This window comes from Patiria miniata, unplaced genomic scaffold, assembly GCF_015706575.1.
Source record: "Patiria miniata isolate m_02_andy unplaced genomic scaffold, ASM1570657v1 HiC_scaffold_13, whole genome shotgun sequence".
Taxonomy (NCBI): Eukaryota; Metazoa; Echinodermata; class Asteroidea; order Valvatida; family Asterinidae; genus Patiria; species Patiria miniata.
The window spans coordinates 13518878-13585709 of record NW_024037051.1 but is presented as its reverse complement, the minus strand read 5'-3'; the positions used below and the strand labels follow the sequence as shown (position 1 = coordinate 13585709).

The window sequence follows — 66832 nt, the reverse complement described above, 5'->3', positions numbered from 1 at the left end:
GAAGTAGCAGCGGATGCCCCTTCGTTCGCTTTTGTGCAGTAAGTCCCATAGGGAGGCCTGTCAGCGCCACCCCGCATGGCTCCCATGTATCGCAGCCTGAGGTACCTTAACCATGATGGATCTGGACAAACTCGGTACCATTAAAGCGGATGAATGGGCCAACCGGCATGCAAATCGGCAGGTCGATAGACTCGAAACTTTTGGAGAAAATCCCAGAAGTAGCAGCGGATGCCCATTCTTTCGCTTTTTGTGCAGTAAGTCCCATAGGGAGGCCTGTCAGCGCCAACCCGCATGGCTCCCAATGTATCGCAGCCTGAAGGTACCTTAACCTGGATGGATCTGGACAAACTCGGTACCATTTTGAAGCGGATGAATGGCCAACCTGCATGCAAATCGGCAGGTCGATAGACCCGAAACTTTTGGAGAAAATCCCAGAAGTAGCAGCGGATGCCCCTTCTTTCGCTTTTGTGCAGTAAGTCCCATAGGGAGGCCTGTCAGCGCCAACCCGCATGGCTCCCATGTATCGCAGCCTGAAGGTACCTTAACCCTTAATGGATCTGGACAAACTCGGTACCATTTTGAAGCGGATGAATGGGCCACCCGCATGCAAATCGGCAGGTCGATAGACCCGAAACTTTTGGAGAAAATCCCAGAAGTAGCAGCGGATGCCCCTTCTTTCGCTTTTGTGCAGTAAGTCCCATAGGGAGGCCTGTCAGCGCCAACCCGATGGCTCCCATGTTCGCAGCCTGAAGGTACCTTAACCCTGATGGATCTGGACAAACTCGGTACCATTTTGAAGCGGATGAATGGGCCAACCCGCATGCAAATCGGCAAGTTGATAGACCCGAAACTTTTGGAGAAATCCCAGAAGTAGCAGCAGATTCCCCTTTTTCGCTTTTGTGCAGTAAGTCCCATAGGGAGGCCTGTCAGCGCCAACCCGCATGGCTCCCATGTATCGCAGCCTGAAGGTTCCTTAACCTGGATGGATCGGACAAACGGTACCATTTTGAAGCGGATGAATGGGCCAACCGGCATGCAAATCGGCTGGTCGATAGACCGAAACTTTTGGAGAAAATTCCCAGAAGTAGCAGCGGATGCCCCTTCGTTCGCTTTTGTGCAGTAAGTCCCCTAGGGAGGCCTGTCAGCGCCAACCCGCATGGCTCCCATGTATCGCAGCCTGAAGGTACCTTAACATGGATGGATCTGGACAAACTCGGTACCATTTTGAAGCCGATGAATGGGCCAACCGCATGCAAATCGGCAGGTCGATAGACCCGAAACTTTTGGAGAAAATCCCAGAAGTAGCAGCGGATGCCCCTTCGTTCGCTTTTGTGCAGTAAGTCCCATAGGGAGTCCTGTCAGCGCCAACCCGCATGGCTCCCATGTATCGCAGCCTGAGGAACCTTAACCCTGGATGGATCTGGACAAACTCGGTACATTTTGAAGCGGATGAATGGAACAACTCGCATGCAAATCGGCAGGTCGATAGACCCGAAACTTTTGGAGAAAATCCCAGAATTAGCAGCGGATGCCCCTTCGTTCGCTTTTGTGCAGTAAGTCCCATAGGGAGGCCTGTCAGCGCCAACCCGTATGGCTCCCATGTATCGCAGCCTGAAGGTACCTTAACCTGGATGGATCTGGACAAACTCGGTACCATTTTGAAGCGGATGAAGGGTAACCGGCATCTCATCGGCAGGTCGATAGACCCGAAACTTTTGGAGAAAATCCCAGAAGTAGCAGCGGATGCCCCTTCGTTCGCTTTTGTGCAGTAAGTCCCATAGGGAGGCCTGTCAGCGCCAACCCGCATGGCTCCCATGTATCGCAGCCTGAAGGTTCCTTAACCTGGATGGATCTGGACAAACTCGGTACCATTTTGAAGCGGATGAATGGGCCAACCGCATGCAAATCGGCTGGTCGATAGACCCGAAACTTTGGAGAAAAATCCCAGAAGTAGCAGCGGATGCCCCTTTTTTCGCTTTTGTGCAGTAAGTCCCATAGGGAGGCCTGTCAGCGCCAACCCGCATGGCTCCCATGTATCGCAGTCTGAAGGTACCTTAACCTGGATGGATCTGGACAAACTCGGTACCATTTTGAAGCGTGAATGGGCCAACCGCATGCAAATCGGCTGGTCGATAGACCCGAAACTTTTGGAGAAAATTCCAGAAGTAGCAGCGGATTCCCCTTCGTTCGCTTTTGTGCAGTAAGTCCCATAGGAGGCCTGTCAGCGCCAACCCGCATGGCTCCCATGTATCGCAGCCTGAAGGTACCTTAACCTAGATGGATCTGGACAAACTCGGTACCATTTGAAGCGGATGAATGGGCCAACTCGCATGCAAATCGGCAGGTCGATAGACCCGAAACTTTTGGAGAAAATCCCAGAAGTAGCAGCGGATGCCCCTTCTTTCGCTTTTGTGCAGTAAGTCCCATAGGGAGGCCTTTCAGCGCCAACCCGCATGGCTCCCATGTATCGCAGCCTGAAGGTACCTTAACCTGGATGGATCTGGACAAACTCGGTACCATTTTGAAGCGGATGAATGGGCCAACCGGCATGCAAATCGGCAGGTCGATAGACCCGAAACTTTGGAGAAAATCCCAGAAGTAGCAGCGGATGCCCCTTCGTTCGCTTTTGTGCAGTAAGTCCCATAGGAGGCCTGTCAGCGCCAACCAGCATGGCTCCCATGTATCGCAGCCTGAAGGTACCTTAACCTGGATGGATCTGGACAAACTCGGTACCATTTTGAAGCGGATGAATGGTCAACCGGCATGCAAATCGGCAGGTCGATAGACCCGAAACTTTTGGAGAAAATCCCAGAAGTAGCAGCGGATGCCCCTTCGTTCGCTTTTGTGCAGTAAGTCCCATAGGGAGGCCTGTCAGCGCCAACCCGCATGGCTCCCATGTATCGCAGCCTGAAGGTACCTTAACCTGGATGGATCTGGACAAACTCGGTACCATTTTGAAGCGGATGAATGGGCCAACCCGCATGCAAATCGGCAGGTCGATAGACCCGAAACTTTGGAGAAAATCCCAGAAGTAGCAGCGGATGCCCCTTCTATCGCTTTTGTGCAGTAAGTCCCATAGTGAGGCCTGTCAGCGCCAACCCGCATGGCTCCCATGTATCGCAGCCTGAAGGTACCTTAACCTGGATTGATCTGGACAAACTTGGTACCATTTTGAAGCGGATGAATGGGCCAACCCGCATGCAAATCGGCAGGTCGATAGACCCGAAACTTTTGGAGAAAATCTCAGAAGTAGCAGCGGATGCCCCTTCTTTCGCTTTTGTGCAGTAAGTCCCTTAGGGCCTGTCAGCGCCAACCCGCATGGCTCCCATGTATCGCAGCCTGAAGGTACCTTAATGTGGATGGATCTGGACAAACTCGATACCATTTTGAGGTGGATGAATGGCCAACCGGCATGCAAATCGGCAGGTCGATAGACCCGAAACTTTGGAGAAAATCCCAGAAGTAGCAGCGGATGCCCCTTCGTTCGCTTATGTGCAGTAAGTCCCATAGGGAGGCCTGTCAGCGCCAACCCGCATGGCTCCCATTTATCGCAGCCTGAAGGTACCTTAACCTGGATGGATCTGGACAAACTCGGGCCCACTTTGAAGCGAATGAATGGGCAACCGGCATGCAAATCGGCAGGTCGATAGACCGAAACTTTTGGAGAAAATCCCAGAAGTAGCAGCGGATTCCCCTTCGTTCGCTTTTGTGCAGTAAGCCCCTAGGGAAGCCTGTCAGCGCCAACCCGCATGGCTCCCATGTATCGCAGCCTGAAGGTACCTTAACCTAGATGGATCTGGACAAACTCGGTACTATTTTGAAGCGGATGAATGGGCCAACCCGCATGCAAATCGGCAGGTCGATAGACCCGAAACTTTGGAAAATCCCAGAAGTAGCAGCGGATGCCCCTTCTTTCGCTTTTGTGCAGTAAGTCCCATAGGGAGGCCTGTCAGCGCCAACCCGCAAGGCTCCCATGTATCGCAGCCTGAAGGTACCTTAACCTGGATGGATCTGGACAAACTTGGTACCATTTTGAAGCGGATGAATGGGCCAACCGCATGCAAATGGGCAGGTCGATAGACCCGAAACTTTTGGAGAAAATTTCAGAAGTAGCAGCGGATGCCCCTTCGTTCGCTTTTGTGCAGTAAGTCCCATAGGGAGGCCTGTCAGCGCCAACCCGCATGGCTCCATGTATCGCAGCCTGAAGGTACCTTAACCTGGATGGATCTGGACAAACGCGGTACCATTTTGAAGCGGATGAAGGGCCAACCGCATGCAAATCGGCAGGTCGATAGACCCGAAACTTTTGGAGAAAATCCCAGAAGTAGCAGCGGATGCCCCTTCTTTCGCTTTGTGTGCAGTAAGTCCCATAGGGAAGCCTGTCAGCGCCAACCCGCAAGGCTCCCTTGTAACGCAGCCTGAAGGTACCTTAACCTGGATGGATCTGGACAAACTCGGTACCATTTTGAAGCGGATTAATGGGCCAACCCGCATGCAAATCGGCAGGCCGATAGACCCGAAACTTTTGGAGAAAATCCAGAAGTAGCAGCGGATGCCCCTTCTTTCGCTTTTGTGCAGTTAGTCCCATAGGGAGGCCTGTCAGCGCCAACCCGCATGGCTCCCATCTATCGCAGCCTGAAGGGACCTTAACTGGATGGATCGGATAAACTCGTACCATTTGAAATGAGGAGAAAATCCCAGAAGTAGCAGCGGATGCCCCTTCTTTCGCTTTTGTGCAGTAAGTCCCATAGGGAGGCCTGTCAGCGCCAACCCGTATGGCTCCCATGTATCGCAGCCTGAAGGTACCTTAACCTGGATGGATCTGGACAAACTCGGTACCATTTTGAAGCGGATGAATGGGCCAACCGGCATGCAAATCGGCAGGTCGATAGACCCGAAACTTGTGGAGAAAATCCCAGAAGTAGCAGCGGATGCCCCTTCTATCGCTTTTGTGCAGTAAGTCCCATAGGGAGGCCTGTCAACGCCAACCCGCATGGCTCCCATGTATCGCAGCCTGAAGGTACCTTAACCTGGATGGATCTGGACATACTCGATACCATTATGAAGCGGATGAATGGGCCAACCGGCATGCAAATCGGCAGGTCGATAGACCCGAAACTTTTGGAGAAAATCCCAGAAGTAGCAGCGGATGCCCCTTCGTTCGCTTTTGTGCAGTAAGTCCCATAGGGAGGCCTGTCAGCGCCAACCCGCATGGCTCCCATGTATCGCAGCCTGAAGGTACCTTAACCTGGATGGATCTGGACAAACTCGGTACCATTTTGAAGCGGATGAATGGGCCAACCGGCATGCAAATCGGCAGGACGATAGACCCGAAACTTTTGGAGAAAATCCCAGAAGTAGCAGCGGATGCCCCTTCTTTCGCTTTTGTGCAGTAAGTCCCATAGGGAGGCCTGTCAGCGCCAATCCGTATGGCTCCCATGTATCGCAGCCTGAAAGTACCTTAACCTGGATGGATCTGGACAAACTCGGTACCATTTTGAAGCGGATGAATGGGCCAACCGGCATGCAAATCGGCAGGTCGATAGACCCGAAACTTGTGGAGAAAATCCAGAAGTAGCAGCGGATGCCCCTTCTATCGCTTTTGTGCAGTAAGTCCCATAGTGAGGCCTGTCAACGCCAACCCGCATGGCTCCCATGTATAGCAGCCTGAAGGTACCTTAACCTGGATTGATCTGGACAAACTTGGTGCCATTTTGAAGCGGATGAATAGGCCACCCGCATGCAAATCGGCAGGTCGATAGACCCGAAACTTTTGGAGAAAATCCCAGAAGTAGCAGCGGATGCCCTTTTTTCGCTTTTGTGCAGTAAGTCCCATAGGGATGCCTGTCAGCGCCAACCCGCATGGCTCCCATGTATCGCAGCCTTAAGGTACCTTAATGTGGATGGATCTGGACAAACTCGGTACCATTTTGAAGCGGATGAATGGGCCAACCGGCATGCAAATCGGCAGGTCGATAGACCCGAAACTTTTGGAGAAAATCCCAGAAGTAGCAGCGGATGTCCCTTCGTTCGCTTTTGTTCAGTAAGTCCATAGGGAGGCCTGTCAGCGCCAACCCGCATGGCTCCCATGTAACGCAGCCTGAAGGTACCTTAACCTAGATGGATCTGGACAAACTCGGTACCATTTTGAAGCGGATGAATGGGCCAACCGGCATGCAAATCGGCAGGTCGATAGACCCGATACTTTTGGAGAAAATCCCAGAAGTAGCAGCGGATGCCCCTTCGTTCGCTTTTGTTCAGTAAGTCCCATAGGGAGGCCTGTCAGCGCCAACCCATGGCTCCCATGTATCGCAGCCTGAAGTACCTTAACCTGGATGGATCTGGACAAACTCGGTACCATTTTGAAGCGGATGAATGGGCCAACCGCATGCAAATCGGCAGGACGATAGACCCGAAACTTTTGGAGAAAATCATAGGAAGTAGCAGCGGATGCCCCTTCTTTCGCTTTTGTGCAGTAAGTCCCATAGGGAGGCCTGTCAGCGCCAACCCGCATGGCTCCCATGTATCGCAGCCTGAAGGTACCTTAACCTGGATGGATCTGGACAAACTCGGTACCATTTTGAAGCGGATGAATGGGCCACCGGCATGCAAATCGGCAGGTCGACAGACCGAAACTTTTGGAGAAAATCCCAGAAGTAGCAGCGGATGCCCCTTTTTTTCGCTTTTGTGCAGTAAGTCCCATAGGGAGGCCTGTCAGCGCCAACCCGCATGGCTCCCATGTATCGCGCCTGAAGGTACCTTAACCTAAATGGATCTGGACAAACTCGGTACCATTTTGAAGCGGATGAAATGGCCAAACGGCATGCAAATCGGTAGGTCGATAGTCCCGAAACTTTTGGAGAAAATCCCAGAAGTAGCAGCGGATGCCCCTTCTTTCGCTTTTGTGCAGTAAGTCCCATAGGGAGGCCTGTCAGCGTAAACCCGCATGGCTCCCATGTATCGCAGCCTGAAGGTACCTTAACATATGGATCTGGACAAACTCGGTTCCATTTTGAAGCGGATGAATGGTCCAACCCGCATGCAAATCGGCAGGTCGATAGACCAGAAACTCTTGGAGAAAATCCCAGAAGTAGCAGCGGATGCCCCTTCTTTCGCTTTTGTGCAGTAAGTCCCATAGGGAGGCCTGTCAGCGCCAACCCGCATGGCTCCATGTATCGCAGCCTGAAGGTACCTTAACCTGGATGGATCTGGACAAACTCGGTACCATTTTGAAGCGGATGAATGGGCCATCCGCATGCAAATCGCTGGTCGATAGACCCGAAACTTTTGGAGACAATCCCAGAGGTAGCAGCGAATGCCCCTTCGTTCGCTTTTGTGCAGTAAGTCCTATAGGGAGGCCTGTCAGCGCCAACCCGCATGGCTCCCATGTATCGCAGCCTGAAGGTACCTTAACCCAGATGGATCTGGACAAACTCGGTACCATTTTGAAGCGGATAAATTGGCCAACCGCATGCAAATCGGCAGGACGATAGACCCGAAACTTTTGGAGAAAATCCCAGAAGTAGCAGCGTATGCCCCTTCTTTCGCTTTTGTGCAGTAAGTCCCATAGGGAGGCCTGTCAGCGCCAACCCGCATGGCTCCCATGTATCGCAGCCTGAAGGTACCTTAACCTGGATGGATCTGGACAAACTCGGTACCATTTTGAAGCGGATGAAGGGCCAACCGGCATGCAAATCGGCAGGTCGATAGACCCGAAACTTTTGGAGAAAATCACAGAAGTAGCAGCGGATGCCCCTTCTTTCGCTTTTGTGCAGTAGTCCCAAAGGGAAGCCTGTCAGCGCCAACCCGCAAGGCTCCCATGTAACGCAGCCTGAAGGTACCTTAACCTGGATGGATCTGGACAAACTCGGTACCATTTTGAAGCGGATTAATGGGCCAACCCGCATGCAAATCGGCAGGTCGATAGACCCGAAACTTTTGGAGAAAATCACAGAAGTAGCAGCGGATGCCCCTTCTTTCGCTTTTGTGCAGTAAGTCCCATAGGGAGGCCTGTCAGCGCCAACCGCATGGCTCCATGTATCGCAGCCTGAAGGTACCTTAACCTGGATGGATCTGGACAAACTCGGTACCATTTTGAAGCGGATGAATGGGCCAACCGCATGCAAATCGGCAGGTTGATAGACCCGAAACTTTTGGAGAAATCCCAGAAGTAGCAGCGGATGCCCTCTTCTTTCGCTTTTGTGCAGTAAGTCCCATAGGGAGGCCTGTCAGCGCCAACCTGCATGGCTCCCATGTATCGCAGCCTGAAGGTACCTTAACCTGGATGGATCTGGACAAACTCGGTACCATTTTGAAGCGGATGAATGGGCCAACCGGCATGCAAATCGGCAGGTCGATAGACCCGAAACTTTTGGAGAAAATGCCAGAAGTAGCAGCGGATGCCCTTCGTTCGCTTTTGTGCAGTAAGTCCCATAGGGAGGCCCCTCAGCGCCAACCCGCATGACTCCCATGTATCGCAGCCTGAAGTACCTTAACCTGGATGGATCTGGACAAACTCGGTACCATTTTGAAGCGGATGAATGGGCCAACCGGCATGCAAATCGGCAGGTCGATAGACCCGAAACTTTTGGAGAAAATCCCAGAAGTAGCAGCGGATGCCCCTTCTTTCGCTTTTGTGCAGTAAGTCCGATAGGGAGGCCTGTCAGCGCCAACCGCATGGCTCCCATGTATCGCAGTCTGAAGGTACCTTAACCTGGATGGATCTGGACAAACTCGATACCATTTTGAAGCGGATGAATGGACCAACCGGCATGCAAATCGGCAGGTCGATAGACCCGAAACTTTTGGAGAAAATCCCAGAAGTAGCAGCGGATGCCCCTTCTTTCGCTTTTGTGCAGTAAGTCCCATAGGGAGGCCTGTCAGCGCCAACCCGCATGGCTCGCATGTATCGCAGTCTGAAGGTACCTTAACCTGGATGGATCTGGACAAACTCGTACCATTTTGTAGCGGATGAATGAGCCAACCGGCATGCAAATCGGCAGGTCGATAGACCAGAAACTTTTGGAGAAGTCCCAGAAGTAGCAGTGGATGCCCCTTCTTTCGCTTTTGTGCAGTAAGTCCCATAGGGAGGCCTGTCAGCGCCAACCCGCATGGCTCCCATGTATCGCAGCCTGAAGGTACCTTAACCTGGATAATCTGGACAAACTCGGTACCATTTTTGAAGCGGATGAATGGGCCAACCGGCATGCAAATCGGCAGGTTGATAGACCAGAAACTTTTGGAGAAAATCCCAGAAGTAGCAGCGGATGCCCCTTCTTTCGCTTTTGTGCAGTAAGTCCCATAGGGAGGCCTGTCAGCGCCAACCTGCATGGCTCCCATGTATCGCAGCCTGAAGGTACCTTAACATGGATGGATCTGGACAACTCGGTACCATTTTGAAGCGGATGAATGGGCCAACCAGCATGCAAATCGGCAGGTCGATAGACCGAAACTTTTGGTGAAAATTCAGAAGTAGCAGCGGATGCCCTTTCGTTCGCTTTTGTGCAGTAAGTCCCATAGGGAGGCTGTCAGCGCCAACCCGCATGGCTCCCATGTATCGCAGCCTGAAGGTACCTTAACCTGATGGATCTGGACAAACTCGGTACCATTTTGAAGCGGATGAATGGGCCAACCGCATGCAAATCGGCAGTTGATAGACCCGAAACTTTTGGAGAAAATCCCAGAAGTAGCAGCGGATGCCCCTTCTTTCGCTTTTGTGCAGTAAGTCCCATAGGGAGGCCTCTCAGCGCCACCCGCATGGCTCCCATGTATCGCAGCCTGAAGGTACCTTAACCTGGATGGATCTGACAAACTCGGTACCATTTTGAAGCGGATGAATGGGCCAACCGGCATGCAAATCGGCAGGACGATAGCCCGAAACTTTTGGAGAAAATCCCAGAAGTAGCAGCGGATGCTCCTTCTTTCGCTTTTGTGCAGTAAGTCCATAGTAAGTCCCATAGGAGGCCTGTCAGCGCCAACCCGCATGGCTCCCATGTATCGCAGCCTGAAGGTACCTTAACCTGGATGGATCTGGACAAACTCGGTACCATTTCTAAGCGGATGAAGGGGCCAACCGCATGCAAATCGGCAAGTCGATAGACCCGAAACTTTTGGAGAAAATGCCAGAAGTAGCAGCGGATGCCCCTTCTTTCGCTTTTGTGCAGTTAGCCCCATAGGGAGGCCTGTCAGCGCCAACCCGCATGGCTCCCATGTATCGCAGCCTGAAGGTACCTTAACCTGGATGGATCTGGACAAACTCGGTACCATTTGGAAGCAGATGAATGGGCCAACCAGCATGCAAATCGGCAGGTCGATAGACCCGAAACTTTTGGAGACAATCCCAGAAGTAGCAGCGGATGCCCCTTTTTTCGCTTTTGTGCAGTAAGTCCCATAGGGAGGCCTGTCAGCGCAACCCGCATGGCTCCCATGTATCGCAGCCTGAAGGTACCTTAACCTGGATGGATCGGTACCATTCTGAAGCGGATGAATGGGCCAAAAGGCATGCAAATCGGCAGTTCGATAGACCCGAAACCTTTGGAGAAAATCCCAGAAGTAGCAGCGGATGCCCTTCTTTCGCTTTTGTGCAGTAAGTCCCATTGGGAGGCCTGTCAGCGCCAACCCGCATGGCTCCCATGTATCGCAGCCTGAAGGTACCTTAACCTAGATGGATCTGGACAAACTCGGTACCATTTTGAAGCGGATGAATGACCAACCGGCATGCAAATCGGCAGGTCGATAGACCCGAAACTTTGGCTCACTTTGGAGTGAGCCCAGACATAGGTACATATGCCCCCAGTTTCGTTTTTGTGCAGTAAGTCCCATAGCAAGGGCTGTCAGCGCCAGCCGACGAGATTCTCATGTGCGCGGTCTAAAGGTACCTTAACAAAGATGGATTTTGACAAACTATAACTTGTTGGATGGCGGATGAATAGGCCAACAAGCAGACAATTCGGCAAGGCTTCAGAGTCGAAACTTTTGGAGTGAGCTACAGACATAGGTACATGATGACCCCAGTTTCGTTTTTTTGCAGTAAGTCCCATAGCAAGGGCTGTCAGCGCCAGCCGACATGGCTCTCATGTGTCGCGGTCTAAAGGTACCTTAACATGAATGGTTTTGACAAACTATAATTGTTGGATGCGGATGAATAGGCCAACAAGCTGAAAAAATCGGTAAGGCTTTAGACTTGAAACTTTGGAGTGAGCCCCAGACATAGGTACATGATGCCCCCAGTTTCGTTTTTGTGCAGTAAGTCCCATAGCAAGGGCTGTCAGCGCCAGCCGACGGATTCTCATGTGTCGCGGTCTAAAGGTACCTTAACATGGATGGATTTTGACAAACTATAACTTGTTGGATGGCGGATGAATAGGCCAACAAGCAGACAAATCGGCAAGGCTTCAGACTTGAAACTTTTGGAGTGAGCCCCAGACATAGGTACATGATCCCCCCAGTTTCGTTTTTTGCAGTAAGTCCCATAGCAAGGGCTGTCAGCGCCAGCCGACATGGCTCTCATGTGTCGCGGTCTAAAGGTACCTTAACATGATGGATTTTGACAAACTATAACTTGTTGGATGGCGGATGAATAGGCCAACAAGCTGACAAATCGGCAAGGCTTCAGACTTAAAACTTTTGGAGTGAGCTCCAGAAATAGGTACATGATGCCCCCAGTTTCGTTTTTGTGCAGAAGTCCCATAGCAAGGGCTGTCAGCGCCAGCCGACATGGCTCTCATGTGTCGCGGTCTGAAGGTACCTTAACATGAATGGATTTGACAAACTATAACTTGTTGGATGGCAGATGAATAGGCCAACAAGCTGACAAATCGGCAAGGCTTCAGACTTGAAACTTTTGGAGTGAGCCCAGACATAAGTACATGATGCCCCAGTTTCGTTTTTGTGCAGTAAATCCCATAGCAAGGGCTGTCAGCGCCAGCCGACATGGCTCTCATGTGTCGCGGTCTAAAGGTACCTTAACATGGATGGATTTGGACAAACTATAACTTGTTGGGTGGCGGATGAATAGGCCAACAAGCTGACAAATCGGCAAGGCTTCAGACTTGAAACTTTTGGAGTGAGCCCCAGACATAGTACATGATGCCCCCAGTTTCGTTTTTGTGCAGTAAGTCCCATAGCAAGGGCTGTCAGCGCCAGCCGACATGGCTCTCATGTGTCGCGGTCTAAAGGTACCTTTACATGGATGGATTTTGACAAACTATAACTTGTTGGATGGCAGATGAATAGGCCAACAAGCTGACAAATCGGCAAGGCTTCAGACTTGAAACTTTTGGAGTGAGCCCCAGACATAGGTACATGATGCCCCCAGTTTCGTTTTTGTGCAGTAAGTCCCATAGCAAGGGCTGTCAGCGCCAGCCGACATGGCTCTCATGTGTCGCGGTCTAAAAGTACCTTAACATAGATGGATTTTGACAAACTATACTTGTTGGAAAGCGGATGAATAGGCAACAAGCTGACAAATCGGCAAGGCTTCAGATTTGAAACTTTTGAGTGAGCCCCAGACATAGATACATGATGCCCCTCAGTTTCGTTTTTGTGCAGTAAGTCACATAGCAAGGGCTGTCAGCGCCAGCCGACATGGCTCTCATGTGTCGCGGTCTAAAGGTACATTAACATGGATGGATTTTGACAAACTATAACTTGTTGGATGGCGGATGAATAGGCCAACAAGCTGACAAATCGGCAAGGCTTCAAGCTTTAAACTTTTGGAGTGAGCCCCAGACATACGTACATGATGCCCCAGTTTCGTTTTGTGCAGTAAGTCCCATAGCAAGGACTGTCAGCGAAAGCCGACATGGCTCATATGTCGCGGTCTAAAGTACCTTAACATGGATGGATTTTGACAAACTATAACTTGTGGAAAGCGGATGAATAGGCCAAAAAGCTGACAAATCGGCAAGGCTTCAGACTTGAAACTTTTGGAGTGAGTCCAGACATACGTACATGATCCCCCAGGTTTGTTTTGTGCAGTAAGTCCCATAGCAAGGGCTGTCAGCGCCAGCCGACATGGCTCTCATGTGTCGCGGTCTAAAGGTACCTTAACATGGATGGATTTGGACAAACTATAACTTGTTGGATGCGGATGAATAGGCCAACAAGCTGACAAATCGGCAAGGCTTCACACTTGAAACTTTTGGAGTGAGCCCCAGACATAGGTACATGATGCCCCCAGTTTCGTTTTTGTGCAGTAAGTCCCATAGCAAGGGCTGTCAGCGCCAGCCGACATGGCTCTCATGTGTCGCGGTCTAAAAGTACCTTAACATGGATGGATTTTGACAAACTATAACTTGTTGGAAGCGGATGAATAGGCCAACAAGCTGACAATCGGCAAGGCTTCAGACTTGAAACTTTTGGAGTGAAGCCCCAGACATATGTACATGATGCCCCCAGTTTCGTTTTTGTGCAGTAAGTTCCATAGCAAGGGCTGTCAGCGCCAGCCGACATGGCTCTCATGTGTCGCGGTCTAAAGGTACCTTAACATGGATGGATTTTCGACAAACTATAACTTGTTGGAAGCGGATGAATAGGCCAACAAGCTGACAAATCGGCAAGGCTTCAGACTTGAAACTTTTGGAGTGAGCCCCAGAAATAGGTACATGATGCCCCCAGTTTCGTTTTTGTGCAGTAAGTCCCATAGCAAGGGCTGTCAGCGCCAGCCGACATGGCTCTCATGTGTCGCGGTCTAAAGGTATCTTAACATGGATGGATTTGGACAAACTATAACTTGTTGGATGGCGGATGAATAGGCCAACAAGCTGACAAATCGGCAAGGCTTCAGACTTGAAACTTTTGGAGTGAGCCCCAGACATAGGTACATGATGCCCCCAGTTTCGTTTTGTGCAGTAAGTCCCATAGCAAGGGCTGTCAGCGCCAGCCGACATGGCTCTCATGTGTCGCGGTCTAAAGGTACCTTAACATGGATGGATTTGGACAAACTATAACTTGTTGGATGGCGGATGAATAGGCCAACAAGCTGACAAATCGGCAAGGCTTCAGACTTGAACTTTTGGAGTGAGCCCAGACATAGGTACATGATGCCCCCAGTTTCGTTTTTGTGCAGTAAGTCCATAGCAAGGGCTGTCAGCGCCAGCCGACATGGCTCTCATGTGTCGCGGTCTAAAGGTACCTTAACATGGATGGATTTTGACAAACTATAACTTGTTGGAAAGCGGATGAATAGGCCAACAAGCTGACAATCGGCAAGGCTTCAGACTTGAAACTCTTGGAGTAGCCCCAGACATAGGTACATGATGCCCCCAGTTTCGTTTTTGTGCAGTAAGTCCCATAGCAAGGGCTGTCAGCGCCAGCCGACATGGCTCTCATGTGTCGCGGTCTAAAAGTACCTTAACATGGATGGATTTTGACAAACTATAACTTGTTGGAAAGCGGATGAATAGGCCAACAAGCTTGCAAATCGGCAAGGCTTCAGACTTGAAACTTTTGGAGTGAGTTCCAGACATACGTACATGATGCCCCCCAGTTTCGTTTTTGTGCAGTAAGTCCCATAGCAAGGGCTGTCAGCGCCAGCCGACATGACTCTCATGTGTCGCGGTCTAAAGGTACCTTAACATGGATGGATTTTGACAAACTATAACTTGTTGGAAGCGGATGAATAGGCCAACAAGCTGACAAATCGGCAAGGCTTCAGACCTGAAACTCTTGGAGTGAGCCCCAGACATATGTACATGATGCCCCCAGTTTCGTTTTTGTGCAGTAAGTCCCATAGCAAGGGCTGTCAGCGCCAGCCGACATGGCTCTCATGTGTCGCGGTCTAAAGGTACCTTAACATGGATGGATTTGACAAACTATAACTTGTTGGATGGCGGATAAATAGGCCAACAAGCTGACAAATCGGCAAGGCTTCAGACTTGAAACTTTTGGAGTGAGCCCCAGACATACGTACATGATGCCCCCAGTTTCGTTTTTGTGCAGTAAGTCCCATAGCAAGGGCTGTCAGCGCAAGCCGACATGGCTCTCATGTGTCGCGGTCTAAAGGTACCTTAACATGGATTGGATTTTGACAAACTATAACTTGTTGGATGGCGGATGAATAGGCCAACAAGCTGACAAATCGGCAAGGCTTCAGACTTGAAACTCTTGGAGTGAGCCCCAGACATATGGTACATGATGCCCCCAGTTTCGTTTTTGTGCAGTAAGTCCCATAGCAAGGGCTGTCAGCGCCAGCCGACATGGCTCTCATGTGTCGCGGTCTAAAGGTACCTTAACATGGATGGATTTTGACAAACTATAACTTGTTGGATGGCGGATGAATAGGCCAACAGCTGACAAATCGGCAAGGCTTCAGACCTGAAACTTTTGGAGTGAGCCCCAGACATACGTACATGATGCCCCAGTTTCGTTTTTGTGCAGTAAGTCCCCTAGCAAGGGCTGTCAGCGCCAGCCGACATGGCTCTCATGTGTCGCGGTCTAAAGGTACCTTAACTTAGATGGATTTTGACAAACTATAACTTGTTGGATGGCGGATGAATAGGCCAACAAGCTGACAAATCGGCAAGGCTTCAGACTTGAACTTTTGGAGTGAGCTCCAGACATAGGTACATGATGCCCCCAGTTTCGTTTTTGTGCAGTAAGTCCCATAGCAAGGGCTGTCAGCGCCAGCCGACATGGCTCTCATGTGTCGCGGTCTAAAGGTACTTTAACATGGATGGATTTTGACAAACTATAACTTGTTGGATGGCGGATGAATAGGCCAACAAGCTGACAAATCGGCAAGGCTTCAGACTTGAAACTTTTGGAGGAGCCCCAGACATAGGTACATGATGCCCCCAGTTTCGTTTTTGTGCAGTAAGTCCCATAGCAAGGGCTGTCAGCGCCAGCCGACATGGCTCAATGTGTCGCGGTCTAAAGGTACCTTAACATGGATGGATTTTGACAAACTATAACTTGTTGGATGGCGGATGAATAGGCCAACAAGCTGACAAATCGGCAAGGCTTCAGACTTGAAACTCTTGGAGTGAGCCCGACATTTACATGATGCCCCAGTTTCGTTTTTGTGCAGTAAGTCCCATAGCAAGAGCTGTCAGCGCCAGCCGACATGGCTCTCATGTGTCGCGGTCTAAAGGTACCTTAACATGGATGGATTTTGACAAACTATAACTTGTTGGATGGCGGATGAATAGGCCAACAAGCTGACAAATCGGCAAGGCTTCAGACTTGAAACTTTTGGAGTGAGCCCCAGACATAGGTACATGATGCCCCCAGTTTCGTTTTTGTGCAGTAAGTCCCCTAGCAAGGGCTGTCAGCGCCAGCCGACATTGCTCTCATGTGTCGCGGTCTAAAGGTACCTTAACATAGATGGATTTTGACAAACTATAACTTGTTGGATGGCGGATGAATAGGCCAACAAGCTGACAAATCGGCAAGGCTTCAGACTTGAAACTTTTGGAGTGAGCTCCAGACATAGGTACATGATGCCCCCAGTTTCGTTTTTTTGCAGTAAGTCCCATAGCAAGGGCTGTCAGCGCCAGCCGACATGGCTCTCATGTGTCGCGGTCTAAAGGTACCTTAACATGGATGGATTTTGACAAACTATAACTTGTTGGATGGCGGATGAATAGGCCAACAAGCTGACAAATCGGCAAGGCTTCAGACTTGAAACTTTTGGAGTGAGCCCCAGACATAGGTACATGATGCCCCCAGTTTCGTTTTTGTGCAGTAAGTCCCATAGCAAGGGCTGTCAGCGCCAGCCGACATGGCTCTCATGTGTCGCGGTCTAAAGGTACCTTAACATGGATGGATTTTGACAAACTATAACTTGTTGGATGGCGGATGAATAGGCCAACAAGCTGACAAATCGGCAAGGCTTCAGACTTGAAACTTTTGGAGTGAGTTCCAGACATAGGTACATGATCCCCCCAGTTTTGTTTTTGTGCAGTAAGTCCCATAGCAAGGGCTGTCAGCGCCAGCCGACATGGCTCTAATGTGTCGCGGTCTAAAGGTACCTTAACATGGATGGATTTTGACAAACTATAACTTGTTGGATGGCGGATGAATAGGCCAACAAGCTGACAAATCGGCAAGGCTTCAGACTTGAAACTTTGGAGTGAGCCCCAGACATAGGTACATGATGCCCCCAGTTTCGTTTTTGTGCAGTAAGTCCCATAGCAAGGGCTGTCAGCGCCAGCCGACATGGCTCTCATGTGTCGCGGTCTAAAGGTACCTTAACATGGATGGATTTGACAAACTATAACTTGTTGGATGGCGGATGAATAGGCCAAGCTGACAAATCGGCAAGGCTTCAGACTTGAAACTCTTGGAGTGAGCCTCAGACATAGGTACATGATGCCCCCAGTTTCGTTTTTGTGCAGTAAGTCCCATAGCAAGGGCTGTCAGCGCCAGCCGACATGGCTCTCATGTGTCGCGGTCTAAAGGTACCTTAACATGGATGGATTTTGACAAACTATAACTTGTTGGATGGCGGATGAATAGGCCAACAAGCTGACAAATCGGCAAGGCTTCAGACTTGAAACTTTTGGAGTGAGCCCCAGACATAGGTACATGATGCCCCCAGTTTCGTTTTTGTGCAGTAAGTCCCCTAGCAAGGGCTGTCAGCGCCAGCCGACATGGCTCTCATGTGTCGCGGTCTAAAGGTACCTTAACTTGGATGGATTTTGACAAACTATAACTTGTTGGATGGCGGATGAATAGGCCAACAAGCTGACAAATCGGCAAGGCTTCAGACTTGAAACTTTTGGAGTGAGCTCCAGACATAGGTACATGATGCCCCCAGTTTCGTTTTTTTGCAGTAAGTTCCATAGCAAGGGCTGTCAGCGCCAGCCGACATGGCTCTCATGTGTCGCGGTCTAAAGGTACCTTAACATGGATGGATTTTGACAAACTATAACTTGTTGGATGGCGGATGAATAGGCCAACAAGCTGACAAATCGGCAAGGCTTCAGACTTGAAACATTTGGAGTGAGCCCCAGACATAGGTACATGATGCCCCCAGTTTCGTTTTTGTGCAGTAAGTCCCATAGCAAGGGCTGTCAGCGCCAGCCGACATGGCTCTCATGTGTCGCGGTCTAAAGGTACCTTAACATGAATGGATTTTGACAAACTATAACTTGTTGGATGCGGATGAATAGGCCAACAAGCTGACAAATCGGCAAGGCTTCAGACTTGAAACTTTTGGAGTGAGTTCCCAGACATACGTACATGATCCCCAGTTTCGTTTTTGTGCAGTAAGTCCCATAGCAAGGGCTGTCAGCGCCAGCCGACATGGCTCTCATGTGTCGCGGTCTAAAGGTACCTTAACATGGATGGATTTTGACAAACTATAACTTGTTGGATGGCGGATGAATAGGCCAACAAGCTGACAAATCGGCAAGGCTTCAGACTTGAAACTTTTGGAGTGAGCACCAGACATAGGTACATGATGCCCCCAGTTTCGTTTTTGTGCAGTAAGTCCCATAGCAAGGGCTGTCAGCGCAGCCGACATGGCTCATGTGTCGCGGTCTAAAGGTACCTTAACATGGATGGATTTTGACAAACTATAACTTGTTGGATGGCGGATGAATAGGCCAACAAGCTGACAAATCGGCAAGGCTTCAGACTTGAAACTTTTGGAGTGAGCCCAGACATAGGTACATGATGCCCCAGTTTCGTTTTTGTGCAGTAAGTCCCATAGCAAGGGCTGTCAGCGCCAGCCGACATGGCTCTCATGTGTCGCGGTCTAAAGGTACCTTAACATGGATGGATTTTGACAAACTATAACTTGTTGGATGGCGGATGAATAGGCCAACAAGCTGACAAATCGGCAAGGCTTCAGACTTGAAACTTTTGGAGTGAGCCCCAGACATAGGTACATGATGCCCCCAGTTTCGTTTTTGTGCAGTAAGTCCCATAGCAAGGGCTGTCAGCGCCAGCCGACATGGCTCTCATATGTCGCGGTCTAAAGGTACCTTAACATAGATGGATTTTAACAAACTATAGCTTGTTCGATAGCGGATGAATAGGCCAACAAGCTGACAAATCGGCAAGGCTTCAGACTTGAAAATTTTGGAGTGAGCTCAGACGTAGGTACATGATGCCCCCAGTTTCGTTTTTGTGCATTAAGTCCCATAGCAAGGGCTGTCAGCGCCAGCCGACATCTGTCATGTGTCTCGGTCTAAAGGTACCTTAACATAGATGGATTTTGACAAACTATAGCTTGTTTATAGCGGATGAATAGGCCAACAAGCTGACAAATCGGCAAGGCTTCAGATTCAAAACTATTGGAGTGAGCCCCAGACGTAAGTACATGATGCCCCAGTTTCGTTTTTGTGCAGTAAGTCCTATAGCAAGGGCTGCTGCGCCAGCCGACATGGCTCTCATATGTCACGGTCTAAAGGTATCTTAACATAGATGGATTTGACAAACTATAACTTGTTGGATGGCGGATGAATAGGCCAACAAGCTGACAAATCGGCAAGGCTTCAGACTTGAAACTTTTGGAGTGAGCCCCAGACATACGTACATGATGCCCCCAGTTTCGTTTTTGTGCAGTAAGTCCGATAGCAAGGACTATCAGCGCCAGCCGACATGGCTCTCATGTGTCGCGGTGTAAAAGTACCTTAACATGGATGGATTTTGACAAACTATAACTTGTTGGAAAGCGGATGAATAGGCCAACAAGCTGACAAATCGGCAAGGCTTCAGACTTGAAACTCTTGGAGTAAGCCCAGACATATGTACATGATGCCCCCAGTTTCGTTTTTGTGCAGTAAGTCCCATAGCAAGGGCTGTCAGCGCCAGCCGACATGACTCTCATGTGTCGCGGTCTAAAAGTACCTTAACATGGATGGATTTTGACAAACTATAACTTGTTGGAAAGCGGATGAATAGGCCAACAAGCTGCAAATCGGCAAGGCTTCAGACTTGAAACTTTTGGAGTGAGTTCCAGACATACGTACATGATCCCCCCAGTTTTGTTTTTGTGAAGTAAGTCCCATAGCAAGGGCTGTCAGCGCCAGCCGACATGACTCTCATGTGTCGCGGTCTAAAGGTACCTTAACATTATGGATTTTGACAAACTATAACTTGTTGGAAAGCGGATGAATAGGCCAACAAGCTGACAAATCGGCAAGGCTTCAGACCTGAAACTCTTGGAGTGAGCCCCAGACATATGTACATGATGCCCCAGTTTTCGTTTTTGTGCAGTAAGTCCCATAGCAAGGGCTGTCAGCGCCAGCCGACATGGCTCTCATGTGTCGCGGTCTAAAGGTACCTTAACATGGATGGATTTGGACAAACTATAACTTGTTGGATGGCGGATAAATAGGCCAACAAGCTGACAAATCGGCAAGGCTTCAGACTTGAAACTTTTGGAGTGAGCCCCAGACATACGTACATGATGCCCCCAGTTTCGTTTTTGTGTAGTAAGTCCCATAGCAAGGGCTGTCAGCGCAAGCCGACATGACTCTCATGTGTCGCGGTCTAAAGGTACCTTAACATGGTTGGATTTTGACAAACTATAACTTGTTGGATGGCGGATGAATAGGCCAACAAGCTGACAAATCGGCAAGGCTTCAGACTTGAAACTCTTGGAGTGAGCCCCAGACATATGTACATGATGCCCCCAGTTTCGTTTTTGTGCAGTAAGTCCCATAGCTGAGCTGTCAGCGCCAGCCGACATGGCTCTCATGTGTCGCGGTCTAAAGGTACCTTAACATGGATGGATTTTGACAAACTATAACTTGTTGGATGGCGGATGAATAGGCCAACAAGCTGACAAATCGGCAAGGCTTCAGACCTGAAACTTTTGGAGTGAGCCCCAGACATACGTACATGATGCCCCCAGTTTCGTTTTTGTGCAGTAAGTCCCCTAGCAAGGGCTGTCAGCGCCAGCCGACATTGCTCTCATGTGTCGCGGTCTAAAGGTACCTTAACTTAGATGGATTTTTTACAAACTATAACTTGTTGGATGGCGGATGAATAGGCCAACAAGCTGACAAATCGGCAAGGCTTCAGACTTGAAACTTTTGGAGTGAGCTCCAGACATAGGTCATGATGCCCCCAGTTTCGTTTTTTTGCAGTAAGTCCCATAGCAAGGGCTGTCAGCGCCAGCCGACATGGCTCTCATGTGTCGCGGTCTAAAGGTACTTTAACTTGGATGGATTTTGACAAACTATAACTTGTTGGATGGCGGATGAATAGGCCAACAAGCTGACAAATCGGCAAGGCTTCACACTTGAAACTTTTGGAGAGAGCCCCAGACATACGTACATGATGCCCCCAGTTTCGTTTTTGTGAAGTAAGTCCCATAGCAAGGGCTGTCAGCGCCAGCCGACATGGCTCTAATGTGTCGCGGTCTAAAGGTACCTTAACATGGTTGGATTTTGACAAACTATAACTTGTTGGATGGCGGATGAATAGGCCAACAAGCTGACAAATCGGCAAGGCTTCAGACTTGAAACTCTTGGAGTGAGCCCCAGACATATGTACATGATGCCCCCAGTTTCGTTTTTGTGCAGTAAGTCCCATAGCATGAGCTGTCAGCGCCAGCCGACATGGCTCTCATGTGTCGCGGTCTAAAGGTACCTTAACATGGATGGATTTTGACAAACTATAACTTGTTGGATGGCGGATGAATAGGCCAACAAGCTGACAAATCGGCAAGGCTTCAGACCTGAAACTTTTGGAGTGAGCCCCAGACATACGTACATGATGCCCCCAGTTTCGTTTTTGTGCAGTAAGTCCCCTAGCAAGGGCTGTCAGCGCCAGCCGACATTGCTCTCATGTGTCGCGGTCTAAAGGTACCTTAACTTAGATGGATTTTTTACAAACTATAACTTGTTGGATGGCGGATGAATAGGCCAACAAGCTGACAAATCGGCAAGGCTTCAGACTTGAAACTTTGGAGTGAGCTCCAGACATAGGTACATGATGCCCCCAGTTTCGTTTTTTTGCAGTAAGTCCCATAGCAAGGGCTGTCAGCGCCAGCCGACATGGCTCTCATGTGTCGCGGTCTAAAGGTACTTTAACTTGGATGGATTTTGACAAACTATAACTTGTTGGATGGCGGATGAATAGGCCAACAAGCTGACAAATCGGCAAGGCTTCAGACTTGAAACATTTGGAGTGAGCCCCAGACATACGTACATGATGCCCCCAGTTTCGTTTTTGTGAAGTAAGTCCCATAGCAAGGGCTGTCAGCGCCAGCCGACATGGCTCTAATGTGTCACGGTCTAAAGGTACCTTAACATGGATGGATTTTGACAAACTATAACTTGTTGGATGGCGGATGAATAGGCCAACAAGCTGACAAATCGGCAAGGCTTCAGACTTGAAACTTTTCGAGTGAGTTCCAGACATACGTACATGATCCCCCCAGTTTTGTTTTTGTGTAGTAAGTCCCATAGCAAGGGCTGTCAGCGCCAGCCGACATGGCTCTAATGTGTCGCGGTCTAAAGGTACCTTAACATGGATGGATTTTGACAAACTATAACTTGTTGGATGGCGGATGAATAGGCCAACAAGCTGACAAATCGGCAAGGCTTCAGACTTGAAACTTTTGGAGAGAGCCCCAGACATACGTACATGATGCCCCCAGTTTCGTTTTTGTGTAGTAAGTCCCATAGCAAGGGCTGTCAGCGCAAGCCGACATGACTCTCATGTGTCGCGGTCTAAAGGTACCTTAACATGGTTGGATTTTGACAAACTATAACTTGTTGGATGGCGGATGAATAGGCCAACAAGCTGACAAATCGGCAAGGCTTCAGACTTGAAACTCTTGGAGTGAGCCTCAGACATATGTACATGATGCCCCCAGTTTCGTTTTTGTGCAGTAAGTCCCATAGCAAGGGCTGTCAGCGCCAGCCGACATGGCTCTCATGTGTCGCGGTCTAAAGGTACCTTAACATGGATGGATTTTGACAAACTATAACTTGTTGGATGGCGGATGAATAGGCCAACAAGCTGACATATCGGCAAGGCTTCAGACCTGAAACTTTTGGAGTGAGCCCCAGACATAGGTACATGATGCCCCCAGTTTCGTTTTTGTGCAGTAAGTCCCCTAGCAAGGGCTGTCAGCGCCAGCCGACATTGCTCTCATGTGTCACGGTCTAAAGGTACCTTAACTTGGATGGATTTTGACAAACTATAACTTGTTGGATGGCGGATGAATAGGCCAACAAGCTGACAAATCGGCAAGGCTTCAGACTTGAAACTTTTGGAGTGAGCTCCAGACATAGGTCCATGATGCCCCCAGTTTCGTTTTTTTGCAGTAAGTTCCATAGCAATGGCTGTCAGCGCCAGCCGACATGGCTCTCATGTGTCGCGGTCTAAAGGTACCTTAACTTGGATGGATTTTGACAAACTATAACTTGTTGGATGGCGGATGAATAGGCCAACAAGCTGACAAATCGGCAAGGCTTCAGACTTGAAACATTTGGAGTGAGCCCCAGACATACGTACATGATGCCCCCAGTTTCGTTTTTGTGAAGTAAGTCCCATAGCAAGGGCTGTCAGCGCCAGCCGACATGGCTCTAATGTGTCGCGGTCTAAAGGTACCTTAACATGAATGGATTTTGACAAACTATAACTTGTTGGATGGCGGATGAATAGGCCAACAAGCTGACAAATCGGCAAGGCTTCAGACTTGAAACTTTTGGAGTGAGTTCCAGACATACGTACATGATCCCCCCAGTTTTGTTTTTGTGTAGTAAGTCCCATAGCAAGGGCTGTCAGCGCCAGCCGACATGGCTCTAATGTGTCGCGGTCGAAAGGTACCTTAACATGGATGGATTTTGACAAACTATAACTTGTTGGATGGCGGATGAATAGGCCAACAAGCTGACAAATCGGCAAGGCTTCAGACTTGAAACTTTTGGAGAGAGCACCAGACATACGTACATGATGCCCCCAGTTTCGTTTTTGTGTAGTAAGTCCCATAGCAAGGGCTGTCAGCGCAAGCCGACATGACACTCATGTGTCGCGGTGTAAAGGTACCTTAACATGGTTGGATTTTGACAAACTATAACTTGTTGGATGGCGGATGAATAGGCCAACAAGCTGACAAATCGGCAAGGCTTCAGACTTGAAACTCTTGGAGTGAGCCCCAGACATATGTACATGATGCCCCCAGTTTCGTTTTTGTGCAGTAAGTCCCATAGCAAGGGCTGTCAGCGCCAGCCGACATGGCTCTCATGTGTCGCGGTCTAAAGGTACCTTAACATGGATGGATTTTGACAAACTAGAACTTGTTGGATGGCAGATGAATAGGCCAACACGCTGACAAATCGGCAAGGCTTCAGACTTGAAACTTTTGGAGTGAGCCCCAGACATAGGTAGATGATGCCCCCAGTTTCGTTTTTGTGCAGTAAGTCCTATAGCAAGGGCTGTCTGCGCCAGCCGACATGGCTCTCATATGTCTCGGTCTAAAGGTATCTTAACATAGATGGATTTTAACAAACTATAGCTTGTTCGATAGCGGATGAATAGGCCAACAAGCTTACAAATCAGAAAGGCTTCAGACTCGAAATTTTGGAGTGAGCTCAGGACGTAGGTACATGATGCCCCCAGTTTCGTTCTTGTGCATTAAGTCCCATAGCAAGGGCTGTCAGCGCCAGCCGACATCTGTCATGTGTCTCGGTCTAAAGGTACCTTAACATAGATTTATTTTGACAAACTATAGCTTGTTATATAGCGGATGAATAGGCCTACAAGCTGACAAATCGGCAAGGCTTCAGATTCAAAACTATTGGAGTGAGCCCCAGACGTAGGTACATGATGCCCCCAGTTTCGTTTTTGTGCAGTAAGTCCTATAGCAAGGGCTGTCTGCGCCAGCCGACATGGCTCTCATATGTCACGGTCTAAAGGTATCTTAACATAGATGGATTTTGACAAACTATAACTTGTTGGATGGCGGATGAATAGGCCAACAAGCTGACAAATCGGCAAGGCTTCAGACTTGAAACTTTTGGAGTGAGCCCCAGACATACGTACATGATGCCCCCAGTTTCGTTTTTGTGTAGTAAGTCCCATAGCAAGGGCTGTCAGCGCAAGCCGACATGACACTCATGTGTCGCGGTGTAAAGGTACCTTAACATGGTTGGATTTTGACAAACTATAACTTGTTGGATGGCGGATGAATAGGCCAACAAGCTGACAAATCGGCAAGGCTTCAGACTTGAACCTCTTGGAGTGAGCGCCAGACATACGTACATGATGCCCCCAGTTTCGTTTTTGTGCAGTAAGTCCCATAGCAAGGGCTGTCAGCGCCAGCCGACATGGCTCTCATGTGTCGCGGTCTAAAGGTACCTTAACATGGATGGATTTTGACAAACTATAACTTGTTGGATGGCGGATGAATAGGCCAACAAGCTGACAAATCGGCAAGGCTTCAGACCTGAAACTTTTGGAGTGAGCCCCAGACATACGTACATGATGCCCCCAGTTTCGTTTTTGTGCAGGAAGTCCCCTAGCAAGGGCTGTCAGCGCCAGCCGACATTGCTCTCATGTGTCGCGGTCTAAAGGTACCTTAACTTGGATGGATTTTGACAAACTATAACGTGTTGGATGGCGGATGAATAGGCCAACAAGCTGACAAATCGGCAAGGCTTCAGACTTGAAACTTTTGGAGTGAGCTTCAGACATAGGTACATGATGCTCCCAGTTTCGTTTTTTTGCAGTAAGTCCCATAGCAATGGCTGTCAGCGCCAGCCGACATGGCTCTCATGTGTCGCCTTCTAAAGGTACCTTTACATAGATGGATTTTGACAAACTAGAACTTGTTGGATGGCGGATGAATAGGCCAACACGCTGACAAATCGGCAAGGCTTCAGACTTGAAACTTTTGGAGTGAGCCCCAGACGTAGGTACATGATGCCCCCAGTTTCGTTTTTGTGCAGTAAGTCCTATAGCAAGGGCTGTCTGCGCAAGCCGACGTGGCTCTCATATGTCACGGTCTAAAGGAATCTTAACATAGATGGATTTTGACAAACTATAGCTTGTTCGATAGCGGATGAATAGGCCTACAAGCTGACAAATCGGCAAGGCTTCAGACTTGAAACTCTTGGAGTGAGCCCCAGACATATGTACATGATGCCCCCAGTTTCGTTTTTGTGCAGTAAGTCACATAGCAAGGGCTGTCAGCGCCAGCCGACATGGCTCTCTAGTGTCTCGGTCTGATGCTGCCTTAACATAGATGGATTTGGACAAACTATAACTTGTGAGATAGCGAATGAATAGGCCAACAAGCTGACAAGTCGGCAAGGCTTCAGACCTAAAACTTTTGGAGTGAGCCCCAGACGTAGGTACATGATGCCCCTAGTTTCGTTTTTGTGCAGTTTTTCCCATAGCAACGGCTGTCAGCGCCAGCCGACATGGCTCTCATGTGTTTGGTCTAAAGGTACCTTAACATGGATGGATTTTGACAAACTATAGCTTGTTGGATAGCCGATGAATAGGCCTCCAAGATGACAAATCGGCATGGCTTCAGACTTGAAACTTGTGGAGTGAGCCCAAGACGTAGGTACATGATGCCCCCAGTTTCGTTTTTGTGCAGTAAGTCCCTTAGCAATTCCTCTCAGCGCCAGCCGACATGGCTCTCATGTGTCTCGGTCTAAAGGTACCTTAACATAGATTTATTTTGACAAACTATAGCTGGTTATATAGCGGATGAATAGGCCAACAAGCTGACAAATCGGCAAGGCTTCAGATTTAAAACTATTGGAGTGAGCCCCAGACGTAGGTACATGATGCCCCAAGTTTCGTTTTTGTGCAGTAAGTCCCATAGCAAGGGCTGTCAGCGCCAGCCGACATGACTCTCATGTGTCTCGGTCTAAAGGTACCTTAACATAGATGGATTTTGACAAACTATAACTTGTTGGAAAGCGGATGAATAGGCCAACAAGCTTACAAATCGGCAAGGCTTCAGACTTGAAACTCTTGGAGTAAGCCCCAGACATATGTACATGATGCCCCCAGTTTCGTTTTTGTGCAGTAAGTCCCATAGCAAGGGGTGTCAGCGCCAGCCGAAATGGCTCTCATGTGTCGCGGTCTAAAGGTACCTTAACATGGATGGATTTGGACAAACTATAACTTGTTGGATGGCGGATGAATAGGCCAACAAGCTGACAAATCGGCAAGGCTTCAGACCTAGAACTTTTGGAGTGAGCCCCAGACATACGTACATGATGCCCCCAGTTTCGTTTTTGTGCAGTAAGTCCCATAGCAAGGGATATCAGCGCCAGCCGACATGGCTTTCATGTGTCGCGGTATAAAGGTACCTTAACATGGATGGATTTTGGCAAACTATAGCTTGTTCGATAGCGGATGAATAGGCCAACAAGCTGACAAATCGGCAAGGCATCAAACCCGAAACTTTTGGAGTGAGCCCCAGACGTAGGTACATGATGCCCCCAGTTTCGTTTTTGTGCAGTAAGTCACATAGCAAGGGCTGTCTGCGCCAGCCGACATGGCTCTCAAGTGTCTCGGTCTGATGCTACCTTAACATAGATGGATTTTGACAAACTATAACTTGTTCGATAGCGGATGAATAGGCCTACAAGCTGACAAATCGGCAAGGCTTCAGACTTGAAACTCTTGGAGTGAGCCCCAGACATATGTACATGATGCCCCCAGTTTCGTTTTTGTGCAGTAAGTCACATAGCAAGGGCTGTCAGCGCCAGCTTTCATGGCTCTGTAGTGTCTCGGTCTGATGCTACCTTAACATAGATGGATTTGGACAAACTATAGCTTGTGAGATAGCGAATGAATAGGCCAACAAGCTGACAAGTCGGCAAGGCTTCAGACCTAAAACTTTTGGAGTGAGCCCCAGACGTAGGTACATGATGCCCCTAGTTTCGTTTTTGTGCAGTTTTTCCCCATAGCAACGGCTGTCAGCACCAGCCGACATGGCTCTCATGTGTTTGGTCTAAAGGTACCTTAACATGGATGGATTTTGACAAACTATAGCTTGTTGGATAGCGGATGAATAGGCCTCCAAGATGACAAATCGGCATGGCTTCAGACTTGAAACTTGTGGAGTGAGCCCCAGACGTAGGTACATGATGCCCCCAGTTTCGTTTTTGTGCAGTAAGTCCCTTAGCAATTCCTCTCAGCGCCAGCCGACATGGATTTCATGTGTCGCGGTATAAAGGTACCTTAACATGGATGGATTTTGACAAACTATAGCTTGTTCGATAGCGGATGAATAGGCCAACAAGCTGACAAATCGGCAAGGCATCAAACCCGAAACTTTTGGAGTGAGCCCCAGACGTACGTACATGATGCCCCCAGTTTCGTTTTTGTGCAGTAAGTCACATAGCAAGGGCTGTCAGCGCCAGCCGACATGGCTTTCATGTGTCGCGGTATAAAGGTACCTTAACATGGATGGATTTTGACAAACTATAGCTTGTTCGATAGCGGATGAATAGGCCAACAAGCTGACAAATCGGCAAGGCATCAAACCCGAAACTTTTGGAGTGAGCCCCAGACGTACGTACATGATGCCCCCAGTTTCGTTTTTGTGCAGTAAGTCACATAGCAAGGGCTGTCAGCGCCAGCCGACATGGCTTTCATGTGTCGCGGTATAAAGGTACCTTAACATGGATGGATTTTGACAAACTATAGCTTGTTCGATAGCGGATGAATAGGCCAACAAGCTGATAAATCGGCAAGGCATCAAACCCGAAACTTTTGGAGTGAGCCCCAGACGTACGTACATGATGCCCCCAGTTTCGTTTTTGTGCAGTAAGTCACATAGCAAGGGCTGTCAGCGCCAGCCGACATGGCTCTCAAGTGTCTCGGTCTGATGCTACCTTAACATAGATGGATTTGGACAAACTATAGCTTGTGAGATAGCGAATGAATAGGCCAACAAGCTGACAAGTCGGCAAGGCTTCAGACCTAAAACTTTTGGAGTGAGCCCCAGACGTAGGTACATGATGCCCCTAGTTTCGTTTTTGTGCAGTTTTTTCACATAGCAACGGCTGTCAGCGCCAGTCGACTTGGCTCTCATGTGTTTGGTCTAAAGGTACCTTAACATGGATGGATTTTGACAAACTATAGCTTGTTGGATAGCAGATGAATAGGCCTCCAAGATGACAAATCGGCATGGCTTCAGACTTGAAACTTGTGGAGTGAGCCCCAGACGTAGGTACATGATGCCCCCAGTTTCGTTTTTGTGCAGTAAGTCCCTTAGCAATTGCTCTCAGCGCCAGCCGACATGGCTCTCATGTGTCTCGGTCTAAAGGTACCTTAACATAGATTTATTTTGACAAACTATAGCTGGTTATATAGCGGATGAATAGGCCAGCAAGCTGACAAATCGGCAAGGGTTCAGATTTAAAACTATTGGAGTGAGACCCAGACGTAGGTACATGATGCCCCTAGTTTCGTTTTTGTGCAGTAAGTCCTATAGCAAGGGCTGTCTGCGCCAGCCGACATTGCTCTCATATGTCTCGGTCTAAAGGTACCTTAACATAGATGGATTTTGACAAACTATAATTTGTTGGATAGCGGATGAATAGCCCAACAAGCTGACAAATCGGCAAGGCTTCAGACTTGAAACTTTCGGAGTGAGCCCCAGACGTATGTACATGATGCCCCCAGTTTCGTTTTTGTGCAGTAAGTCCCATAGCAAGGGCTGTCAGCACCAGCCGACATGGCTCTCGTGTGTCTTGGTCTAAAGGTACCTTAACATGAATAGATTTTGACAGACTATAGCTTGTTGGATAGCGGATGAATAGGCCAACAAGCTGACAAATCGGCAAGGCTTCAGATTTGAAAATTTTGGAGAGAGCCCCAGACGTAGGTACATGATGCTCCCAGTTTCGTTTTTGTGCAGTAAGTCCTATAGCAAGGGCTGTCTGCGCCAGCCGACATGGCTCTCATATGTCTCGGTCTAAAGGTACCTTAGCATAGATGGATTTGGACAAACTATAGTTTGTTGGATAGCGGTTTAATAGGTCAACAAGCTGACAAATCGGCAAGGCTTCAGACTTGAAACTTTTGGAGTGAGCCCCAGACATAGGTACATGATGCCCCCAGTTTCGTTTTTGTGCAGTAAGTCCCCTAGCAAGGGCTGTCTGCGCCAGCCGACATTGCTCTCATATGTCTTGGTCTAAAGGTATCTTAACATAAATGGATTTTGACAAACTATAGCTTGTTGGATAGCGGATGAATAGCCCAACAAGCTTTCAAAACGGCAGGGCTTCAGACTTGAAACTTTCGGAGTGAGCCTCAGACGTATGTACATGATGCCCCCAGTTTCGTTTTTGTGCAGCAAGTCACATAGCAAGGGCTGTCAGCGCCAGCCGACATGGCTCTCGTGTGTCTTGGTCTAAAGGTACCTTAACATGAATAGATTTTGACAGACTATAGCTTGTTGGATAGCGGATGAATAGGCCAACAAGCTGACAAATCGGCAAGGCTTCAGATTTGAAAAACTTTGGAGTGAGCCCCAGACGTAGGTACATGATGCCCCCAGTTTCGTTTTTGTGCAGTAAGTCACAAAGCAAGGGCTGTCAGCGCCAGACGACATTGCTCTCGTGTGTCTCGGTCTAAAGGTACCTTAACATAGATGGATTTTGACAAACTATAACTTGTTATATAGCGGATGAATAGGCCAACAAGCTGACAAATCGGCAAGGCTTCAGATTTGAAAATTTTGGAGTGAGCCCCAGACGTAGGTACATGATGCCCCCAGTTTCGTTTTTGTGCAGTAAGTCCCATAGCAAGGGGTGTCAGCGCCAGCCGACATGGCTCTCATGTGTCGCGGTCTAAAGGTACCTTAACATAGATGGATTTGGACAAACTATAACTTGTTGGATGGCGGATGAATAGGCCAACAAGCTGACAAATCGGCAAGGCTTCAGACTTGAAACTCTTGGAGTGAGCCCCAGACATATGTACATGATGCCCCCAGTTTCGTTTTTGTGCAGTAAGTCACATAGCAAGGGCTGTCAGCGCCAGCTTTCATGGCTCTCTAGTGTCTCGGTCTGATGCTACCTTAACATAGATGGATTTGGACAAACTATAGCTTGTGAGATAGCGAATGAATAGGCCAACAAGCTGACAAATCGGCAAGGCTTCGGACCTAAAACTTTTGGAGTGAGTTCCAGACGTAGGTACATTATGCCCCCAGTTTTGTTTTTGTGCAATAAGTCCCACAGCAAGGGCTGTCAGCGCCAGCCGACATGGCTCTCATGTGTCTCGGTCTAAAGGTACCTTAGCGTAGATGGATTTTGACAAACTATAGCTTGTTGGATAGCGGATGAATAGGCCAACAAGCTGACAAATCGCCAATGATTCAGACTTGAAACTTTTGGGATGAGCCCCAGACGTAGGTACATGATGCCCCCATAAGTCCATAAGGCATCAAACCCGAAACTTTTTGAGTGAGCCCCAGACGTAGGTACATGATGCCGCCAGTTTCGTTTTTGTGCAGTAAGTCCTATAACAAGGGCTGTCTGCGCCAGCCGACATGGCTCTCATGTGTCTCGGTCTAAAGGTACCTTAGCATAGATGGATTTTTACAAACTATAGCTTGTTGGATAGCAGATGAATAGGCCAACAAGCTGACAAATCGGCAAGGATTCAGACTCGAAACTTTTGGAGTGAGCTCCAGACGTAGGTACATGATGCCCCCAGTTTCGTTTTTGTGCAATAAGTCCCACAGCAAGTGCTGTCAGCGCCAGCCGACATGGCTCTCATGTGTCTCGGTCTAAAGGTACCTTAGCGTAGATGGATTTTGACAAACTATAGCTTGTTGGATAGCGGATGAATAGGCCAACAAGCTGACAAATCGGCAAGGCATCAAACCCGAAACTTTTGGAGTGAGCCCCAGACGTAGGTACATGATGCCCCCAGTTTCGTTTTTGTGCAGTAAGTCCCATAGCAAGGGGTGTCAGCGCCAGCCGACATGGCTCTCATGTGTCGCGGTCTAAAGGTACCTTAACATAGATGGATTTGGACAAACTATAACTTGTTGGATGGCGGATGAATAGGCCAACAAGCTGACAAATCGGCAAGGCTTCAGACTTCAAACTCTTGGAGTGAGCCCCAGACATATGTACATGATGCCCCCAGTTTCGTTTTTGTGCAGTAAGTCACATAGCAAGGGCTGTCAGCGCCAGCTTTCATGGCTCTCTAGTGTCTCGGTCTGATGCTACCTTAACATAGATGGATTTGGACAAACTATAGCTTGTGAGATAGCGAATGAATAGGCCAACAAGCTGACAAATCGGCAAGGCTTCAGACTTGAAACTTTTGGAGTGAGCCCCAGACATACGTACATGATGCCCCCAGTTTCGTTTTTGTGCAGTAAGTCCCATAGCAAGGGCTATCAGCGCCAGCCGACATGGCTTTCATGTGTCGCGGTATAAAGGTACCTTTACATGGATGGATTTTGACAAACTATAGCTTGTTCGATAGCGGATGAATAGGCCAACAAGCTGACAAATCGGCAAGGCTTCAAACCCGAAACTTTTGGAGTGAGCCCCAGACGTAGGTACATGATGCCCCCAGTTTCGTTTTTGTGCAGTAAGTCACATAGCAAGGGCTGTCAGCGCCAGCCGACATGGCTCTCAAGTGTCTCGGTCTGATGCTACCTTAACATAGATGGACTTGGACAAACTATAGCTTGTGAGATAGCGAATGAATAGGCCAACAAGCTGACAAGTCGGCAAGGCTTCAGACCTAAAACTTTTGGAGTGAGTTCCAGACGTAGGTACATGATGCCCCCAGTTTTGTTTTTGTGCAATAAGTCCCACAGCAAGGGCTGTCAGCGCCAGCCGACATGGCTCTCATGTGTCTCGGTCTAAAGGTACCTTAGCGTAGATGGATTTTGACAAACTATAGCTTGTTGGATAGCGGATGAATAGGCCAACAAGCTGACAAATCGCCAATGATTCAGACTTGAAACTTTTGGGATGAGCCCCAGACGTAGGTACATGATGCCCCCATAAGTCCATAAGGCATCAAACCCGAAACTTTTTGAGTGAGCCCCAGACGTAGGTACATGATGCCGCCAGTTTCGTTTTTGTGCAGTAAGTCCTATAACAAGGGCTGTCTGCGCCAGCCGACATGGCTCTCATGTGTCTCGGTCTAAAGGTACCTTAGCATAGATGGATTTTTACAAACTATAGCTTGTTGGATAGCAGATGAATAGGCCAACAAGCTGACAAATCGGCAAGGATTCAGACTCGAAACTTTTGGAGTGAGCTCCAGACGTAGGTACATGATGCCCCAGTTTCGTTTTTGTGCAATAAGTCCCACAGCAAGGGCTGTCAGCGCCAGCCGACATGGCTCTCATGTGTCTCGGTCTAAAGGTACCTTAGCGTAGATGGATTTTGACAAACTATAGCTTGTTGGATAGCGGATGAATAGGCCAACAAGCTGACAAATCGGCAAGGCATCAAACCCGAAACTTTTGGAGTGAGCCCCAGACGTAGGTACATGATGCCCCCAGTTTCGTTTTTGTGCAGTAAGTCACATAGCAAGGGCTGTCAGCGCCAGCCGACATGGCTCTCAAGTGTCTCGGTCTGATGCTACCTTAACATAGATGGATTTGGACAAACTATAGCTTGTGAGATAGCGAATGAATAGGCCAACAAGCTGACAAGTCGGCAAGGCTTCAGACCTAAAACTTTTGGGATGAGCCCCAGACGTAGGTACATGATGCCCCCAGTTTTGTTTTTGTGCAATAAGTCCCACAGCAAGGGCTGTCAGCGCCAGCCGACATGGCTCTCATGTGTCTCGGTCTAAAGGTACCTTAGCGTAGATGGATTTTGACAAACTATAGCTTGTTGGATAGCGGATGAATAGGCCAACAAGCTGACAAATCGCCAATGATTCAGACTTGAAACTTTTGGGATGAGCCCCAGACGTAGGTACATGATGCCCCCATAAGTCCATAAGGCATCAAACCCGAAACTTTTGGAGTGAGCCCCAGACGTAGGTACATGATGCCGCCAGTTTCGTTTTTGTGCAGTAAGTCCTATAACAAGGGCTGTCTGCGCCAGCCGACATGGCTCTCATGTGTCTCGGTCTAAAGGTACCTTAGCATAGATGGATTTTTACAAACTATAGCTTGTTGGATAGCAGATGAATAGGCCAACAAGCTGACAAATCGGCAAGGATTCAGACTTGAAACTTTTGGAGTGAGCTCCAGACGTAGGTACATGATGCCCCCAGTTTCGTTTTTGTGCAATAAGTCCCACAGCAAGGGCTGTCAGCGCCAGCCGACATGGCTCTCATGTGTCTCGGTCTAAAGGTACCTTAGCGTAGATGGATTTTGACAAACTCTAGCTTGTTGGATAGCGGATGAATAGGCCAACAAGCTGACAAATCGGCAAGGCATCAAACCCGAAACTTTTGGAGTGAGCCCCAGACGTAGGTACATGATGCCCCCAGTTTCGTTTTTGTGCAGTAAGTCACATAGCAAGGGCTGTCAGCGCCAGCCGACATGGCTCTCAAGTGTCTCGGTCTGATGCTACCTTAACATAGATGGATTTGGACAAACTATAGCTTGTGAGATAGCGAATGAATAGGCCAACAAGCTGACAAGTCGGCAAGGCTTCAGACCTAAAACTTTTGGGATGAGCCCCAGACGTAGGTACATGATGCCCCCATAAGTCCATAAGGCATCAAACCCGAAACTTTTTGAGTGAGCCGCAGACGTAGGTACATGATGCCCCCAGTTTCGTTTTTGTGCAGTAAGTCACAAAGCAAGGGCTGTCAGCGCCAGACGACATTGCTCTCGTGTGTCTCGGTCTAAAGGTACCTTAACATAGATGGATTTTGACAAACTATAACTTGTTATATACCGGATGAATAGGCCAACAAGCTGACAAATCGGCAAGGGTTCAGATTTAAAACTATTGGAGTAAGCCCCAGACATATGTACATGATGCCCCCAGTTTCGTTTTTGTGCAGTAAGTCACATAGCAAGGGCTGTCAGCGCCAGCCGACATGGCTCTCATGTGTCGCGGTCTAAAGGTACCTTAACATGGATGGATTTGGACAAACTATAGCTTGTTGGATAGCAGATGAATAGGCCAACAAGCTGACAAATCGGCAAGGATTCAGACTTGAAACTTTTGGAGTGAGCTCCAGACGTAGGTACATTATGCCCCCAGTTTCGTTTTTGTGCAATAAGTCCCACAGCAAGGGCTGTCAGCGCCAGCCGACATGGCTCTCATGTGTCTCGGTCTAAAGGTACCTTAGCGTAGATGGATTTTGACAAACTATAGCTTGTTGGATAGCGGATGAATAGGCCAACAAGCTGACAAATCGGCAAGGCATCAAACCCGAAACTTTTGGAGTGAGCCCCAGACGTAGGTACATGATGCCCCCAGTTTCGTTTTTGTGCAGTAAGTCACATAGCAAGGGCTGTCAGCGCCAGCCGACATGGCTCTCAAGTGTCTCGGTCTGATGCTACCTTAACATAGATGGAATTGGACAAACTATAGCTTGTGAGATAGCGAATGAATAGGCCAACAAGCTGACAAGTCGGCAAGGCTTCAGGCCTAAAACTTTTGGAGTGAGTTCAAGACGTAGGTACATGATGCCCCCAGTTTCGTTTTTGTGCAATAAGTCCCACAGCAAGGGCTGTCAGCGCCAGCCGACATGGCTCTCATGTGTCTCGGTCTAAAGGTACCTTAGCGTAGATGGATTTTGACAAACTATAGCTTGTTGGATAGCGGATGAATAGGCCAACAAGCTGACAAATCGCCAATGATTCAGACTTGAAACTTTTGGGATGAGCCCCAGACGTAGGTACATGATGCCCCCATAAGTCCATAAGGCATCAAACCCGAAACTTTTGGAGTGAGCCCCAGACGTAGGTACATGATGCCGCCAGTTTCGTTTTTGTGCAGTAAGTCCTATAACAAGGGCTGTTTGCGCCAGCCGACATGGCTCTCATGTGTCTCGGTCTAAAGGTACCTTATCATAGATGGATTTTTACAAACTATAGCTTGTTGGATAGCAGATGAATAGGCCAACAAGCTGACAAATCGGCAAGGATTCAGACTTGAAACTTTTGGAGTGAGCTCCAGACGTAGGTACATGATGCCCCCAGTTTCGTTTTTGTGCAGTAAGTCCCACAGCAAGGGCTGTCAGCGCCAGCCGACATGGCTCTCATGTGTCTCGGTCTAAAGGTACCTTAGCGTAGATGGATTTTGACAAACTATAGCTTGTTGGATAGCGGATGAATAGGCCAACAAGCTGACAAATCGCCAATGATTCAGACTTGAAACTTTTGGGATGAGCCCCAGACGTAGGTACATGATGCCCCCATAAGTCCCATAGCAAGGGCTGTCAGCGCCAGCCGACATGGCTCTTATGTGTCTCGGTCTAAAGGTACCTTAACATGGATTGATTTTTACAAACTATAGCTTCTTGGATAGCGGATGAATAGGCCAACAAACTGACAAATCGGCAAGGCTTCAGACTTATAACTTTTGGAGTCAGCCCCAGACGTAGGTACATGATGCCTCAGTTTCTTTTTTGTGCAGTAAGTCCCATAGCAAGAGCTGTCAGCGCCAGCCGACATGGCTCTCATGTGTCTCGGTCTAAAGGTACCTTAACATGGATGGATTTTGACAAACTATAGCTTGTTGGATAGCGGATGAATAGGCCAACAAACTGACAAATCGGCAAGGCTTCAGACTTGTAACTTTTGGAGTGAGTCTCAGACGTAGGTACATGATGCCCCCTGTTTCGTTTTTGTGTTTTGTAAGTCCCATAGTAGGGCTGTCAGCGCCAGCCGACATGGCTCTCATGTGTCTCGGTCTAAAGGTACCTTAACATGGAACCATTGAATTTGCGGGATTTTGCGTACACTTTTTTATCTTAACAAAATGAGAACCGAAATGATACATGTTGTTCTTAAACATGCTTCATTTCAGTAACATGTGCTTGTTTTTATGCAAAAAAATGATCAAAATATGGTCATTTGTGGCTGCTGCTATGTAGCCGTATCTTGTGGGAAATAGTTTTGAGCATTTTCAAATTGGAACAAAGAAAGAGACAAACAAAGTAATCGCATGAACCAGTTTCGAATTCCTTTGTTACATTTTACAAATGTTGCTTAATGGTAAATTTGAATTCCAAAAATGACCCAACGTGAATTAGCTACTGCAAATTCGAAGAATGATAAAAATGTGATGTTTAGCCCAGAAAACAAAAAACAGGGAAAGAGGCGTCTGTATAATGGGCTAAAAAGCAGGTGGGTGACTAAAAGTTCAAGGAAATTCCAAAAATACTGGTAAGAAAACATTTTGACGTTGACATTTTTATTGTAAGCAACAATAATCCTTTATTTTGTTCGTTAGGCAACCCGTCGCCTACTGTTTAGCCGAATTTACTGTTAAGCCGTCCCCCTCCCCCCGGTATTTTGGCATATGATCAAGAATTTTTAAATTTGTCACATAATTCACCGTTTATTTTTGTTAGTAGATAGAAGTTTGTGCCAGTAGATAGAAGTTTGTGAATTTGAAGTTCATCAATACTGACCTTTGAGAATGTATGAGTAAAAGGTATTTGCGCGCAACTTAATTTAAGGTATTAATAACAGCCATTTTGTATCTTTATTATGTCCTTATCCGGTCTCTGATATTGATTTCCCTTAGAAATTTTTTTTCAAACAAGGAAATGTAGATAGAATTCCAAATTCTGTTGCAGTTTGTATGTGTGAGTTTCACTAAAAATTTAAGTATTTTGCCTGGACTATAATTAACGAGACAGGAGATCAGTGCACAGTCCGCTATACAGTACGCAGTACCTATACAGATGTGCGTGTATAACAGGTGTGTTTGTGCAAGGTCACTTTGATATTTAGTTGTGCAAATGAGGTAGAATTTCAACCTCAATGCAGGTTAAATTTCTACTTATATGCAATTGAGCCATAAGGTTCATTGTGCCATTTAGTTTGTGCGTTGGTGCATATTTTATTAGTTTGTTTGCATAGAAAAAAACAACTTCCCAAGGACGAAAGCCAATGCTTTCACGGTGGAAATAACCAAGTCTGTTCAACCGTGGGCGGAGGTGAAAGCGACCATATCGCGATCGCCACTACTTACTGTTTCGTGTCCTCGCCATAAAAACACTCTACTCTCTCAGTGCATCGGTGTGACTGGATAGCGTACAGAGAGCCGCAGAAAAAAAGACAGCTACTTGGAGCCCCTCGTGGAGATCGGTTGGTGTTTAGTAAAGCGCAAGTTGCCGCCTTATTATTGTGACTCACTTTTGTAACATCGGGTAAGTTCACCTGGTTTTCTTTTCTTTTTCCACCGGACTTCCAGCTCCATTGACCACGAACGGTTCACAGGTTTTCAAACGTAAATATTTGTATCTGAACTGAACTGAACTGAACGTCGTGGCATTTGGAATGCCGCACACTGAGTTTCAAACCTGCACTGTAAAAGAAACAAGTTGGGCAAAAGGGTTGATTATTCGACCAACGATTGGCGAATAGTTAACACGTTCAACATATTGCGTTGTTTATATTTTGCCCAACAAATTATTTGCCAAACATTTTTACATTGTAGTTTGGAGTTTAATTAACGTGTGATTCAGGAAGGGGTCAATGTACATTGTATATTAGCCTACCAATGCTGGCCCGCATGCACACACTAGAGCAACGTTCACGACGACAAGGCCTAATGTCCTGCTAATCCCCAGAGCTTACGGCGACTTAAAGGACGGTACATGTCGGTTTCGGGGTGAGAAGAACAGGTGTTTCAATGGTTAACTTTCGTTTTGGGCGTCCCTGTTCCAAATTAACCTTTCAAAAACTCAGACGAGATTGAAAATATGAACTCATTCCCATTACTTCAATTCAGTCAGGTTGGCGTAGCAGTACTGTCCTCGCCTTCCACCAATGTGACCCGGGTCACAGCGGTGACACACCGAGTTTGGGTTTGTCCCTGCCCGATTCGGATGCTTTTCCCTCGAAGTATTCTGTCTTCTCCTCTAAAACTGTAATTATTACTCACTACTATCCTTTCTACAGGTTTCTTAAAGGGACAACTAGGTCCTGGAACAGCCCAATTGGACTACAAAACGCGCTTTGAACGAGATGATGATAATCGGAAATAACTTTTAAAAGTAGGATATAAACATCCACACAACTATCCTTTCAAAACTGGGCGTTTTGTGTTAATCCTGTATTATTATTCGTGCGAGAACGAATTTCGGGTTCCACTTTTGCGACCCCATAAATTCGAGCTGTTTGGATGCTAGTTGTGATTTCATTCGTCATGTTCGTAGGCGTAAATTATTGTTCGCCTTTTGCGGACTTTGAAGAAACCACAATTTTTTTGCATTGGTGATTGGTCACCGCGCGCTGTTCCCGAGACACACACGAAAAACGTATTCGTATACTCCGTCATGTCCGATGTAAACAAGCGGATTTTTTCGTCTTTTCTCGGAAACGGTAAGACATTAGGTTGGTTTCCTTTCAACCAGATGTTTGAAATAGGCTAAGTAAACAATCCAAAACATAACATTTTCGAGGATTTCAGGACCTAGTGCCCCTTTAACGCTTGCAAGTTACAGTACCTTTAGGGCGCTCTTTGGGAATATTTGGTATACTAATTATAATAAATATTATTATAATAGGTATAATAAAAAAAAACTCAGGCCGAATCCCTAATCCTATAGTGTTTATCAACACAGACAAGCATATGTGACCAGTAATGACTATGAGCATAATTATGTTACCACTTATCCTCTATAATCCCTAATTATGCAGCACCGACCACAAACGTTGCATTTATGCGCCGAAGTGGCCCATTCAACCTGTTTCTTATAAGGCCAACTTGGTGTGTTTTAAGCAAACATCATTACTCATGGAACAGCAAAACGTTGAACATTAAAGAATAACATTTGAAATAACATTAATGAAATGCCATATCCCGTACCATCACGCATTCATCACCAGTGTACAAAGCTTAACCGACAGAACACAAGACCCCGGATGTCATGACCGGAATTGTAAACAGGGAGGAGGTCATGACATCCAAGCCCACAGTGTGGGGGCGTGTTCCATTGTAATTACTGTTTACCGTAACGGCCTGAAAAAAAACAATCCAGGTAGGTATAGGTATATAAGGAAATAATTCTATTTTGTATTTTTTTTTCATTTAAGTTCTGCATGCCCATAAACCATGCGTGTTCTTTCGCAAAAAAAAATGTATAAAAACATTATTCAAGCATTCAAGCATTCAAGATACTCAATCGATACATTTCATTCCAAATTAATTTGTAGCGTCCAGGCGCGGTTCTAGAACCAATATTTTTTTTGGGGGGGGGGGGGGGGGCAGCACGGTGGATCAAGAATTATTTTCAAGGAAGCCTTCTGAAATGTAGATCGGTTATTTTTTCCAGACACTTAGGCCTCGGGGTGGGGGGGGGGGGGCTCATGCCCTATTTTCAATGGGGAGCGCCAATAAAATCCTAAAATCATTCACACTATATTAACTAATGCACCCTTGTCACGGCTATTTCTTCTTTAGGAGGAGACAGTTTGCATGTACATCACAATCCTTTTTTTGCTAATGCAATTTTTTTGGGGGGGGGGCTAATGCAATTTTTTTTTTTTTTTACGGAAATTACCGCGCCTGGTACCGTCCCAGGGTTCTCCACAGGATTTTTTAAAAACCTCAGTGTTGGGGAAGTTTTGCTGTGATTTAACAACCTGCGAAGCCATGGCGAGGGGTTAAACATTTTTAACTTTAGAAGCTCTCTTAGCTGCTGCATTTTAGAGCAAATTTGGGGGCTCTTTAACTTAAGAAATTTCCTTTAAATTCTTAAAGTGCGATTTTTCGCACTTTTAACACAGGTATGTTTGTGTCAAAACATGGTCAGTTTCAAGTGTGGAATATGGTTTATGCCCGTGGCAAATTATTAAAAGTACTTGAAATGTTTGAAATTTGTTCGTTTAAAATTATCAATATCAACCTTCAAAATGGCAATAAAAAGTTTGAGGCCATCAATTTGGCCGTAAAAATTCCAGGTCGGTCGAGTTACCGTAAACACACCATTGTTTGTGTGCCTAACCTGAAGTTGATTCCGCCGCGCTGGAGGAGAGTTTTCATGAACGCATTGTTTGTATGCATGACCGTCCACTGACCCCGCCTGATTAATTCCCCGTGCCCCTATTAGTGGGGCTGTTAAGGTCAGATATGTGATACAATTGTGCACTTTGTGACTAAAGCATGAAACTTCGCACGTTGGTTCTTCATGCCATGAAGAAAATTTTCAGATGTGGAGACATTTCATATTTGACCTCTTGTGACCTTTGAGAGATCAATTAACTTTCCTATGACCTCAGTCTGCGTCATAGGTCTTCAGGCCATGGAAATAGTGAAAAAATATCATACTTGACCTTCGGTGACCTTTCAGAGGTCAATGACCTATATATACAGTATTTATAGTTATTTATAAGATTAACACTTTAAACCCCAACTTTTTCAAGACCCAACTCTAAAAGTTAGGTGTTGATGCTATGAATAGCATTTTCATATGAAGGGCATTTCATATCTGACCTCTGGTGACCTTCAAGAGGTCAATGAACTTTGTATGCCCTTTTTATAGACATTTATTAGATTTACTGTTCAATACCCCACTATTTTATGATTCGAGTCTAAAAGTTGGCTTTTCGTGACATAAACAGAATTTTCAGATGTGTGAGCATTTATATTTGACCCTTGGTGACCTTTAAGAGGTCAATAAACTTTGCATACCCTTTTTTCCGCTATTTATCATATTTAATATTCCAAATGCCAATTTTCCATGACCCACTGAAGTCTAAATATAGTTTTAAAAAAATGTATTTTAAGTATTATTCTACAGCATGTCATGAATTCAGACCCTAAAGACAATTTTGTTATGACCTCTGATCTCCATTTCCCTTATTGAAGGGCAGACAGGGGCGCAACAGAATACAAGAGGTCCATTGGACAATAATCAAACTCCAACAGTGACCAGTGGGCTTGGTAAAAGGCTAAACATGATTGACCCAAGTCCATACCACAGAGTGTGATAAGTACACAAGCTTGCGTGACTATTGTTAGACATTTGTACATATTACATTGTAAAGAAAGTCCAACAGTATATCCCAGTCGCAACATGTTGCGTCTGCCAATTGAAAAAAGGAAATGGATGTCAGATATAACCCCAATTTTTTGTGGGATTTGAATTCATTACATGACTGTATAATAATATGTGCAATACCTTTCTTTTGCAATATGGAGGCTCCAGACACGAAAAAGGCGTTTTGACGAATAATTATGAAAAATAGCGAAAAATACTTTCATTTACCTATCAAAGGATACCGAGGGTCAGATATGATGTCCCCATGTCTGCAAATTCCTTTCATGTCACAAAGAGCTAACTTTTAGACTTGGGTCAGGAAATAGTTGGGTTTTGAATAATAAATCATATAAATATCTATAAACAGGGCATACGAAGTTTATTGACCTCTTGAAGGTCATCACAGGTCAGATATGAAATGCCTTACTTATGAAAAAAAAATCATAGCATGAACACGTAACATTCACATGTAGACTTGGTCTTAAAAAAAGTTGGGGTTTAAAGATTAAATCATTATAACGATAAACATGTATACAAAGGTCATTGACCTCTTGAAGGTCTCTAAAGGTCTAATATTTTTTTGCTTTCGCATCTGATCTTTATTTTCATGGCCTGAAGACCTATGACATGGGTCATAGGAAAGTAGTGTTTTCAAGAACAATTGTTATAAATAGTGTAAAGGTCATTGACCCTCAAAGGTCACAGAGGTCAAATATGAAATGTCTCTACATCTGAAAATTGTCTTCAGGGCATGAAGAACCAATGTGTGAAGTTTCATGCTTTAGTCACAAAATCGTATCACTCAACAGCCCCACTATACAGGCCTTACGTGTGCCAGCTAACAACGAGAGGAAATTTGGAAACAATACTCGTGTCTCTGAATGTTTTCAGTCTCTGGCAGGAGCTTTTACATGTCACTTGGTGGTCGGTCAGTCTGTCCCCGGGAAATGGACCAAAATATGCCCACTACATTCCCCATCAATTATAACTTCCAAATTTCAATTCTCAAAAACATCAAAGTACATAAATTAAACACTTAACCAAAATTGTTAGTTACAATTCGGAAAGATGTTTAAGAGAAATGTTTGTAAACGGAGGCAAAATATGTGCAATAATGTTATAGTCACGCTGTATTTATCACAAATCGCTATAAATCTAGGCATAAATCTAGAGTATGGTGTTCCATATGTTTGATATATTTCATGCAAGACTTTCTTGTCGAGACGTACAGAGCTTATTGTGCGTGCTACTCGCACTCGTTCACTTTAATAGTTATTTGCGGTCTGCATGTTTTCTAGCGCACATACACACCAGTGTTTTAATTTCTGTCAAATGTTTGAGTTGGGATTTAGTAGCAGTCTGGTGACCACGTGGTTTTGCAGGAAAGAGGGTACCACAAGTATGGACTTTGAGTGATTGTCCTTCAAATGAGGTGGTTCTTGTAATGTGTTTTGATGGTATAGCAAAATGCACCAACACTGACCAAACAACTAAGTAGTAACACCTTTGCTTCTTACTAATGCAGTGCCCGTTGAAAATGTGCCTGTTCGAAAAGGCCAAACTGCTCGGCCGCTGCTGCCGCTGGCATTGATTGCTTGCAGCGTTTTTGAAAACTGCTCATGAAAACAATGCAGACGATTCAATGGTGTTGTTTTCACAGGTTGAATGCACACTCACAGGTTGGAACGCATATTTTTTACATGTGAACAGATTGTTCGGTCGATCAAAACTCGGGTACAAGCGCTGTGAGAAATGCAAATACAGGGCGTCGCCTTAATTTAAATGGAGGGTGTGGACAACAAATTGTTGACAGGCCGTCTGTACTGGAAGCTAGCCCGGGGTGGACACCATCCAACTTTTGGGGCATGTCGATCAGTGCCCCCAAAAGTTGGATGGCGTCTACGCCCGGGCCGCAATATTCAAAGTGAACGATCTTCAAACAATTATGGGAAGAAAGGTTGCGCCATTCGTCATTCGCTCGTACCCCCACCCTGCAAACAGGACGCTGGGAAGGGCTGACGAATTAACGCTCTGATTGGATAGATTTTGCGTGACATGTGACCTGCAAGTCGTCACGACCACGACCCTGCAAGGTTTGAAAGGCCGTTAAGACTAAGTCATTCATCTTTTATTCCTATTCATAAATGCGGCGCCCTTCTTTGGTTGATAAAGCATAACAATGTAGGAAAATCTGTAAAACGTATCTGTTTTGTAAATTTTCAACTCCTGTCAGTTGCTCAGGCTCCGTTTCGAATTCATGAAGGGTCGAAAATGCATATCATTCGACGCTCAAAATTTGTCCACATGGTCCGCAATGAAAAAGAAATCACATCCGGTGTGGTGTGTATGCATTTCTATGGCAAACTTTTCGGATAGTATTTGCGCGCATTGGCTAACCGCGGTCTACAGCTGCAGCCAGATGCTTTATACATAGGTCGTGATAAATTACCCAGAATGCCATCACCACTTCCTTCACAAGATTCTGTGAAACTCATCTGCCCTTTCCAGCGCCCTGTTTGCAGAACGAGGGTACGAGCGAACATTCGACAAAGCATATATTGGACAGGACCACAATTTTGCCAAAATGTATGGGGGTGTCACCCCAACCCTTCTCTAGTGGTACTCGTGTGTACACAAACCAAAGTATATTTACCGACAGGACGACAATCTTTCCGACAAAACCAATTGATGGGGGGTTCACACACCCCTTCACTAGTGGCACTCGTGTATAATATACACAACCTACAAAACTAAAGTATATATGCCGACAGGACAACAGTTTTGCCGACAAACCGATTGATTGGGTGGATGACCCAACATCCCTTCTCTAGCGACATCCGTGTGTACAATTTAACCAAAGATGGACGATGGGACTTTTCACTTCCCATGGTCACTTCCACGGTGTATCAATACAAACGTCTTTTCAACATGACTGCCCCATTTTTTTTTCGTTAGAAAAGAACAGAAGAGACTTGAAATGAAGGGACACGCCTGTGTGATTCTCTTGATGTGCCTCAGCTGTGTATGCGCGACGGCACTTCAAGGTATAGTACATGTTCAGGTGATTGTAAGACAGACCCTATGTAAGACTTAAAGTGGGACAGATAGGGAAAATATTTGAGGGAATTGTGCCTTTGATGATACAGGCATGGCATTTGGCACACAGTCTTTTTGACCCTGTCTTTATCCTCTAACTGCGCTTTGTCTATACGATTGGGAATTAAACTATTCGCAAACACATGTATTTCCTCGTATAACGGCAGAAATGAGGAATAATACCAGTCTTGGTTAAGATGTAAAGACTGGTAGAGAGCAAAAATTGTATTGTGTTGTAGCTTGTTTTAAGCATGCCATTACACAAAAACAGACGAATTATTTACACTTCTAAGCATCAAACACAGTAAATGAGTAATAATGACTTACGAGTATAGAACAGCCATACAATAAATATTCAAAGGACGGAGACATATTAAGTATTATATTAAATAACATTAAAGGTACAAGTTTGCGTTTACAAAATATATGACGAACATCTTAGAGAAAACATAACAATAACATTACACAAGTATAACATTTGTATGTCTTTTCACTTTTTTGACTTGGTTTGGATTTCACTTTTTTGTTTACTTTTCTCAGACAAATCGGCCAAAGATGAGTTGCTTCTGGAATACCTGCGGCAATACCTGACCGAGTGTAGGTTTGCATGATTGTTTGTATCTGTCATACTAATCTCACTTATAAGCATAGATCTATATTAAAGGTAAAGTCCATCATTTGTAATTTGTGCATTTTGTTCGTTTGAAGCAACAAAAAGTGCTCAATATCTGAAGAAGGATGCTGAACAACCAATCTGATGAAATTTCAGCTTAGCTTCAGCTGCATTTTTTGAGAAAAACAATATTCTAGGATCTCGATTTCAAATCAAAAGTTGCTGAATCATGTTTTGAATTGGGCCTGAATTGAGCGTCCGAGACACGTTCTCACTGAGCCGATTGCAGCTTCGCGATGGCCTGTGCAAAAGCCCATTACCATTAGTGTTTTTTTTAGCATTTGGTACTGCATCCCCAATACATTCTTTGGAGTTCAGGGTTAAGGAAGCATGTTTCCTGGCTCTGATTTTTTTTTAATTTAGTGAAAATTGTACTTCATCCCATTTTTAGGCATTTTGCAACCCACTAAAAAAAGGGCGTTTTGCGTTTTTAACACTCCCTGACAAATTGTCTAGCAATTCAAGTTTTGTGAAGAAATAATTAAATGACTAAATGTCGCTTTTTGAGGAAATCTCATTCAAAAAAATGAGTAGGTTTTGCATTTAATTTTGAGAAAATAAGCAAATAAAATTCTGCCGTACCTGTTTTATTACTGCTTTAACAAAAGGACATCTCTTCGTTGAGAGTGAGCGTGCGACTTTTAAGAGATTCACAACAGAAATATCAGATGAAGCCAAACTGCCAAACACACTAATGTGTCACATGGTCACACGGACCTACCTTGATTTGTCATGGCCACATTGCCAAACATGTGCAAATATTTGAAAATAGAGTAAACTTTTAAAATATGCAATTCTTTGCCATGCGGAGTTAGTGTGGGTTCTCGGTTAATTAAAGCACACCCTTAAGCAGTGTAAAGACGATGGACAACATTAAAAAAAAACTTACAAACAAAACAATCCCCCTTCATTCCTGAAAGTCTGTGAAATGTTCACGAAAAATAGCACATAGATTTGTATAATTTCAGGCAGTTGTAGTTAGAAGCAGTCTCTGCGATTTCAGACATTGACATTTGCTTGTAGTAATTTAAATCTTCGGAATAGTTTGGTACAGTCCAACTCTGAAACGCCATGTCTGGAAAAGGTACGTGTTAACCCATGCATCCCTGTACCGCGTCAGTCTGCAGAAAACAACTGCTACTCTTTATAAGGTACTGCCCCAAACCACGGAAAGTTCTTTTTATTATCATTTTCAGCAGGGAATCTTCTTTAATGTAGTATAATGTAATACAAGCGTTAAAGTTAATTCTGTCTCTCCCTGTCGGAGTGCAGTAAAGAGGGGAGATGAACCAGAAGCCGTGCCAGCTCAGAGGGGTACTGAAGAGCTTACCCGCGACTACAAACCGCCCAAAGAGGTGGACTTGCAGACGATTCAAGAACTTGACGCCGATGACGAAGCTCTGGTCAAGTACAAGGAAACTCTACTGGGTGGCACTGCAGATGTTTTAGGTACTGTGCAAATACATTCAAACAAAAAGAAGAAGAACAAGACAAAGTCTATATCTGTCTGAGAACAGAATATATAGGACCTTTCAGCGTAATGATTTTGTTACTGGTTTATGCTTTTCTGTGGAAGTGTATATGCGTGTAAATGATCGAAAAATAAAAAGAAAGTCATGTTTTTGATGACATTATAACGAGTCGCAACTTTCTAACACAATTGGGCTGATTGTGACTATCAATTTTGAGTTGAGCATGTTGTGTTCGTGAGATATGATTATAATCTTCAAAATTTCAAAGATCTGAATAAAAATCACATTATGACGTCATAATAATCTCATTTAAATTTTCGTCTATGACACATCCCTGGTCATGTACCTTCAAGGTTTCAACCCAATCGAAATTGTAGTTCTCTAGATATAAAACTTAAAATCTTCTTTAAGATGACGTAACCTGTTTGGTTTATGTTAATTCGAAAGCGCCCGCCTATTTGCGGCTGTGCGCTATATCTCTTTTGTTGCTGGCACAAAATGGATAAGCCAGTTAAATACGTATACATGTACTTTAGATGACCTTTTTAATTTCTTAAATTTCAGATGAAGGCGGACGAAATGTACTATTGAAGGCCTTGGTATTTGCTCCAGTAGACCACGAGGAAACTGTTCTGGATCTGACAGGTAAAAGCAAAAATAGGGCAGTTCCACAGTTATATTAAGAGGGGGTCTTTCTTAAACTCTGTGCTGTCATTCTATAAATTCAAAGCATTTAGGGTTGATTTTTCGGGGACGTCTCTATAGTCCGAAGTCCCATTGGTCCGAAGTCCCATTGGTCCGAAGTCCCATTGGTCTATACGATCCATTGGTATAAACGTACCATTGGTCCGACGTCCCATTGGTCCGAAGTACCATTGGTCCGAAGTACCATTGGTCCGAAGTACCATTGGTCCGAAGTCCCATTGGTCCGAAGTCCCATTGGTCAGAAGTCCCATTGGTCCGAAGTCCCATTGGTCCGAAGTCCCATTGGTCCGACACCCATAGAATTAGGATTAGGGTTAGAGTCAGTCAACCTGAACAAGTGGAACTACACAGTATTGTGACGAAACGGGGGAACATGTATATGAAGGCTTGTGTAGGAGTCTAAGTCCTACGAATTATTTATGCGCGTGGTCTGGGACATTTGGTGCGTGCTTATAATGCCAAAGTGCGCGTGGACCAATCAGCAATAAATTGTTCTGCGTGATCAGGAGATTAATAATTCATGGTGAACAGTGACCAATCAGCAACGCGTATTGTGAAGGCTGTGCGCGAATTAGCATGCTTTAGCTTGGGGTCCTGAGATCATCTCGTGAGTTCGCAAGATGACGTCAATGTAGTAGGAGCGCGTTCTGGTGCTGTTGCCAAGTTGCAAGAAGCCAAGCTTCGGGGTTCAGGGACGAGTCAAGTCGCGGTGCCGTTTCTGGGGTCTTCGTTGCTGTTGCTTACTCCCCGGTCGGGAGTAGGAGCTCATCTCTGACGGTGGACGCTCTGGTGCGGCCGGGTTCGGGAGCTGTAGCTCCGGGTTAAGTAGCAGTAAGCTAAGTGTTATGTAATATATATTGAGTGAAGTTGTAGCTCAAGGTCTGTTATTCAGTGTCGAATGTCTAAGATAATTGGGGACAAAGATTTAGATGAAATCTAGTAGGGAAATTAAGACTGATTATTGTGTCTTGATTAATGCTAGAACAAAAGGGCAAGGAGTTGTAGAACTTGGTTTGAGAGGCTAGTGAGACTGTGATTCGGTGATAGATTGCTTGTCGTTGGTTGGACACCATTCGGTGGGGTTTTACGACTGAAGCAATTATTGCCGTAATCACTGGATTAGCTTGCCTAACGAGTTTACTCTTTGCCGTGTTCTAAGCACTTGTGAGGATTACCTGTTTCATGTGAGATTTATTGCACGTACGGTTTATATTGTATAACTCACTGTGAGGGTAACTGGTTTCCTGTGAGGGTTATTGGGGCCGCTCAGATCGTGTGAGGGTTATTTGGATATTGTGAGGGTTATATTCACATAGTACAGCCTGCTCTGACGATAAATTGTGTCGAGGGTTACCTTTCTTGTGCGAGGGCTATATGTACATCGGGCTCATAGTGAAAATTGGGTTGAGGGTTACCTTTCCTCTGTGAGGGTTATTGGGACAGCTCAATCTGTGTGAGGGTTATTGGAACTGTGATAATAACAAGGATTATGCTTGTATAAGTTTGTAATCATGTGGTGCAGTTGACCACGTGAGGGTAACCTAAGGCTAAGTTTACTACAAAGGGTGAAGTAACTGCAGTTGACCCTTGTTATAACTATTCTTGAATAAGTCCTATTGATAATCGTCTTTGGAATAACTGTCTATGTGAGTGTTAACCCAGGTTCACTTTGAGGGTTACTAGGTTCAAAGTGATGGTTACCAAGTTCACTGAGGGTTACCTAGGTCTGTTGTGAGGGTTACCTGAGTTCACTTTGAGGCCTATCGTCGCTACTTGTCTTGCTCTAATTACATTCAATGAATTACTCAATTACAAAACGGTGGTAAATCTCCACCAAATGAACAGCCCCTAGGCTTAGTCCACCGTTCGTTAATTGTCCCCCCTTTCGTATGGGTAGCCGCTCACCCGTTCGTTAGGCTAATAGATATTTTTGTGGGATAATTGGTGTGGGTTGGAGTCCTGGGATAAGAAAGACCAGTCCCCTCGGGTTCCCGCCAACACCCGCCGGTTCCGCTACAAATGGTGTCAGGATCGGTTCCGCCACAGTATTCTGTTTCGGACCAATGGGACTTCGGACCAATGGGACTTCGGACCAATGGGACTTCGGACCCATGGTATATTTTTCTCACAGAAAATCTTTTGAAATTAAGCGCACATTCTACAGAAAGGCTAACAAAACCAACTTCTGTTGGTTTGGCAATATTTTTTGTCATTAGTAGGCATAACTCACGCTACCAGAAAAGGACAAGGCAAAACAATTATGAAAGTTGCACCACACTGCCCCATGTACGGCGAAGTGGTTGTCGGCGAATTGACCGACACCCGGGTGTCGGTCGGGTGTCGGGTGTCATGTGCAAGCTACCAGTTCAATTGTCCCCCCCCAAAAAAAAAAAAAAAAAAAACAATCGTAAACTTTCTAGAGGGATATTAATATTGGTAACTCACATTATAGTGGGGATCTTACAATGCAGTCTGTCCAGTCCAGCGGATATGTGAAAAAATTGTGCACTTTTGCATAAAAGCGTGAAACTTGGCACAGATGTTTATATTCATGCGAGAAAATGTTTTAGATGTGGAGCCATCGCAAATTTACCCTTTTAGGGGCGTGGCATCCATTTAAAAAAAGGGGGCGGGACTTGTCGTGCCCGCAGTGAAAATGGTGTTTCCCACTTGTTACAAAAGCAGGACACTTCACAAAGACATAATTATATAGATTATTAGTGTTTTCCAGATTCGGAGCCACCACAAAAGTACCTTTTTTGGAGGCGTGGCAGCCGTTAAAAGAAAAGGGGGGGTTAATTATTATGCCCACTTTGGAAAACATTGTGCCCATATTTCATGAACGAATAAAACGTCTAACAGACGTTTATATTCATGGGGAAAAAAATCCAGATGTGGAGCCATCTCGAACACACCCTTTTAGGGGCGTGGGAACCATATAAGAAAAAAAAGGGGGCGGGGTTTTCATTATGCCCACCCTGGAAATATTGTTCCCACACTCATAGAGAAATGGAACTTTCCAGAAACATTGACATTCATGAGAAAAAAAAATCCAGATGTTGAGCCATCTCGAACACACCCTTTTAGGGGCGTGGCAACCATAAAAGAAAAAAAGGGGCGGGGTTTTCATTATGCCCACCCTGGAAATATTGTTCCCACATTCATAGAGAAATGGAACTTTCCACAGACATTGACATTCATGAGAAAAACAATTCCAGATGTGGAGCCATCGCGAACACACCCTTTAAGGGGCGTGGCAGCCATATTGAAAAAAAGGGGGCGGGGTTCTCATTATGCCCAACATGGAAAAAAATGTGCCCACATCTCATAAACGAATGAAGCTAATTACCACAAACATTAATATTCACGAGAAAAAAAAAAGTCACACGTGAAGCCATAGTAAACACACCGTTTTAGGGGCGTGGCAGCCATAGTAAAATGGGGGTATAGTCATGATGCCCCTATAAAAGAAAGTCATGCCTACCTTTTATTAATGGATTAAACTCCACACGGACAATATATTCATGAAAATCTCGGTTCCGCCACAGTATTCTGTTTCGGACCAATGGGACTTCGGACCAATGGGACTTCGGACCAATGGGACTTCGGACCAATGGGACTTCGGACCAATGGGACTTCGGACCCATGGTATATTTTTCTCACAGAAAATCTTTTGAAATTAAGCGCACATTCTACAGAAAGGGCAACAAAACCAACTTCTGTTGGTTTGGCAATATTTTTTGTCATTAGTAGGCATAACTCACGCTACCAGAAAAGGACAAGGCAAAACAATTATGAAAGTTGCACCACACTGCCCCATGTACGGCGAAGTGGTTGTCGGCGAATTGACCGACACCCGGGTGTCGGTCGGGTGTCGGGTGTCATGTGCAAGCTACCAGTTCAATTGTCCCCCCCCCCCCAAAAAAAAAAAAAAAACAATCGTAAACTTTCTAGAGGGATATTAATATTGGTAACTCACATTATGGTGGGGATCTTACAATGCAGTCTGTCCAGTCCAGCGGATATGTGAAAAAATTGTGCACTTTTGCATAAAAGCGTGAAACTTGGCACAGATTTAAAAAAAAGGTTGTTCCCACACTCATAGAGAAATGGAACTTTCCATAAACATTGACATTCATGAGAAATTTTTTTCCAGATGTGGAGCAATCGCGGAAACACCCTTTTAGGGGCGTGGCAGCCATATTAAAAAAAAAGGGGGCGGGGTTCTCATTATGCCCAACATGGGAAAAATGTGCCCACATCTCATAAACGAATTGATTAAATTCCACTAGGACAATATATTCATAAAAATCTTCTTTTTTTTTAATGTTAAGCCATCAAAAAACCTACCCTGTTAGAGGCGCGGCGTCCATTTTTAAATGGGGGGGGGGGGTTACTCAATATGCACAACGTGGAAAATTTTGACCGCGTTTCATATAATAAAATCCACCGCATATAGCTGTTTAAAATGTTTGAGTAGAGCCGCCTTTATAGTTGGAAGTTACTGTTGGCAAACCCTTTGTTTTCTTTCACTATGCATTCTTGCCTCATCTATATTAACCCAGTTACTGTTAACCTTTCAACTGCAGCAATATCTGAATTGGGGTATAAACTGGGGTACTCAGAAGTCCTGGAAAGACTAGTGTTACTTCTCCAAATACATTGTTTCCCCTGCCTTTTTTTCTGACAGACCACAAGGGGTTGTGTGGTGGTGGTACACAGATTCATTGAATATGAAGTCATAGTGGACGTGTCCACCACTTTGTGAGGCGAGTACATCGTGTTGTCCAATCTGCTGTCAATGCGGCGCAACGGGTAGGGGGTAGGGGGATTTTACATTCCTCCCCCCCCCTAAAAAAAAGGATTTCCATGGCCCTTAAATGTTAAATGTTAGAGTTTAGGGCTGCCATTGTGTGCTGTGTATTTGTAATTTTGAAATCACTCTGGAATTTAGATGTGCATGATAATATACAAGTAGGTGCAAGTACACACATTGAACCCTATAACACGGGTTAGCCTACCGGTACTTACCCATGCTCTTTGGTGTAAGTCATTGTATTACCAAATAATATAGGTTATGGGCCAATCAACATTATAAGAAATCAAAAAAAAAATTAAAAATTGCAATTGTGGGCACAGTGAGTAGGCCCCTCACACCTCTAAAAGGATGAGTTTGCTGTGGCTCTACATATGAATTTGTTATCTTGCACCAAGTTTGTGTGAAGTTTAGTCATTTATGAAAGTTCGATGGTGGGCAAATGATTAGTAGCACCCCCCCCCCCCCCATTTTAAAAAAAATAGATGCCATGCATCTTAAAGGATAAGTTTATGATGGCTTCAAATTACAAAAAAAGGAAAGATTTTCATGAATATATTGTCCGTGTGGAGTTTAATCCATTAATGAAAGGTAGGCATGACTTTCTTTTATAGGGGCATCATGACTACCCCCCCCCCATTTTACTATGGCTGCCACGCCCCTAAAACGGTGTGTTTACTATGGCTTCACGTGTGACTTTTTTTTTTCTCGTGAATATTAATGTTTGTGGTAATTAGCTTCATTCGTTTATGAGATGTGGGCACATTTTTTTCCATGTTGGGCATAATGAGAACCCCGCCCCCCTTTTTTTTCAATATGGCTGCCACGCCCCTTAAAGGGTGTGTTCGCGATGGCTCCACATCTGGAATTGTTTTTCTCATGAATGTCAATGTCTGTGGAAAGTTCCATTTCTCTATGAATGTGGGAACAATATTTCCAGGGTGGGCATAATGAAAACCCCGCCCCCTTTTTTCTTTTATGGTTGCCACGCCCCGAAAAGGGTGTGTTCGAGATGGCTCAACATCTGGAATTTTTTTTCTTATGAATGTCAATGTTTCTGGAAAGTTCCATTTCTCTATGAGTGTGGGAACAATATTTCCAGGGTGGGCATAATGAAAACCCCGCCCCCTTTTTTTTCTTATATGGTTCCCACGCCCCTAAAAGGGTGTGTTCGAGATGGCTCCACATCTGGATTTTTTTCCCCATGAATATAAACGTCTGTTAGACGTTTTATTCGTTCATGAAATATGGGCACAATGTTTTCCAAAGTGGGCATAATAATTAACCCCCCCCCCTTTTCTTTTAACGGCTGCCACGCCTCCAAAAAAGGTACTTTTGTGGTGGCTCCGAATCTGGAAAACACTAATAATCTATATAATTATGTCTTTGTGAAGTGTCCTGCTTTTGTATTAAGTGGGAAACACCATTTTCACTGCGGGCACGACAAGTCCCGCCCCCTTTTTTTAAATGGATGCCACGCCCCTAAAAGGGTAAATTTGCGATGGCTCCACATCTAAAACATTTTCTCGCATGAATATAAACATCTGTGCCAAGTTTCACGCTTTTATGCACAAGTGCACAATTCATCGATATTTTGTCACATATCCGTTGGTAAATATATGATATTTTGTTTGTAACTATATTCCCAAAATTGGTATAGCGAGGACACGAACGACAAATGCATAACAATGCGCCCTGAAAATCGCCAAGTTTGCATAATCGTCGGTTTTAAAGACCGTCCCCATTGGAAGATGGTATACCAGCCCCCTCCCCCACCATTTTCTGATATAATTAAGGATGCCAGAATATGTCCGGAAAAAAAGTGTCTATATTTCAGCATGGATGTGTGAGTGTCCCATGTTGCCCCCCCCCCCCCCCCACATCAACAACAACAATATTAAAAGCCAACCCCCCAAAAGGCTATTCGCATAAAAAAATGAACCTTTCTCTGCCTTAAAAAAAGAAACTCACATTACATGTAACACTTTGTATGTGAAAAAGGTGCCTAAATAACCTCCTAACAGCCATATTTTTTTTAAACAACCCTCCCCCTCCCCCCAAAAAAAATATTTGATAAAAATGCACTTAACCATATTCTAACTTAAGTCCCCCCTTAAAAAATAGTGGACCCGCAGGTGCCTGCCCAGAAGTTTAACCCTAGTTACGCCACACTGGTAAGGACGTAGCCTTGGCACGATCGCAACAAACAATTTTCTCGGGTACTCGGGCACTCCCTGTGACCTATGGGTTATATGTACAACAAATTCTACGAGCTGCATTTTGACGGCTGAACATTTACAATGGGTTTTGTTAGGGGATGGGTTGATTTTTTTTTTTTTGCAGCAAGGTGTTCACGAAGGATTTGATAGCTCGGAATCGAACGATTTCTGCTATTAATTAACAGCCTTTAAATTGGTCCATTTCATAAAATAACAAATGATAGTGATGCTATGTGGCTTTAAACTCAAGGTTGTCTTCTTTTGAAATTGTTTTGGTTTCCCAATTTTCACTTGGATTGTCACTTGGATGTTTCATCCTCTTTGCTTTGTTCAAAGGTGATCTTTCTCAATTCAAGCGTAACCCATTTGTGGTTAAGGAAGGCGCCAAGTACAGGATTAAACTCATATTCAGGGTGAGTTGATTCTAATTTATATTGTCAGTTCCTACCTTTCAAGAATTGCATCAATGGAAATGCAACAGCCACATTATGGATCGCGCTATTGTGCGTAGCATGAAGATTCAAATCAAATTTAGGATTAATAAAATCAAATTCAAGGGAAGTAGATTCTATTATTTTGGAGCCTGCGTTTGAAATATTGAATCATGGAAAACACACCAACCACAAATTTGGGGGATCATGTTCTTGCTAATGTGCACACCATGGGGCATGCTTGGAATTTTCTAAAAGGGAATATATAGACCTTAATCATTTGCAACAAATAAAAAATGAATAATAGTCCAGGGCCCATGCGTCATGTGAAATCATGGCACCTGGTGTGCTGTCATTTTCAAGAAAAGTGGATTATTTTGTACTGACCATCATTGGAAAAAAATGCTTTTTAGATTCAAATACTGCCCCCATTTTACCAAGTTTAATGAGTCCACATTTTGTTTGAAGCTACACATCCGTGAACGGGTGGAGATCAGCTGATTCAGTTCCCTGACAATTCCCCGTCCTCTATAAATTGGTCTGTTTCGTCTGAAGTAAGGTCAGGCAACTAGACTACAAGAACAGCTTTCGTTTTTTCTTTCTTTCAGCATCTGCATGTATAAACACAAACTTTAACAGGTCAGTTCAATGACGATATTTGCTGCAATATACTCCGCCCAACTACATTGTGTACATCCTTTCTGAAAAGTACAGCAAAAGCAAAGGTTGTGTATTTCCTTTAACTCCCAATGCCGACATAACGCCCTTTACCTTTCAGGCAGCTTGGCTGCACTTGCCATGAATTAGCTGCATTGCCATCAAATAGGCATCAAATGGTCATCAAAAAGGCATCACATTCTTTTAGGCATCATTGGACATCAAAAGAGTAGCAATTTGAGCAAAGTTTATAAAGAAAAACATTACAGGCGTACATTAATCAGTCATCAAGAAACATATAATTGATGTAAAATTTATGACTGCTGATGTTCATCTATAGCTCATGGCATTGTTTAGGCATCAATATGAGGTATCGGGAAGGCATCAGAAGTCATCACTGAGCATCAGGCATCACAGGCAGGCATCAAACAGGCATCAAACGGGCATCAAACAGGCATCAGAAGTCATCACTGACTGTCAGGCATCAAAGGGGCATCAAAGAGGCATCAGGAAGGCATCATTAGTCATGACTGACTATCGAGCACTGAGGAATAAAGAGGCATCATAAAACCTGACTGGCATTCGAGCATTGAGGCATCAACGAGGCAGCAGCAAGGCATCAAAATTAAGTCATCACTAGCCATCAGGCATCAAAGGGGCATCAAAGAGGCATCCGGAAATCATTAAAAGTTATGACTGAACATAGAGGAATTGAGGCATTAAAGAGGCATCGATCAGCAAGGCATCAGAATTAAGTCATCACTTGCCATCAGGCATCAAAGGTGTATCAAAGAGGCACCAGGAAGGCAGCATAAAGGCAGCAGAAGTCATGACTAACCATCGAGCGTTGAGTCATCCAAGAGGCATCAGCAAGGCATCAGAAGTATGTCATCACTAGCTATCAGGCATCCAAGGGAGATCAATTAAAGAGGAACCAGGTATTAGATATTATGACTGACAATCTAGCATTGACGCATCAAAGAGGCATCAACAACACATTAGCGTTAAGTCATCACTAGCCATCAGGCATCAAAGTGGCATCAATTAGGCACCAGGAAGGCATTCGAGGTCATGACAGACCATCAGGCATCAGCAAGGCATCACGAAGGCATCACGAAGGCATCATAAGTTATGACTGACCATCGAGCATTGAGGCATCAAAGAGGCATCACCAAGGCATCAGAGTTAAGTCATCACTAGCCATCAGACCTCAAAGAAGCACCAGGAAGGCATTAGAAGCTACGACTGACCATCGAACATTGAGGCATCCAAGAGGCCTCAGCAAGGCAACAAAATTAGGTCATAACTAGCCATCAGGCATCAAAGGGGCATGGATGAGGCACCAGGAAGGCATTTGAGGTCATGGCAGACCATCAGGCATAAAAGTGGCATCAAAGATCACGAGGAAGGTATCAGAAGTCACGACTGACCATCGAGCATTGAGGCATCAATGAGGCACCAGCAAGGCATCAGAATAAAGTCATCTCTAGCCATCAGGCATCAAAGGGGCATCAAAGAGGCACCAGGAAGGCAATAGAAGTCATGACTGACCATCGAGCATTGAGGCATCAAAGAGTCATCAGTATTAGGCATCAGAATTAAGTCATCACTAGTCATTTGGCATCAAAGTGACATCAAAGAGGCAACAGGAGGCATTAGAAGGCATTAGAATACATCAAAGTTATATACAGATTATTAAGAAAATCTATAGCTAGGGAATATCATCCAAAAGACTTTACACCGAAAGCGAAAAGATCAATATTCAAAAAGGAGTCAAATAAGACAATTGTGTACAATATTGCATAAACTCTTCAGTGCCGCAAGGCCCTATTTCGGTAAATTGATGTATTCGGTAAATATGATGGGCTCATGCCATGTTTTTAATGGGGAGCGCCAATAAAATCCTAAAATCATTCACACTATATTAACTAATGCACCCTCGTCACGGCTATTTCTTCTTTAGGGGGAGACCGTTCGCATGTACATCACAATCCTTCTTTTTGCTAATGCAATTTTTTTTTTACGGAATTTATTTTGGGGAGGCTTGACAAAAAAATTGGGGGGGGGCTGTAGCCCCCCCCCCCCCCTAGCCCCCGTAGAACCGCGCCTGCCTGACCTTTATATACACGAGCTGCAGAGAAACGCGCTCTTAGGGCTGTTAAAATGTGGGTCTATCGCAGGATTCTCCGCATTACCTGGAGAGACAAACGGACCAATGACAGCATCCTCTAGAAGCTCAGCACCACAAGAACCCTGCTCGCCAATGTGAAAACCAAGAAATAGCTTTTTTGGCCACGCGCGAAGGACAGGTGGTTTGGCTTGGGACATAATTGCTGGATACCATCCTGGGAAGAGGCGGAGAGGCCGGCCATGGCGACAGTATATAGCTGACATCCGCAACTGGACAGGTCTGTCGCTTGGGGCTGCAGCCCGATCGGGCAAGGAGAAAACATCTCGGAGGAATCTGGTGCGGTTGGCTGCCAGAGACGGGGAAGGCTAATCTCCGTTAGCGGAGGCATACAGAAGATCAAGGATGAGAGCGGCACAGGCCCTCGCCAGCTTGGGAAGGCCTTCACCTTGCAGTGGGCAGATAACGGTTGAGAATGATAATGATGATGACTTCTGCACTCAGGCGTGCGGTCCGAACAGAATAGACTTAAAGTAAGGTTTTTCGTGATTCTTGAATAATTGTTGTCTTTATTTTTTTTGGTCTGTATCCAATAAAGGTCCAACGTGAGTTTGTCTCTGGACTGCGGTATTTTGAAGCTGTTTACAGAAAGGGCATCAGAGGTGAGTGAATGTACGGACATGCAATTTGTCGCTCACCCGGTGTTGCATTTCGATTTAAGTCACACAATGACCCACATATCGTCTTTTTATATATTGTCTTCGGATGTTTTCATTTCATATTATGCGTTGTTTTTGTGGCCCCTACACTTACACTTACACTTATAAAGTGTCGTCTTTTGTGATTATTTGTTTTATTTTGTATTTCGTAGCTTTCATACATTTTTGTTTATTTTCTGTTTTTCATACCGTGTTTGTTCATTGTGTATTGTTTTGGTCGAATAAATCATAATAATAATAATAATAATAATATCCAGTCCAGTCCCAAGGCCTTTCACAAGCTGTTGAAATGACCTCTGACTAATGCATTCTTTTGTTATTAGTCATCCTCTACTACTTATGACCAGATTTTTAAAATGTATTTGTGATTTTTTGTGAATGGGCTTGTAATGTAATGAACTTGAATAGAACACTGCATGGGTGCGCCTTTTTGTGAGAAAACACCCGTAGTACAGGGCAACCATCTTTTTTCTGGACCCCCCCCCCCTCCAAAAAAGTCTCAATGTGACGCGACATGGTGCCCTAATTAATAGCTGCATTTTCTTTGTTTGTGCTGAGGAACCATCGCAGTTAAGGGTATTGCTTAGGGATGCAAAATCCATGATCACTTGTAAATCTACTTTAATTAATGCTGAAAATGGATAGAACAAAATAGGGTGTAGGGAATTTCTAGAAATGCTTGAATTTTAAGTTCTAAATAGGCTAGAAGGATGTTCTGGCAATGTTTAAGACCGTACACATTGAAACACAAAATATCCACACACACAAAAATGTGCCCAACCTAAAAATTGATTGAAATTTTCATTACAAATTCAGTCATGTACCCACAAAACCCCACTTAGACCAAAAAGTAATACCTATGGCGATTTTAGGGACTTTTCACTTTTTGCCTCCCGGCCCATTGATGCACATGTGTGCAAGAGTTTGAATTTGTTAGGAAACTGGTCTATTTCGAAGCCCCATACAAGGGCGGATCCAGAACAATTTGTTTGGGAGGGGCAAGAAATCTTCTTCCCCCAAAAAGTGGGTCCAAAATTTTACGGCGTGGGTTTCGGTGCCCGCTTAGGGGCCCCGATTTGTTTAGGGGGATTTTAGATGCTCTGTGTGCAATCTGAGGCAATTTCTGACTACTTTGTCCAATTTATTTTCGAGCAAAACGTAGTGGTGTACGCAGTAGCTGCCTTTTTACGACTGCGCTTTAAAAAATTATGGGCACTTTTTTGGAGAAGGGGGGGGGGCAGGGAGCATGACCTCCGGCCCCCCCCCCCCCCCCCCACCCTTTCGACTGCAAAAAAGAAGTGATGCCAGAACCACCACTGATCAAAACAAAATATGAAATGAAGAATTTAACCCAAATACAGATAAAACTCATCATCATACCAAAGTATTGCTTTCACACAAAAAGCTACATGCAGTCAGTGATGCACTAAGACAAAGTAACGCCAGGCAGAGTGCTCAGCAGATCAACGGGATGTAGTGAGAGACTGTAGCATTTAGATTAAGGATGAAAATAGCGTGGCGAAACCGATCCCGCTTATACTTCTAACACCATTTGCGGAACCGGCGGGTTGGCGGAACCCAGGTGGACTGGTCTTATTTATCCCAGGCCTCAACCAACACCTATTATCCCCCCAAAAATATGTTTTGGCCTCGCGCAAGGATGACCTCAATTACCCTTGTTATTGCCTGAACATCCTGTTCTCCTTGTCAGTATGGTGCAAATTCAAACTTGTTGAGAAATTTATTATCCGCTCTGTTCACAAGTACCCCGTCGCCGGCAAAGACCATACAGTTTGGGGTGACCAACCGACGCCATCTTGCCTGACTGCAATTTTGCCGTAAAGCGCAGCCACTGCGTACCGTGTACATAGTTCAATTGATTCAGCACCCGATTTCACAAAGCGCTGCGACGCGTCGCAACACGAGTTACGACGTGTAACACGTCGCAACTCGCGACGCGTCGTATCTTCCATTTCACGAAAGTTTCGATGTGTTGAACGCGTCGTAAGTTCCTTGACAACGGCTTAAAACACGTCGCAAGTTAAGACGTGTCTAGTGGTCGTCGCAAAATAAGAAGAGTCATTTCTAAGCCAGTTTTATGCCATAAACATTACATTAACGAGATTATAATACCGAGGCAATGTGTGTAAAGTTGTAAATAGAAAATTCATTGAATAATTATGAATTAGACCGGAATATTAGAATTGAAATTTCAAAGTAGCTATACAGTCCAATGAGAGTTTGTTTTCCTTCAAAATTGCATCGCACGGCCGCCATTTTGTTTTACGTTTTAACAAATATCGAGCTGAGATCCGACGACTCTTTGTTGAATATCAGACGACTATTTACTGTACGCTGACTAAATACATAAAACAGTCACCGAGTTGTGCTATACATACACCTACGACGCATCGTACTTACGACGTGTTTAGTGAAATGGATCACAGGACGCGTCGCAGCTGCGACGCATCGTAGAGATACGACGCGTCGCAGAGCTGCGATGCATCGTAAGTTACGAAGAGTTTGATGAAATCGGGTGCTGATTTCATCAAACTCTTCGTAACTTACGATGCATCTCAGCGCTGCGACGCGTCATATCCCTACGATGCATCGCAGCTACGACGCGTCCTGCGATCCATTATACAAAACACGTCGTTAGTGCGACGCGTCGCATGTGTATTTATAGCACAACTCGGTGACTGTTTTGTGAATTCAGTAGTCAGCGTACAGTAAATAGTAGTCTGATATTCAACAAAGAGTCGTCGGATCTCAGCTCGAAAAATATTCCAGTCTAATTCATAATTGTTCAATGAATTTTCTATTTACAATTTTACACACATTGCCTCAGTATTATAATCTACTTTATGTAATGTTTGTGGCATAAAACTGGCTAAAAAAGGACTCTTCTTATTTTGCGGTGACTACTACACACGTCGTAATTTGCGACGTGTTTTAAGCTGTTGTCAAGGAACTTACGACGCGTTCAACACATCACAACTTTCGTGAAAAGGATGATACTACGCGTCGCGAGTTGCAACCACTGATCTCTATGTTGCGACGTGTTACACGTCGTAACTCGAGTTGCGACGCGACGCAGCGCTTCGTGAAATCGGGTGCAGCTGCACCGACGCGTCGTATCTTCCATTTCACGAAAGTTGCGATGTGTTGAATGCGTCGTAAGTTCCTTGACAACGGCTTAAAACACGTCGCAAGTTACGACGTGTCTAGTGGTCATCGCAAAATAAGAAGAGTAATTTCTAAGCCAGTTTTATGCCATGAACATTACATTAACGAGATTATAATACCGAAGCAATGTGTGTAAAGTTGTAAATAGGAAATTCATTGAATGATTATGAATTAGACCGGAATATTAGAGTTGAAATTTCAAAGGAGCTATACAGTCCAATGAGAGCTTGTTTTCCTTTTAACACATTTCGAGCTGAGATCCGACGACCGTTTGTTGAATATCAGACGACTTTTTACTGTACGCTGACTAAATACATAAAACAGTCATCGAGTTGTGCTATTAATACACCTACGATGCGTCGCACTTACGACGTGTTTCGTGAAATGGATCGCAGGACGTGTCGCAGCTGCGACGCATAGAGATACGACGTGTCGCATCACTGCGATGCATCGTAAAATACGAAGAGTTTGATGAAATCGGTCGCTTGCACCCTTGTTAGTTTATGACTCTTCTTATTTTGCGATGACCACTAGACACGTCGTAACTTGCGACGTGTTTTAAGCCGTTGTCAAAGAACGTACGACGCGTTCAACACATCGCAACTTTCGTGAAATGGAAGATACGACGCGTCGCGAGTTGCGACGTGTTACACGTCGTAACTCGAGTTGCGACGCGTCGCAGCGCTTCGTGAAATCGGGTGCTGAATGCGACGTGTTACACATCGTAACTCGAGTTGCGACGCGTCTCAGCGCTTCGTGAAATCGGGTGCAGCAGATGTGCAAAAATGTATCACACACAAGGAACGGTGCGCGTCAACCAGCGAAATGTCCCGCCCATGGGACGTTGTTGCTAGGTAAAATGGCGCCCTCTTTGTTGGCGCACGGAGCCCATCCCCAAGAACACATCACGACAGGTGATCGACAAATGGAAAATAACAAACCTATGAGCTTGCATATTTAAGCAGGGCTCGAAAGGTTCACGGCTGGTCAGTTGGACATTGCAGTCAGGCAGTCCAATTAATCATTATCAGTCGAGCTGGTAATAAAGTTGGTCAGTCGGTCGGTCGGTTGGCTGGCTCCTCAAATCCAGGATATGCAAATAACATGTACAGTTTGAGTAAAAAAAAAAAGCGGAACGCCAGCCCCCCAAAACATATTTTATATTTGAAATAGTATGTAGCACCGAAACTAATAATGACTGGAAAGCTAATTTCATAGAAGGCAATTTTAGATTTAAAAAAGTACTGAAATTGCTCGAACCTTTCAAAGAATATTACCATTTCAATACGGTGACCCTAAAACTAAAAATTCGATTTCAAGAATAGTCGTCACAATTGTCTTCAAACATCATCAGCGATAAAACCTTAATTTAACACTCAAAAATATTAAACAAAGCTCTTTTGAAGGCCCGTCTTCTTTGCTTTATTTTAAAGTGGATTGTAGAAGTGATATTGTTTGCCTAAGCAGGGTTGTTAGTAAAGATATTGTGTACTAAAGTTGTTGACAGTTGTTAAAACAGGTATTCCGTGTCATTATCTTTGTTGTTCCAAACAGGACACAATATATTGCTCTCTCTTTTTGGACAAAACGCTTTTTAGGGTCATTGCGTTTAAATGGTGATATAGGCCTATTCTACGAACGGATTATGCAATTTCATTTTTTTTTTATCTAAAAGCAGTTTCTGAAATTGGCTTTCCAGTCGTTATTATTTTCGGTGCTACAAATTTTTACTATTTTTTTTGGGGGGGGGGGGGGTTTGGATTCCGCTTTTTTTGACTCACCCTGCATAAGCCAGAGTTATAATGAGTCACTGATTTTAGTGACTCGAGTCGAGTCGAGTCATTTTAAAGAAGTGACTCGAGTCGAGTCATGTCATTAGGTCAAGACGGTCGAATTGAGTCGAGTCGAGTCACAGCGTGTGGACGAGTCGAGTCGAGTCGAGTCGAGTCAAGTATTTAGCTCTAGTTAATTCGAGTCACAGATATTTGAGCACTATACAATCAATAAACACAAGAGAGAAGTCATTTTTTTTAGCTTTTTAAATTTTACATTCGGGCTACTGCTAAGGGGGTGCCAGCTGATCGTCATTCAACTAATGGGGACACTGATCAAACCACGTATGTACATGTATATGTATACATTATTCGCGAACATTCTAACGTGACGTGAAAAAAACCGGCACCGGCGTAAGTCATTGCAAATATTTTTCGCAAAGTTTTGCTTATGTTCTTGGGATTCGAGTCTCAATAGCCTTCCTCGAGTCGAGTCATTCTGATGAGGGACTCGAGTCGAGTCGAGTCATTTGCTCGCAGAGACTCGAGTCGAGTCGAGTCATTTGCCCTTAGGGACTCGAGTCACCAAAAATTGTGACTTGAGTCGGACTCGAGTCGAGTCATTACAACTCTGGCATAACCCCAATCAACCACTTGTTCTTTGCAGTGGACAAGGCCAATTTTATGGTTGGGAGTTACGGACCCAAAACGGAGGAGCACATCTTCCAGAGTCCCGTTGATGAGTTACCCGGGGGTTTGTTAGGCCGTGGTGACTATATTGTCAAGAGTAAATTCACAGACGATGACAAGAATATCTACTTGGAGTGGGAGTGGAGTTTCTCCGTTAAGAGAGATTGGGAATAAGATTATAGTGATGATTTCCTACAAAGGAAATTGGTCTACTGGAAGTGCGGTTTACTTGTAGATGATGCTGTTGGTTTTTGAAGGGGTACATCATGAATGTGAAATTCTTAATTGAATTTATGTTATCATGGTTCAGCAAGTATAGGGATTATGTTAGTTAAATGTATGCCACAACATATACAATGAATATGTAATTGATTTTTTTCCCAAAGTGGCACTTTTTTTTTGAAGGAATTAATTGTGGCATTAGTCATCAGCATTGCCAATGATGACTTTTTTTTTAGTCTCTCAGAAAAAGAAACTGCATGTTTCCCCCCCCCCAAAAAAAAAATGTGTACATGTATATGGATGCCATCATCTATGTACAGAACAAAACAAATGACGTATACTTGTTTTGTATGAACATTGCCTTTTCTCATTTTATCAGAGCAACTTGTACAACTCTTTCATTTTGTGGAAGTCTATAAAACAACGCATTTATTAGGAAATACATTTTGATGATGCTATTTGTTGTAATCGCTTATTAAGTTACTTTTGGGAATAAATGATACATGTTAGTTGTATAGCAGGCTTTATTTTATCTTTGCAGCCTGCCTCAGGCTGTAATTAGACTATTTTGCCATAGATATAGATATTTTCTGTTGTTATATTTTAATTGTTAAAGGTTTGGTTTAATATATGGTTTTGCTTTAGGTGCATAATATGATGTTATATTTCCGCAATGATGTATGGCTTGTTTGCCATAGTAGTGATCTGGTGTCTTCTATGTTGTCATCTAATTCATGGAGATTTTGACCAAGCGCTTTGGGAACCTGGTAACATAAAGCCACCAGTATTACAACAGTTGCATGCCTACCACCCGGCAAGCTTTTTTTGTCAGCACTAGAATGTAGTTTCTTTAATGAAAGCATGGAATACATTACCTCATCAAATAACGATCAGCCCATGTTGGCATAAATATCAAGATGAGGGCAACAAACGAGGACCAAAATGACACGTTATTTGAAAGCATCTGTGTACTTTAACAATGTAGTAGTTTCCATTTTGGATTGGCGAAGCCCCCTATACCTTGGAAGTGGGCCAGAGGCATGCGTATTGATTTTTGTGAAGCCCTTTCAAAGAAGTCTGTTAATGGTCATTGTCTATAAGCCATTTGCATTCTGCACACAAATGGTAATGTTATATATTTCACTAGGTTAGTTTTGAATCAATATCAGGTACAATGTAGAATCATTCCACATTGATACTTTGTCTACCATGTCTATATAGAAAGTAATCTTGATTCTATATAGTTTAGCATACTCAGGAACAAGTCGGTTAGGGTCGGTAGTGAGTAGCAAATGAGTAGCACTTCAACTTTCAGGGGTGTTTTGTTTGGTTTGTTTAAAGAAACCTCGTGCTTCCCGTCATTGAACTTTAACCAAGTTGAAAAAAAGTCGAACATTCCATTTTCAAAGTGCTGACTAAGTTCAGCACGAAATCCAATCAGCACCTGCAAGTTATCCAATGATATTTAAAACTACAAAAGCCTATGTTACACAAGGCTCTATACAGGGAAAATCACCATCGTGCGCTTAACAAAAACAACCTACAAAACTGTCATACTTTTTATATCAAGTTATCCATATTGGGCCTTTTAGTTTTGAAAATAATTTCAACTGGATTCAAGTTTTCTGTGCCTCTTCTGTTAGATTAGCCTATATGACTTCATTGGATGCAGTCGCAAATGAAAAGAAAGTCAATGTCTACCTTATACTCGTAATCATGTTTCAGTTTGGTACAGGAATGGATAGATAAATAAATAAATAAATAAATAATGCTTATATCTTTTTGTGAGAGAGTGTTTTAATTTGTTCCATATAAGGTCTGCAAACATCTATTTAAAATCTGCTATTTGGGGACGCTAGTTTGGTGCACAAACAGCAACATCTCATGCCCTACATTATCGATGCTGATAGTGGCGGGTATAATTATGGTCTACCCTACGAGAACTGACCCGCTTACCGTGGTCAATGTTGACCGTTAGCTTCGCAACCGTCAGAC

General features: G+C 45.2%; 1 protein-coding gene across 4 annotated transcripts; it reads left to right on the top strand.

Moving 5' to 3' along the window:
- The first annotated feature begins 37960 nt into the window (after positions 1-37960).
- On the top strand, positions 37961-66612 carry LOC119721349 (rho GDP-dissociation inhibitor 1-like). 4 transcript variants are annotated; one of them, XM_038191387.1, is made up of 8 exons: positions 37961-38214; positions 45017-45095; positions 45688-45744; positions 47093-47269; positions 47857-47937; positions 55369-55445; positions 58847-58910; positions 64593-66612. In XM_038191387.1, the coding sequence occupies exons 2-8, from the start codon at positions 45029-45031 to the stop codon at positions 64787-64789; spliced, it is 720 nt and encodes a 239-aa protein (XP_038047315.1). In that variant the 5' UTR covers positions 37961-38214; positions 45017-45028; the 3' UTR covers positions 64790-66612. The 4 variants fall into 4 exon arrangements, with proteins under 4 accessions (XP_038047315.1, XP_038047314.1, XP_038047316.1 ...); XM_038191386.1 differs by having other exon boundaries at positions 45012-45095; XM_038191384.1 differs by having other exon boundaries at positions 37964-38214; positions 45007-45095.
- The last annotated feature ends 220 nt before the right edge of the window (positions 66613-66832 follow it).

Coding starts and splice junctions, on each gene's coding strand:
- LOC119721349 (XM_038191387.1), top strand. CDS start 45,029: ATGAAGGGACACGCCTGTGTGATTCTCTTGATGTGCCTCAGCTGTGTA. Junction 45,096..45,687: donor ATGCGCGACGGCACTTCAAG/GTATAGTACATG, acceptor TACTTTTCTCAG/ACAAATCGGCCAAAGATGAG. Junction 55,446..58,846: donor GGATTAAACTCATATTCAGG/GTGAGTTGATTC, acceptor TATCCAATAAAG/GTCCAACGTGAGTTTGTCTC.